This window comes from Agelaius tricolor, unplaced genomic scaffold (assembly GCF_023055355.1).
Source record: "Agelaius tricolor isolate 1412-34295 unplaced genomic scaffold, bAgeTri1.0.p SCAF_2, whole genome shotgun sequence".
Lineage (NCBI taxonomy): Eukaryota > Metazoa > Chordata > Aves > Passeriformes > Icteridae > Agelaius > Agelaius tricolor.
In genome coordinates, this window is record NW_027269262.1 from 88,331,366 (window position 1) to 88,403,454 (window position 72,089).

At 43.3% G+C, this 72,089-nt stretch overlaps 1 protein-coding gene across 1 annotated transcript; it reads right to left on the reverse strand.

Moving 5' to 3' along the window:
* Positions 1–247: 247 nt before the first annotated feature.
* Positions 248–40,413, reverse strand: NDRG1 (N-myc downstream regulated 1). The gene is made up of 16 exons (XM_071421841.1): positions 40,336–40,413; positions 26,923–27,001; positions 24,363–24,398; positions 16,950–17,055; positions 15,402–15,522; positions 12,699–12,761; positions 11,089–11,149; positions 10,543–10,629; positions 9,323–9,379; positions 8,272–8,375; positions 7,817–7,873; positions 6,971–7,022; positions 6,151–6,198; positions 4,585–4,620; positions 3,228–3,279; positions 248–2,079 (listed from the first exon to the last, which is right to left on the reverse strand). Exons 2-16 carry the CDS (start codon positions 26,983–26,985, stop codon positions 1,814–1,816), a joined length of 1,209 nt encoding a protein of 402 aa, XP_071277942.1. The 5' UTR covers positions 26,986–27,001; positions 40,336–40,413; the 3' UTR covers positions 248–1,813.
* Positions 40,414–72,089: the final 31,676 nt, after the last annotated feature.

Sequence of the window (72,089 nt, forward strand, 5' to 3'; positions counted from 1 at the left end):
TCATGGCTTAATAATTTTCTGCATTTCTATATCCTTTAGTACTAAAGTAGTCAGCAAAAAAGCTGAATAAGTGTGTGCTGTTTTATTAGAATAGTAGGCTGGAGGAAGGAAAGCTCTGAGCATAAAAGCAGGGAATGACAGATCTGAGTAAAATCAGAAAGACTTCATTTATATAAAGGGATGACAAGAATATATTTGGACTGAAAAAGATTATTGTACTCCTGGCAAAATATGAAGACACCAGACATTGCAAAGTTACAAATTTATTTGTTTTGAAATAAATACAAATACTTCATTAAGAAACTTTTCTTGATAGACTTTACACAATAGCTTTATTCTTTCTGGAAATTGTCTGTTCTTCCCACAAAATGTTATGGATATTCTACACAAGAGCTGAAGTTAGTCAATATAAAGTAACCTAGATGGTGTTCTTCTGAACAAGCAATCCCAAAGTATTAACATTTGCTATTTAACTGCTCAGCATTTGAGCTTTTCATCTGTGTGAGGACTGCGATTCAGCAGGTATGCACTGGAGCTGTGGAAATCCTGTCCCACTAGCTATGGAAGGACAAACTTAAGAACACCCAACTGTGACATTCTGAGTGGCAGAAAGGTATCAAGCCACTAGCTTCAAAGAAAGCAACTCAAGGAGGCTATGCAAAGATGCAGAACCAGCAGATCACGACATTTACAAAGTCATTAGACACTGCATTCCAGACATACAGTGTTGCTGCTCCACCACTTCATGGAATACACTTTTCAGCACCAGTGAAATCTCATCAGTTTCAAATCTAGTAATTAGTGGCAGTTGAATGTACAGTATCTAATTACATGCCCACCCCACAGTTATTCATCTCTCCTGACAAAGAACAGCTGGATCTGTCTGCTTACAGAACTCCAAATTTATGACAATTGTGCTGGACTGCAAAGATAAGAAGCTTTCTGAAGGAAATATCAAGCTGATTCTGCTTAGCTCGCATGTACAGCTACCCTACTTGTTACAACTACACCAACTCCTGCAGTTTGGTACACCCTTTGGCCCAAGTTCCCAAACAGGAAATCCTACCTTGCTTACCAAATTTAAATCCTGTCCTCATTTGGCTAAGCAGGTTTTAGGGTCTAGGAGGGGGGAAGGAAAGGAAGACTGGAACTAAATCTCAAAAAAGTGAAATGAAAAACCTTAAAGATTTAGTTCATCTCAAAGTCACATTAAAATTGCCTATTTTAGTAGAGTATTATTGTACATAGGAAAACAGGCTTGAATACTAATGAATTAGAAGGCCTATAAATGCACGATACGTTAACTTCTCTATCATTTGAAGTCAAGCTATATACAATGAATTCAACTCCAGCTTCAACATGAGGCCATAACACATTTGTTTCATTTCCTTTTCTTAAAGTCATCCTTAACAGTTATTTTTTTCTCCCCCGCTTTGAAACTCATCTCAAATTGTGCCAGTTTACTTCAAGAGAAGAAGAGATAAAGGGCCCTGTAACAGCTTTGATTTTAAAGGAGGGTACTGAGCAATTCTGGTTTGACTCTGAAGTGTTTACAACCACATCAGCTTTTGGCAAGTATCCTTTAGAATTTGGCATCCACTGAAGGAGGGCACAATAGCAGCAGCTGTCTGAGACACAAGAATAACGATAGAGCAAATGAGATGCTTCTTTTCTTTGGTCCCTCTCAGACCCTGGTGAACAGAGTTCATCCTACAGAATAGCTAGAGATTAATACCAGTTATGTTTTTGTGATACACAGGGGGCATCCATTACTTTTTCACACTGTGACCCGTTTTGAACCTCCCAGAGCCATCTAACAGGACACTTCCATGGACTTGGGGCTCGATTGTTCCGCGTTGCTCGCCGAGTTGGGCGTCAGCTCGATCCGCGTGTCCGTGTGGGAGCGGTTCCTGGAGCCGTCCCCGGTGTGGGAGCGGCTCCTCGTTCCCTCCCCGGTGTGGGAGCGGCTCCTGGTGCCTTCCCCGGTGTGGGAGCGGCTCCTCTGTCCTTCCAAGGAGGTGACGCTGGAGCCAGAAGCCGTGCGGGACCGCATCAGCCTGGTCATGCTGGCAGAGGGCACTGCAAGAAGAGCCCTTCATTAGTGCCTGCTGCATGGATGTGGAAGGAAGCCCTTGCCTGTCACAGACATATTTGCTGAAAAATCCTTTCCTTAGGATCTTTTCTCCTGAGAAGCTGAGAGGCCTCAGAAACGAAATGTAAACAATGATTATCTGCTGCTGTGGAATGCAACAGGTGCATCTGTGATTGGTCTCATGTGCTTGTTTTTAATTAATGGCCAATCACAGTCCAGCTGTCTCAGACTCTCTGGTCAGTCACAAGATTTTATTATCATTCCTTTGCCTTCCTTGCCAGCCTTCTGATGGAATCCTTTCTTCTATTCTTTTAGTATAGTTTTAATAGATCGTTTCCTTTTAATATAATATATATCATAAAATAATAAATCAGCCTTCTGAAACATGGAGTCAAGATTCTTATCTCTTCCCTCATCCTGGGATACCTGCAAACACCACCACATTTGCTTTCCCCTTGGCCTTAACCATCCTTGGAGGAGCCTTCATGGTGGAATGGATACTTTTCAGGGTACCTTCACATGCTCCCCTGCTCCAAGCATGTGGTTAAGGAGACCAAATTACTACAGTGGAATTAATGGCCAGGGCGGAGGAATTCAAGAAACTTTAGAGCACACTGCTGTGGCTGGAAGAATCCAGGGGGAAACTGAAGAGACTCATCAGCCCTCCCATTACTTTCCAATATTGAACCCCTGCTGGCAGCCCAGGCTCATAGTGCATCCTCACAGCAGCAGTCAGAAGCAAATACATGAAAAACAAACAGCTACAACTCAAAGAAGTTTAAATGAGGTTTTAAACCTCATTTGAAACCAATGAGGTTTTAAATGCTGTGTGCAGTAGATGAACCTCATCCTTTGATGCCACGAGGGGACACTATTACAAATAGCCAACCTTAAAAACATTGAGACGAAGTAAAAGAGGTATTTGTGGGTATAAGCTGTTTGCAAAGCTCTCTACTATTTAATAACATCACTTGGTTTGAAAACCCTTTGCCCAGATACAGCATGTGTTTTTTCCCCTTGCAAATGCATTTCCAAAAGGGAAAAAGTGACACGTGGGATCAGAGACTCTCTGGGTGCTTAAATGCCCAATTAACTTCAGTAGCAAGATCAGCCATTCAATAAAGCCAATACTTACTGTATCCCATTCCCTGAACAAAGTATTTGAAAGCTTCAGCAAGCTTGGCAGGCTGCAAAAAAGAGGCAGAGTTATCGTAGGCATTGCTCAGCAGGTTATATTACAATGTTACAGATTCCACAGATGCCCTATCTTAAGAGGGACATATTAAATATTCTCTGGGTTCTAATGACTGCATGAAAACTTCATTTGTAAGAAAATTCCATCATTTCCCTCCCTAGTCATCCCCCCATTATTTTACAAAATGGATACATACATTTGAGATCCAGGGAACACAAATGGTCCAAACCTGGCTCAAAACTTGAGCAGTTACTGAGGCAGGTGAACCAAAGTAAAACAACTGGCCTCACAAAATGTACAGGGCAGTTCATACTAGACTGGTAATTGAGTAATTCCTAATCAGCAGAGAAAAAATTCAGCTATTCAGAGCTGATAATTATGTGTATAGGGCAAGAAAGCTCACCAGGCATACAGCAGCACAAATGCCTACAACCAACATTCTTGCAATGAGGCACTCCCTGCTCTTCTCCTCTGCTAACAGTGGCCACATAAGCTTTACAGGCTCAGTTATTTCACATGAAAATATTTTTTGTGTAATTCTCTGAACCACTGCAAAGAATGAACTCCCTATAACAGAAGCAATGCACATACTACCATGTGGCTTTAAAAAAACCTTTTCCCAGTTCCCACTGGTGGAGCACACACTGCCTGTATAGGGATTCAGCTGCAGGCAATTACAAATTTATCTTTTCCTGAAGTTCACAAACATCACTTTATATTTCTTGGAAATCTGTTTAAATGTTAGATCACATTCCAAAGCTGATTTACAAAACAGCTCTTTAAGAGAAGCAATACAAGTGCATAGGTAAATTTTAACTTTGCCAGCCTGGCTTTATTAGCAGCTTGGAACTTATGCCTAAATGTGTTCTAGAAACTCCACTTCATCCACAGTCAAGCTGAGCCAGTGTATGCAATAACCTAGCATTGTTATTTCCTGTCTCCCACTTTCCTGATGTATACTATAAATAGTCCAAGTAAGAATGCTGTTAAAATGTCAGTGGTTAAAGCCTTAATCCACATTATCTTAGTAAATAGACATAAAATAATACTTCTGCATTCCCACCTCAGTTCTTTCCTTGGTTAAGACGATCAGTGAAAATAATATCCCCCCCCAATCTTAATTTTGTGCTTCATTGCTCTTTAAAGAAAAAAGAAATCTCAGATGACCAACTGACATCATTATTCATGAAATCATAACCATCCTTTTGGCTGACATTTGGGAACAGCAAGTACCCTATAGGAAAACACCCATTTGCTGCAGAACATGATTGGTAGGATTTCCGACAGCAAATCCTACCTGGGAAACTTGAGGGAGCCCACCACAGTCAGCCATCTGAAATGGGATGAGAACAGCCAGTTAGAGCAATGCCAGAGGAAATCATTTGTGCTCAGGATATATTGAAATGACCTTTTTAGCTATCTGGCAGAAAAACACTTCCTTTTGTTGTGTGAGTAACATACACGTGGATGAACGCATCAAAGCAAGCTGTTAAATGTTTATAAAGCTACCACTGCACCCCAGAAAACCACAAAGGCTCTTGATGCTCAGGGAAAGCATCAGCTGGAGCTACAAATGCTTTTTGCTGGGCAGCAATTACCAGTTTCTTAGAAACCAGCCTATTAATCCTGCTTGCAAGTTCAGCTCTGAATTCCAATAACATGACTCTGTATTGACCTGGATGACAAACAGGGTAGGGAAAACAAACACCTAAAGCTCAGAGGTGAGAGAAAAAAGGGGAAAAATTATTTGCTGAGATTGCTGATGGCAAGCATCAGCCTGACTTGCCAAGGGAAGCAGGGAAAGCCAAATGAGAAAAGCTATCTTGAGTGCATGAAATATTTTTGGAGCATTTCATTTTTCCTGCCACTCCACCCCTCAAGTCAACCCAACAAAAACAGTCCTGTTCCAAGGAACACTACAAGCTGAAAACAGTAGAGTTGTAAATTACAGGAAACCCCAAATCCTGTCTAGGATTAGTTAGCAGAGAAACAGGCCTGCAGCAGGATCAGCCATATCCCTGGACTGTTCAAAGGCTGGCCAGTGATACAAGGTCTGAGACAGTGTCAAACTTTCTTAGGGTGTCAGCCACACCCACATTATAGGGCAGCAGTACAACTCTTCAATGTTAGGAGGAAAAAAAAATTAAATATTTTTATTTATTATAATTTTCACTGACTAGTTCACTAGAGATGAAGTAGAAGCTCTTGGCAAAGCATGACCAAACTTGTTTCACTGTTTACATGCTATTATTTCATCATTACTTCATTACAAGCTGAAGATTGCACTCATACTCTGAATGCCAAATATCAGCCAAAGCCTCTGCATGATGTTCTGCTGTTTTTAAGTGCATTTTATCAATTTTTCTGGAAATTAGCAGTAACATGTCCTAGACTGTACCCTCATAGAAGGCAGGTTGACCAAACTGTGGCTGATAGATTAGCTGTTGATTCACCTGATACTACTGCTGAGAGGCAAGCACAGGAACAGAATGAACTGGTTTGCACTCCTACTCTGCTCTCAGCTTTCCAAACCTTTCAAGATATCTCAAGATCAGCTTTGCCAGCTCTAGTCAAATTCATTATGGGTATGTGAAATACTGAACATTTCAACTCTCATCTCTACGATTCTAAAATTGAGGAGCTGAGAAATTCCCTGCTGTAATTCTGACACAAAGCCCCTAGTCTTGTTTATCCCACTAAAATACTCTCACACCCTGAAGGAACTGTGTTTTTAAATCAGAACTGGATTCTCACTGTATTATCAGTATTGCAACACATCACTCTAGTTCTGCTTATTTAGCTAATCCAACTGGTTTTATGTGAGAGGAGTGTTTATTTTGAAAAGCACAGTTTTTGTTATTACCTTCAGAAGTGTGGTCCTTGTTGGGTCCAGCTTTGAGTTGCATTCAACCTACAGAAAAGAATAAGCAGCATAAGGCATTGCACACAAGATTTTAAGTGTGAACTCTTGTATGAAAACAGATCCAACACCTTGTTTTCTGGCTTAACTCAGACTAAACTGAGTGTCTTATGATTCTGTGTGAAGACTCTGTGTATACATATACACATCTTTAAACCCAAGTAAGTCAGCTCACATTTTTAACTGCATTTTCTCCACATTACAAACCCATACTTGGGAACTGGAGATTTTTTTTTCCCATCTGTTTCTGGGACTTCAATGGCAACAAGTGTTGTTTATCTTGTGATTTGGGGTCATCTGGTAGCCTCCCAAGTGGTGAGTAGCCATGTGGCCACGGGCCAGCAGACTGGGCATGCCCATTAAGGCACAACATTTGAAGTCATCCAGTCATCTGGGGAGAGTTATAATGGTCAAAAAAGAAGCTCTTCACTTCCAGAGTGACCCAGGGCACAGCTCCAGCACCACACAGCAAGTTAAAATACCAGCAGCAGATTCCTCTCTAAAGGAAAATATTTGCGGTTCACTGGAACTGCTGTGGTGATTGTTCCTAACATGGTAGCTATTAAATAATAGTGCACAGGCAGAAGGGACAAACAGCATGGAATTAATGGCAGCTCTCCTGTGGTCTGGAAGAGGAGAGCCACTGGGCTGGACTGACAGCCAGCAGGGCTGCAGTGTGGCAGGGGCTCTGCTGGCCTCTTGCAGCCCCTTGGCTTGCCCACCCATCCTCAGCAGGGTGGCAAAGATGGCTCAAGGTACCCACCACAGCATCCACTGCTGGGGAGCTGTCACCGACCACCAGGAGGACAGGACACCTGCAAAGAAGCACACATGAGAGGGGTCATCTCTGCCACCCAGCTCAGACTTGCCCTGAGCTCCGTTTGTGTCTCTGGAAGAGTGAGACAGTTAAGCATGTGAAATGATTTGGTTTGTATTCCAGGCACCTTAAAGATATGGCAAATCCTGCATCAGCTGCAGATCTAGTGACATGCTCTGATTCCCTGCCTGAGAACCTGTTCTCTTCCCCAGCTGGCAGCAAATCAGCCCTTGCCAGTGCTCTTATTCCTTCCTTGCTTTACAAAAAATTGAATGTGGGTATCAGCATCAAAGTCTCATGCCTACCACCCCCCAGACCCCTGAGCTCCAGCTTTTGACTCTGTCCATCCAACTCCAGATTGTCAGAGGAACAGAGTGTCCTGTGTATAACCATCAGCAGCTGAGCTAGGAAGGACTTGACAACTTATGTTGCACAAGTTGGAGCATAAGCAAAAGCCAGATGATCTATCTGTCAGTCATTCTCACTCCTGCTCTATCTTCCTGGAATTTTTTGTTGTTTCGTTGGTTTTCTTAATGGTTTTAGGCTGGGCTTTCTTGGTTGTATTAGCACAGCTCAAGTGCCATCAGAGCTATAATTTCCATTAACTATAACACATTTCTGCATGAATCTAAATGTACTAACTTTTCAAGTACTTTGTATGTTGATTTTTTATATGCACAGTGACAGGAGCTACTTAACTTTCAATTTTAATATGTTTGCCAGGTCTGAAGAGAGGAGTTCTTCCTAATGGTAGTCCCTAACCTGCAGTAAGCTCTGAAATAAAGTACTTACTGAAGGGTGACAACATTCACTCCAGGAACAGGGCGCTCAATCTCTAGGTCTCGTCGACTAAAAAAAAAAATAGAGAGGACAACAGCTTTTGAAACACTGGAATTTTATAGTTACTTCTATATTCTTCTAGTTTAGAGAAAGCACAGAGACTCATATGTTAATTTAATCTGAGTTAATATTAATTTAATCACAACTTAATATGTCGTGGCCTCCATAACTGATGTAGAACCACACTTAGACTGAAGGATCAATGTTGTAGTTCAGTAGTTCAGTTCCCCACAAATGCACAAGGTCCTTCTCCAATAAGCAAACCACCTGAGATCCCTAAAGGCACTATTAAGCAGAACTTCATACTGGGGGAACACATGTAATCCCATCACACAAGAAATACTGTCTCTAAAGAGCCGGCCAGCCTCTTAAAGATTTCCAGTTAGAAATCAGGTAAATGTATTTACCTGTTGTAAGAGTTGACAAAGAGATGAAGGTTGGTTTGATTCATATCATTAATGATATGCTGACGGTAAGTATGGATCAGGTCATGGTTGCTGTGAATCTCTTCCTAAAGTGGAGACAGAATTGTTCAGAACAGGGGCTATTTTCTGAAAGGATCTGAAGACATGGCACAGTAGTTGTTGTGTATCAGACTCATAGATATGAGAGGAACAACAGGAGTGCACCTTGAGGGAAGGGACAGCTTCCAGCACCCAGTGAAGTCACCCAGAATTAATACTGGCTTCTGATTGCAGTACCACAATTTTCACTTGAAAACTCAAATATGTCATAACGTTTAAATCTCACAATTGCAAAACATGTTGTAGTGCAGATGGTTACAGCCAGACAAGTGTGAGGTTTTAAAACAAACAGAAGAAGATTCAGGGTAAGAAGCCTAATAAATGTTTCCAGGGTAAAGCAGATGTTGAAAGCTTACAAACGTCCAATGTGGAACTCAATTTCACAATAGTAAATAACTAAGCTTTGAGGACTTCAATCAGTAACATTTTCAAACAGTTGGGTTCTAAAGTCTTTATAGATTAGTTCCTTGTTCTGCTGGAATGGAGTTTTCCATTGCATTCACTAACAATTTCAAGCACAGCATAGTAGCCTCAAAAACACTCCAGCATTTTACATGAGGCTTGCACTGGAGAGCACTGTTAATACCAATAACCAGCTGTCACAGAGCTACAGGCATATTATATACAAAAATCTGTGGGGTTTTTCAGCTCAGAACATGAGCATATACAACTCTTATACTTGTGTTTAAGTGTTGGCTGCCTAGACAAGGAGCTGGCCCCTATTAGAGTTGTTACAACTGAGATGCATTTGAGTACCCAGGACACAGAAAACCCCATGGCAGAATACTGCTCAAAATGCTGGGGACACAAATATGAATCCTATCTCAGTTTAACTTCATCTTTTGCTGTTTGACTGAAAGCTTCTGCACTCCTCTCAGCCCCAGGAGGTAAATACAGATGACTGAATACATCAGAGGAATCTTTTGAACATTACCTTTCCAAATAGATGTGAAATGACCATGTCTGGCAAAGCATTCGTCCAACCTGAAATCTGAACAGCAAGAACACCTAAGTACCTGCTATTACCACAGCCCCTGAACAAATGACACCTTCCAATTACCCATACACAGACCAATGGATGTTTCTCTGCTCTCTCTACATACAGAATACCCTGAAGTGATATTTTCCCCCATCAATCCAACTAGAACACCATCAGGAGCTGGAGTCATTCTCATCAGATGCCTTCACTAATGCAGCTGTACAGAGAACACACTGCTGGGGCAGAGGTGAACAGGGAATCACTCTCTGCAGGAGCACCAAGCAAACCAGCCTGGTGGGTGTCACTGAACCCCACTGCCCACTCCCCTCCCTGACAATGCAATGGAACTGGGACCAGAAGCTCACAACCCACAGTAAATACTCCTGCTTTGGAAGGACATAAGAACATAAAGCACCTGTTGTGCTCTTGAGGTGAGCAATATTCCCCTTGAGAGGTGGAATGCAGAGGCACAGATATGGAAGAATTTAATGCACTGAGGTGCTGGGTGAGAATCAAAATGGGTCAGGAGGTTCATTTCATAGAAAATGAAAAGTTACTACATTTCATTTAAATAAGTTTGTCTACCACTTTATTTTGATAAGTTTGATCTGGGAATATATTTAGTAACTAAGCCTTGAAAGAATGTTACATCCTGCCTCTGTAAGTTTCTCCTAGGAGTTTCTTTTATGTCAGCATCTTCTGGTTGTACAAACCACCTGTAGCCAATGCTTTTTTCTGAGTCCTTTTGGCATCTAAAACTCACAAATGACTGAAAAATGGAGGATGCTGTTCTGGGCATTTTTCTATGCTCTGCTTCATATTTTGGGCTGTGTTGGTAAACAAAGCCATGGACAAGAAAACACTGAATGCTACACTACACTTGATGTTTTCTTGAAAGATGTTTCCAAAACTACCATGTCCAGGTAAACTGTTCTCCCCAGCAGTTATGAGCTGCTAGGAATTGTCCCACTGTGCCACATGTATCTGTTTTCTCAAAGTACCTATTTTTATCACTAGCCCTGTATGAAGCTTTTTTGCAATGGAAGAATAAACCCAAAAGGAATTAGCCCAGGATGTTTAGTATCTGCAGCCATGTCTGACATACAAGATGGCCAAACTCCTCATGTCCCACAGGCTTTCAGTAAAATTTATTTTTCTAACTTAAAGATGTTTACCTTAGTTGCTGCCCAGTCCATCCAACCTTCAGCACAAGGGTTTACATTAATGAGAACTAATCCCTCCACCATCTCTGCATGGTTTAACTGCAAAAGAGAAGATCTAAGATTTGTCAGATATCCTTTGAAGCTCAACAGTCAGCAAAAAACTTAAATTAGCAAATTATGTCATGGAGAAGAAAGTGGTAGGTCTAGTTTTATCTTGCAGAAAAGAAGCATATGTATGGGGAAAAAAAAATCATTAAAGCGATTCAACTGAGCAGCTGGAGAACATTAGGATTTAACTTTTTCTCCACCCTCAGTTTAAATAGAGAACTCCCATTATAAAAACCTTCTGCAAATTAACTGGGTAGAGCCCAGGCCTTAAAATGGAAAATCTAGGTCTTCTGGATTAGCTATCCTGCAGATTGTGGTATTTCACTTAAAAGCTTGGCCTGCATGCCTAACTGGGCACAGCAGAACAGGAATTCTCCATGCACGCTATGGGGACAACAACGTGTAAGGGAAATCATGCTTGAGGCTTTAGGGAAGCTCCACAAAACTTACAGCAAATCTGGTTAAAATGTAGGCACCAGCTCCAGTTCCCATTCCTATGATGGTCTTCAGCCTGCACAGCAATAAAACAGAAGAGACAAATGAGGAAGGGTGCTGAAAATAAAGTTACAGCAGTAGCCTTCCTCTTTCACATGCCAGTGTGTATCTGCAGAGGGGAGGGCCCAGCTTGGGCAGGCTGTGCACACCCAGCAATGTCAGTGGCCCCAGTGATATTTGCAGGACCCTGGTCCTCCTGCATTGCAGGGCAGCAGCTATCCTCACTTATCTTTAAGTAAATACACTGAGCAACCACAGCATTGTTCTGATCCTGGGAGGAAATGATTCTTCTCTGCCAGAAAAACTTACAAGATACAGACCTGAAATCTGCAGCCTAAATGGAAAGCTCCCCCTCCCCAGGCTTGCCCTGCCTTCCCCATCACAGCTATCCAACTGGGGCACTGATTCCTCTCTAACAGGAGGCTGGCAGGGAAACATCTCCTGCTATCCAGTCACTGGGGTGATGAAGTTTAAACTTCATAACCAAACAGGGCAGAGACAAACCAAATATTTGCATTAACTGAAATCAGATTTAAAGCATCACCTTCAAGGTCGTAGAAAATACATGGGAGGGAAGGCTAGACAAAACCACTGAGAAAAACAGGTTATTCAATGCTTTTAGGAAAATACCTGAGGATAGTTTTAATTCTCATTAGCAATATTAAATCAAGACTTTGTAAATACACTCCAGTTTCATTGGTTTCCAAGGTACTGATGTTATTGGTCACATTTTTTTGAGCAGTGCAACAGAACTGGCATTAGGCAGTTCAGAAGATACACATCCCCTAAAGAGGTAGTGAGGTAACCTGGTCCACAGTACTGTAAGAGCTGCTTATAACTGCAATGTCTAAATTGGGGAGATGGTCCAGCCTGTGTTTGCCAAAGCTGCCTAACCCTGAATGACAAGTTTTCTCTGCTTGCTCTAAAAACCCCTTGGAGGTGTCTCCTGCCCTCTCCACTGTGAGCCAGGAGCATGAGCTCCACAGAAAATGAACTTTTCTCAGATAAAGCTCCTGCTAAAGCTGACCTTTAAGGCAGGACTACCCAGGGACACTGCCACTAGGTCTTTCAACACTGGTGACCTGGCATCTGCACTTGGTAGTAGAAGATGCTCAGAGAGGTCAGACTGATCCCCTAGAACACTCAAGCCACAGAAGCAAAACAGTAAATGTCTTCAGATGGGACAGTGCTGCCTTTTTTTTCCCCCTGCTTAACCACACAGGAAAACGTGGGTTGTTACAGTGGGAAGAACAGATTGTCTGTGCCCTGCCCCTGTGAGGGCTATGCACACAGAATACTGGAGGAAGCCCCTGAATTAGGCTCATGGGATTTCTCCTAAGCTGCTTCCTGTTTAAAAATAACCAGACACTTCAAAAAGGGCCAAAAAAGAAGCTCTTTCAGAAACCAAGGCAAAAGCAATCCATCTATAAGAGAGGAATCCAAAAGAACCACAAATGTATTTCTAGCAAACAAAATGCCAGACTGCCAAGCTAAAACAAATGCCTGCTCTTTCAGTGAGCCACATAGAGAGAATGAGAAAAACAAGTAAACAATTCTGCACTCACCCAAACTGTTTCAGGATTCCAGGAATCATTTCAGCCAGCTGATCCATGGAGGGATACACATACCTAAAACGAGCATGTTTTTGAGGAGTTACTACACCACATCCAGCAGAGTACACTGGCAAATTTAGAGGCACAGTGATCACTGTAGAGCTAGTACCAAATGTGGTCATCATGAGATCACTGAGTGTATGAGTGAATTTAAATCAGGAGCAAGCACAAGTAATTTTGCAGAAATATCAGCATAATCTATATATGTATTCTATATGTTACAAGACAATAGATGCCTAAGAACAAAACAGACTACAATGAATCTTTCCCAAGGAAAGTTTACACTTAGAAATTATGAGAAAGTTTGAAGAAGAGAGATGAGTTTCCAACCACATTCACTATGTTTGTATTTCTAGTCCACCACAAAATTTTCCCAGTATTGCATAATCAGAGACCACAGAAATGACTTCTAGATAGTTGGCAAAAAACTTACATGCATGTTTTTAGGGACACAAACACTACCATAGGATAAATGAGAATAGCTTTCCATTAATATTGATGAAGAAAATGAAGGCATAAGAAAGGCTATGAGGCTGATGAAGAAGGCTCAATAAAAACAGCTGTTTGTTAATGCTCCTGGTCTTCTCAAATCAGAAATAAAACTTTGAGAGAAGGAGATTCTGAGCAAAATCTCAACTGAGTAGCATGCGGAAAAAAATCTATCCAGAGTAGAGCTGGAAAACATCTGCCTAGGATGTATTTAAATCTCTGTTATACCTAATTATTCTCTAGTTTAGTCTCCAGCATATACCCAAACAAAAACCACCCAGGACTGCAAAACATTTTGTTTTCTTAGATTTTCTTTTTTGGGAAATTAAACCTTAACGTGACAAAAGCTGGTGTGTCACTGCAACAGCTTTGGTCTGGGAGACTTTATTGCAGCTTTTCAGAACTTAAAGGAGACCTATAAGAAAGAGGAGGACAAACCTTTCAGCAGGGCCAGTTGTGATAGGAAAAGGGGTAATGGTTTTAAACTAAAAGAGGGTAGATTTAAAGTAGATCTAATGTAGCCCCACATTTATCTTCACACAGAAAAGCAAGGCACAATTCTTCCCAAGAATATTTCTGGGTTTCACATTCTCTGAACATCAGAGAAAGAAAACACAATTCTTATCATTTTCTGTGCCTGTGTTTGTGCAAAAGTAGAATACAATATGGAGATTGTTTACCCAAAGTGTTGGTGTTTTGTTTCCTTGGCCTAGCAGGGCCAAGAGTGTGTGTCAGGTGACAGTCACGAGATTCAGTGCAGTGTGTACAGGGTTGAGTGCTTGGCAGGTTCAGTTTTAGATGTATAGAATAATATAATAAAGTATAATAAAGTAATTATTTAGCCTTCTGATATCCATGGAGTCTTCCTCATGATTCCTCACAGCACAGGTCTAATCTAAGGAAGAAGTTTTTTACAATGAGGGTGGTAAACCCTGAAGCAGGTTGCCCAGAGAGGTAGTGGGTGCCCCATCCCTGCAAACATTCCTGATCAGGTTGGACAAGGCTCTGAGCAATCTGATCAATTGTCCCTGCTCACTGCAGAGGGGTTGGACCAGGTAACCTGCAAGTTTCCCTTCTAAACCAAACCACGATTCTATGACTTAATTTGGGAATGCTGGTTTCCCAGTTGAAGGGCAGGTAGAGATAATAGAGCTTCTTACATGCCCATCATGATTATATCAAGTCTTTGCCAGCCCCAGACCAGGATGGCTGCCCTCTGCAGCTGCCAACTCAGAAGTGTTAACACTCACTCAGGACACGAGGGCTAAGGCACTTAAAAGCTCATGATTTAAACAAATGCAAAGACAGGGTGACTGAAATAGCTTTATAGGCTGCTCTGACAGACAACTGGGCCATTGCAGCTAACAGCAGCATCAGACCAGCTTAAATATTAAGCAGGGAACTAGACTGGCTCATGCAGTAAGGGTACTTATAAGCTCCTTAATACGTGGTTCTTACAGAACAACTGCTCCTGGCCTTGTACCCTCCCCTTGGCATGTTGGCTGCTCCCTTCCTCAGCCAAGCTGCTTCTTGTCCAAGGGGCACCTCAAGGTAAACCTGTCCCACTTGCCCTAAACAGGTAAAACATTTTGGCAATGGCAGTGCTCATGGCCCATAAGGTTTCCAAGAGCTACAGCATTGTACATGGCACAGTCAGGAGTAAAAAAGTCCTCTCTAAAACCTTCTGTGTGGGTCATCATCACCCTCTTACTGCCCAACAACCTGTATTTTCAGGTGGGCTATCAACTTAACATCTACCATGCTGCCACTTCATAAAGACCACAGATTTGCGAGGGAGGTGATGTAGAAGTTAATGCCTGTCTTGTTTAGTTTTCATTCAGTATTTATATTCAGGGTGTCATTACAAAACAAGCTAACTCAATATTTAAATTGACAAAATGTAGATATCTGTCAAGGAACTGCTTTACAAGCAGCCTAGTTAGCACAGCTAAAACACAAAATTGCAGCCACCAAGTCTGCTGTGAACTGGCACAACAAAACAGAGCTCCCAAAACTCCATTTCTTTAGAAACAGTGTCAGGATTTAAGTTCAAAAGCCAACTACTGTGCTTGGTGCAAGGACTTTTTAATGAAACTGCAGCTCAGGACTCTTTTTTCCAAAAAGAGGGTAACTATGAAAGCATGGGCTGTTTCCCTGACAACTCACCCAGCCTGGAAAGATGGTGCTCCATCCTGCTGACCAGGTGCATCCACATGACAGACTGCAAAGTGCTGGGTGATTTCCTGCATATCCTCGAAGTTGAAGAGAGGATTGAAACAAGTTTTATCTTGGGAAGGAAAAGAATATAAAATAATTATGCTGAAGGAAATACTAAGTTTGCAGCTACAAAAATAATGTATTAATCTATCCTGCAGGTTAATGAGAAGTTGAATCAATCATGTCAGCTAAGGTTTTCCATCTTATTTTTGTACCTACTAGAAGTATTTACTTGGTACACCTAATTCCTCAAAACATACTCCTTATGCAAAGTTAAAATACTAACAAAATTTAGCCAAGGGTATTTATCCCAGGTTTTGTTTTAAATTAAATTATCCATTTCCTTGTCCATTTTCTTTTTTTTTTCTTTAATTGTGTCAAGACAAATGGAGGGAAAAAACATCCAAGGCTAAGATTGTGACTTGTTCTTTTGACCAAATATTACAAGTTAAACATTATGTGATCAACTACTGCAGCTCAAGACAAAAGCATCTTTTTGGGATACTCGGTGCTGTAGGCTCCAAGGCTTGAGGTGATCTGATTTCTGATTTTTAAGCAATATTAATACAGGGAGAGGATTAGCACATTTTCCTTCTGGTGTGGAAAGTACCATCTCTGAGATGCCTAGAAAATGGTTCAATAATCTCTGTGTGTTTCTGAATGTCCTCAGAAAACACACATGCAAAACCTGGCCAGAATATAAAATACTTTTAGCTCAAATCAAATTTAGAAGAATATGCAAATCCACAACAACTTTGGGGAGGAAAAGGTGTAAATTTAAAGTTAAGTTACAGATTCTCTGTGCTGATTCACTGTAAATCAAAATTAAAGACACTTCCAGGAAACACCATGGCAATGTGTTTCCTGGAAGTGAATGAAGCTTTTTTTTTTGTCTGAATAGTAATATTCACCCCCTTGTAATAGCCAGCCTATAAGGATCAGCAGGTGTTTTTAAATATTGATAACTGATTAAGAAACCATGAACTGTGTGTAACAAATAGGACTGACAAAAGAACACACGAGGGCAGGTCTGGCTATTAACTCATCATATGACAGATAAGATAAAAGGCACTTGAAGTTTTTTTTTTTCCTAATGCTGGCTAAGGACACAAAGCCAGCAGTCATTTCATACTGACTTGACATGTAATTCATAAAAACCCAAGCAGCACAAGGCTGCTTATCAGACAGGACCCAAAGCCCCAGCAGAGTTCTTTTTCCAGTCCTGTTGGCAATACACCATCAGCCTCCCCTTGAGATTTTTTACAGCATTCACACACAGTCACTGTGAACTACCAGAGACCTTTTAAAGCATTCCAATTATTTACTGAGCAAGGATAAAAAAAATCTGAGAATTACACTTGCTGTAAGAGTTAGGTGCCATCTAACAGCTTCCAAGGCACAGAAAGAAGCAAGGGCCTGGGGAGGGTTCCCTGAGCACTGCTGCTTTCTGGCAGAGCTGTCCCAGGAGCCGAGCAGGTGAAAGCAGAGCTCACTTACGGTTGAGGCCGATGTCGTGGTAGGTGAGGATGGCCGGGCGGTTCCCGCGGGGAGTGCCGCACATGGTGACCCGCACGGAGCCGTGCACGGTCTCCACATCCTGCTCCTGCCAGGGAGCAACAACAAGGGATTGTCAGGGATTGTCCAAGTGCTCCTGCAGCAGAGCCTGATGGACCACGAGCACAGCTCCTGCCCCATGCCAGGGTCTGCCCAGCAATCCCACCCTGACACCCCCCATTCTGCCCCATGGTACATTTTACATTTCACTTTCACCTTCTCCAGTCCACAGACAATTACAGAAGCACTCAAGCTGCTAGCTCTAACCAGATGCTGAGGGAACAGTTTAACAGTTTTTAACCACATTAAAAGGCAGAATAAGAAAACAAAGAAAGCAGTTTTGTTGTAGTGACACCTTGAATAACAAGAGCTTCCAACTATGACCCTCAACATTTGCTGAAGTACAAATCACCATGATAAAATATTTCTGATTTCTAGGAAAAAGAACTCTAGCTGAGAAAATAGCCACTATTCCCCAAAGAAAGCAGCATTAAGCAGCTTGTACATGCTTATCTGCCATAAGGATTTATTACACTGTGAAGCCAACATTTAGTTTACAGGATTCCTACATTCCTACTACTTGCAGGAGTCTCCCCAATAAAATCAGCAGCCACGTGTTTGTTTTATGGCTTGTGATGTACAGACCTGAGCATAAACCCAACTGTGTAAAGTTTGCTAATAGAACAAAACAACCACAACATTATTCTGATGCTTAGCAGAAAAAAAACATTAAAAAGTAAACTGCTATTATTTGGCATAACAGGAGTTTCTACCTCTTACTGATCTTAAAGCCAAGGACACCTTCATTAACAACCCGAAGTCCCCATGTGCACCATCTTTTGGATCTCTAAGTCAGATGTGACTTACACAAAAGATGGAACAGCTTTTTGTTTCTTTTCCACTTGCACTTCAAATGGGTATAAACAATTTGGTATTTTGCCAACATGTATCAAGGGAATCACAAACCAACAGTTATTTCTGACACTTATCTACAGTATGGTTACACTCACATAACAATCAAGGAATTACATAGGCAGTAGCCAGTCTTTGCATCTCCCCAGAATCTTTATTTACAGCATAGGACATAGATATGATCCATGGCATTCAGTGCAGTGCACTGCCTGCTGCTGCAGGGCTTGTTTGACTTGTTCCATGCAGTAACACTCAGAGGCAAAGTCCAAGTTAAATTCAAATCTATCAAAAACTATGCTGCAGAAATCAGAGGTGTACAGCCTCTGCAAAAACCTTTCTAAAAGGTTTGGTTACGTTCCAATATCTGAAGTAATAATTCAATCTAAATCTCAGCTCCTTAATTCGATATAAGGAATGCACTGCAGATTTTGTTGCAAATAAGGATTCTAGGCAACACCATTCTACATTTCATCTATTTTCCTTTTAATTACACAATTACATCAGTTTAAAGTTACAACTGAGGCAGTAAATCAAGCTCTATCCCCCCTTGCACACAGGATAAGTTAAGCATCGCTGCTCTCTGAACTACACTCCAAAACTCTAATTTTCAGATTCTCTGTCTCCTTAGAGACTCATTCCTCTGCATACTCACTGCATTACTTATCAGGTAAGCTGTATCTTCCACATCTAGGACCATCCTTAGGCAAAACAGGGTGACAAATCCAGCGAGTCACACAGAGGACGGGTGGCAGGTTTTTATTTTGCCCCAGCAGGGAACTGGGTTATATAGACAAGCTGCTCTCCTACATAGGCTTATGACTCCCATCATGCCCAGCTGGGGAAACCAAAACAGACTAAATCACGAGGATGTCACTCTTAAATAGGATTTGAGCCAGGTTTGACCAGGGGAAGAATGTACTCAGAGGTCAGACATCAAAGATGAACTAAGTCCTTGCCACACAATGTACAAAGTGCCAAATTTGTAACCTGGGATTTAGCACAGACCTTCCTCTGCTGCTGTTTCCATCACATTTTGAGAAGTTTAGCTTCATTTAATGTTTTGTTACCTGAAACATCCCAAACTTATGCTAAACTAAAGCAGAATTGAGTTCTTTCCTAAATGCCAGGATTAAAGTTTCCAGTAAATGCAAAAGAATGAAAAATTAGTATAAGTCACAATGATTCTGAACAAAAAAAACCAAGGCCTTTTAAATGTTTGATATCTAGTATTTCCAAAGTAGATAAGCAACATTTAGTTTACAGGATTCCTACATCACCACACTAATGTCACCAAGTTCAGCTTTTGGTGGAAAATATGGTGTTTACATTATACATTGGGTGGTTCATTAATATATACTATTAAAATATAATTATAGAAAGGCTTGGGCTGGAGGGGATGTTAAACATCATCTAATTCCAACTCCCTGCTGTAGGCAGGGATGCCACCCACTAAATCAGATTGCTCAGGGCCCCAATAACAGTCTGTATCATTAATATATATTTGGGTACCTTCATTATACAATAGTCCTAAAGAGATTTGCAGTGCCAGTACATAGCAATTAATAATACATCAAATTTATAATGATGGCAATTAATATTTTCCACATTCTACTTTCTTATGCTTAGCTAATTAAAAAAAAAAAAATAATTTGACAACCTCAGCACTGTAATGAGAGTAAGCATTATTGTGTAACACACCTCCTGCTGAGTGTGGAATATTGAAATTATTTTCTCCTCAGTTAGAGACTAATAGGCATTTCATATAATCAGATTTTATTGCTAGAGCTTTCCAGTAACAACAGTGAAAATCCAGGGCTTGTTTTCTTTGCAGGGAGGACTTTCAAGATTCAGGATCAACCTCCTTCATGCATGAAAGAAAAAGTCTGTTCACGGTAGATAAAACCAAACCCTTGAACCTGTACATCCCACTGACCGCCACAGAGAACTGCTCCGGAACTGGAGACCTGGATCTAGTTCAAACTCAGTGTCAACTAAAAATAGCTCAGAGACAACAGGTGACCATGCTCCCAATAAGTGGCACAACACAGTCAGTTTAACAACAATTGGCTCAATTCCTCATTATTGTCACAGTGAGACTCCCCTAATTCAATAGGGTTGTGCTGTTTTCCTGTAGCACAAATTCTTAATGGGAAATGCACACAAGGTTCTAAAAAACAATCAATTCAAACCAGTTTGTTCGGGGACATCAACAACTTCACATCCCTATTGATCCTATTAAAGATCAAGAGATTTGTCTACGTGATGTAGGGATGGATGTTTTCAAAATGCAGAGCACTGAAAACAGATGGCAGCACATCCCAATCAACATCAACATTATAGTAAGAGGCTCTTCACCAACTGATTTGTATTAAAACACTATCTTGGAAAAAAATCCAAGGTACACTAATCCGATAGAAGGATAAAGACAAACACACCATCTGTTCACATCTCTCACTTTAACAGAGGTGCAGTCTTGTCTCAGTGCACTAAACACACACATAAAAATACTTTCAATATGTGCAATTTAAGGGAGGATGTCTCAGTTTGGAGGAGCTGGTAGATCCTAAAATAGATTTTATTTTTGCTTCAAGTGACCTTTTAATTTTTTCATGAGGTTTGAAGGAGAAGACAATTTGTTATCACACAGGAGGGTTCACTTATTCCTTCCCCTCTACCCTGGGTAAGTAAGACATGGATTGAGAAACATGTTTATGAACAAGTTGTTTTCTCAAGTACGGAATACACGACCAAAATATCTCAGATATCTAAAAAGGAAAAGTGCACACTGCACGTTTTGCTAAATACATCATGTTTTATATTTTAAGTAAAATACTGCATTCCATCAAGATTATTTTAAAGCTTTCAAATATACTTAATCCTCAATTAAAATCTCATGCTTTTATTTTAATTCATGATGTTATGACTGTTAAATACACCTCCCTTCTCTTGCCTTAGAATTTAGGGAAAAGCTTTGGGGCTTTTAAAGAAGATTTAAATAGCTTTTAAATTTCTAGGAGATAGTATATTTAAATGCTTATTACTTAAGAACTATTATAGTAATACCTGCATAAGCTATTTTTTCACTTTTTCAATTTCTTGGAGATTAAAATTATTTGAGATTTTAATGTGCTATTTCAATGTTGAATTTCAAACCCCCTTTACCTTGAAGCTCTTTAGCATTTTCTCAATAGATTTTTTACTCTAAAATAGAATTTCAATTCATCTCACGCTTGTTTTTTCCTAAAACCCCACATTTCCATTTTTATTTTTTAATTAGTTAACATTTCTATTCTGAATTAGCAATATTAAGAAAAAGGTTTCCCAAAATCAGGCTGGGAGTCTGGTACATTAATAAGGATGATGACTTCAGATGTAAATGTAAGTGACCCTGCTAAGGTGGAAGCCAAGAACAAAAACTTTGCAGCAGGAACTGACGCAGGTCATTGCGACAGCGCTGCCCAGGGATCCTTCCTAGTCCGATTAGCAGGGGTCACCCTGCTCTGCTCTCACTGGTGATGCAAACCACAGCCACCCCCATCCCTTTCCTTCAGGGTCCCAAAGGATGAGGAAATGCACACACCACACTGCAACACCCCAAAGCCGGGAATCCCACCCCTCCTGCCAGCTGCTCCAGCTGATCCATCTCCCCTGCAGCTCTTCCCTTCGCCATCAACAGGCAGGAGGAGGAGGAAGCAAAGCAGAAACAGATCCTTCCTGCCTATGGATACAGATGGCCACGAGTGCAGGGGACAAACTCATCTCTGCAGCTGCCACACTGCTCCAAGCTCTGCTGAGTGACTGAGAAAGCAGAGTCCTGATGGACTGAAACAGAGCTGGGAGGATGAATATGCACAGTGAGGCAGAGCCAGGGCTCCATTGCCTCCAAAGCTACTGAGCTAGGGACTACACACATACATCCAACTGGAAATGCAATTAAAATGTGCTTGGCTTGAAGACAACAAAGGCACCCAGGGCACAGTGCCCTGCACCATTTATCATCAATTATCCTAAAACAGGTTTGGCCAGGAACATTCCCCTGCTTGAGATCCAGGAGACTTTTACTGCAATTTTCAGGTGGGTGCCACAGACATCATAACAGACAAATTGCTGACTGGAGGCAGCTCAGAGCTGTCAGTTCTTTCATCTCTTGTCTTGGCCATGCCCTAGTAACTTCACAAAGATTTTCCTCCAGAGAATAACCACGCACATGTCTTGCAACATGTGCTTTCAGAAGGGCAATATACCACTATACAGTGGCTTACTCTAAAAATGGAAAGCTGTGTTTAACTCCAGTCTGTCTAGAACTGCATGTGAAGTAAGAATCTATTTTTTTCCAGATCTGACTAACTATGTAAAATTTTACTCTTGGAAGGAGAACACGTCACACATACTTCTTTTCACTAGTGGCAGAAACAAAGTCATTAACTGAACACAGCCTAACTTGTGCCCACAAGGATGGAGGAACTTACAGTGGATATGGTGGACACCCACATCCATACACAGGCATTAATTAAGAAGCTTCATCCTGCCAAGCACCAATAACTTCCTTCCCTGGCCAGCTTCATCCTCTTCCCAAGTAGTTCATAGGAGAGGTTGCTCCCTAAGAGTTTCAGCTTCCTGAATGATCTGGGTCCTCTAGGGCCACACAGGAATTTCTCTAATGAACTAAGCAATCAAATCTCTCATAGCAGTTCCAAACCACTTTTTCCACAAATCAACCACAAAAGAACTTAAAGAAGCACAGAGTGGGTACTTGTGGCTTTAAGGACCAAAACTAAGTCTCCTTTGCAGTCACAATTCTTAACAAAATGCATTGAGACTTATTCCACATTTTTCCTGAACTAGAACAACTAAAGATTAAACTCTTAACAAAGATAGATCATTAAAAAAAGTAAGAGCTGGCAGAACATAGCTAAATGACAAGAACCACTGCTCTGGATTAGTGATAGTTAATCCAAAACATGGAGGGAAAAAAAAGCAAAAAGGCTTAGAGAATTTGATCTTGCAAGTTAAAACAATCTATATATACACATGGTTTACAAACCAAGCAATTTATTCCAAGAATAGAAATGAAATATGGGTCACTTCTGGATTCTTAATCAAAAGACTGTAGTACTCTTGTTAGCAGACTTAATCTGGGATTCAATTTATTTAGACCAAGTGATCAATCTGGAACCAAATAGAAAGCTTCTCCCATGCTGTGCACAGCCCTGCCAGAAGCTGTGTGGTGACAATCTTAACTTACATTTATCAAGACCTCAGGCAGTAGATTTCATTAGGAAAAAATAGGGGTAAGATGCAGGATTAGTGTAAACTACAGCTTGCTGTAGAAGTAAGAACCATTGAAAGATGAAAAAAAGTTCAAGATTGCTTTCTCACTTGGTTTCCAAGGAAAAGTCTCAAATTTGGGTTGTATTTTTTAGTCAACTGGCACAACATGGAATAAAAATATATTGACAGGTGCTAATGAAGCACAACATGAAATAAAGTAGAAAAGGGTTATTTCCTTCAAGGACCTGAACAGAGACTAGAACAATTTAACAGCTTTCCCTGGTTCTGCACAATCTTGATAAAAATGAGACACCCAGTGAGCCTCTGTTCCCAGTACACAATCCTCATCCCCAGCAGTGGGAAAACAGCACTCACACCATTCCTCAGGGCAGGTTCACCCTCCCTGATCTCCATCCCAGCTCATCCCAGCCTGGCTCCATGCAATTCCTGCAGCCATGCAATTCCTTGGTCTCAGCTAAGAATCAGCAAGGACAAACTTCTCAGTCAAAAGCCCAAATGGCAATAAAATAAGGTGAGCCAGGAGAGTGACCAGGTCACCTGTCAAAAGTGTGACACTCAGGGAAAGTGAAGGGCTTCCATGTGACCCAGTGCTGTGCTATGAACCTGTATGCTCGGTCTCTAAATAAAAATATAGACAAACCATCACTCCTTTTACTGACAATACTGATTGCTTAGCACCTTCCACCACCCCACAGGCTTCAGGAATATTTTGGAAAATTTCAACAGCATAATGGGATGCATCCAGAGGAACATTTCCTCTGAGGAAATGCACGCACACTGCTAATGAAAGCAAATTAACTGGGGGAAGTGTGTGTCCATGTGGGAGGGGAATATGTTGTTTTCACCACCACTGCTGAAGATTCTCATTCTCCCAGCAAGAACAGAACTGCTTGCAAACCAGCCACCCCCTTTGACTGAAACTTTCTCAGCTCTAGCCTGAAAAGGCCCCCTGTGGTCCCCTTCACATGGCTACAGCACAGCCCCATTCAGACCCCTCTCCCACAGTAACAGCGTTCCTGGCAAGCAGGCAGCCCCTTCTGGTCACATCTTGCTGCTTTCTCAAATGTCAATTCAATCTCCCCTCGTGCCAAAAGAAAAGAAATGGAAGGAAAAAAAAAAAAAAAAGAAAGAAAGAATAATAGTTTTACTTGCCTGAACATCGAAGTCTGGAAGGAGGCGAGTGATAGCCTGTGAAGAGATTTGAGAACATAAATGGAAGTAAGTTGGAGCTGTGGAAATCTATGCTTGGATATGAGCTCTCTCTGTCCATTCAATGAAAGCTCTTCTGATGAGCATCAAAATTCACCCAAGAGCTTTTAAACCCACTAATCTTCATGGAGAAATGAGAGCAGTAAAATACTAGATTACTGACCAGCAAAATGAAGGCCAAAAGCTGCTGCATCCTCAGTTATTGTTAAATCTCTGAGCAATACACTCACAAGGAGCAGTAAAACTGAACTTCTCTGCATCACTTATGGTGGCCATGGGACAGCCAACAGCCTCAGTCCTGCCTAGGGTGGGAAGTCTCAGTTCAAGAATGCACTGAACACTTGGAACTCAGTTAAGCAGTCATTACTGGGACTTGGTTATGTGATGTGGAAGGTGGGAAGGGTCTTATTCTGGCCAAAATTAATCTTTGCAGCGTTTGGGAAGCTGGCTGGACACAGAGAGGTCGATTCCAACCTGTCACCTGCCACAGCTGCCACTGACAATCTCCTGCACCTGCCAAGGGTCTCCACCAGGAAAGGAGTTAGGAGACAACCTCCCCCCCTCCAGTAGCCCACAAGGCTTACAGCTTCAAAGGAGGAAATGTCTTCTAGTTACCTCCTTTTTTTGAAGGGAGAAGAAAGAGGTCAAACTCTTATTTCCACTGGAGGGCAAGAAAACAGAGGGAAGAGCAGCCAAGCAAACACTTTGTGCTGCAAAGTGCAAAAGGCCAAAGCTTGAAAAATAATATTGAGATAAAAAGGAATGCATAGAATCCTGTCAAGGAGGTCACTCAGCCTCAGAAGCACAGGTAAAGTAAAGAGAGATGTAAGAAGCACCACAGCTGCTTTCTTAGGGACCCTCAAGCACTGCAGTATAATCTGTAATTCTCACAGTTTGACTTCTAGGCAAAGTCTTGAACATGTGAACAACTACTTAAGGTCTGACTGAGCAGAAATAATTTTGCACAGCCTTAGCTTTAGACAATATGCTCTGTTTCACTCTCACTGTATTGTTGGTCTCATGATCTTTTAAACAAAACATTTCAGCCACTGCTGCTCCTGTGGGACCCAGGGCTGAAAGGAATAAGTGTATTTGGCACCTGTACCAGCAGCATATGAAATAAGGGTGATCACTGCTCAGGAACAAAGACTTGGCTGCAGCAGAAGCCCAAGCACAGCAAGCCAGGACACAACTCCAGAGAGCCTCACCCAATAACCCACTCAAAACCAGATCCCCTGTTCATCTCAATACGTGCTGAGCATCCTTCAGGGCAACCTTTTCCACTTTCTCAAAACACTTCAACATCCTTCATCGATGTTAAAATGGCCAAAGAGGAAATCAAACTCTGTCCTAGTTTCCCCCATGCAGACAAAATTTAAGGTAACATCATGAACAAAAGCATATAGGGCTCCTTGTTAAGATTCCAACATGTGGCCTATGGCATACCAAAACCCAAGGAGTTAATCAGCATTTTAAAGTATTTCTGAACTTTGAAGCAAAGATATTCCAGTATCAACAGGATTTCTGAATCTTAGAATCTTCTTTGCTTTGGTAGTTCTGAACAATATGGGCATTAAAAAGGGGTCTTAGTTTCTGAAAAGTTTGAGCACTGCATTCAGTGGTATCCAAACAAGCTCTGCTTTCATGCAATGTCCTTGGCAAAGAGCTGTGTTTAAAGTTTCTCTAGCCATTTCACTGCAGTCACAAGTGGAAATTATTTTCTGAAGTGTTTACATAAAAGAGGGAGGGAATAAAAAAGAAAGCAGTAGATAGAGAAATGAATTCTAGTGTATAAGACCAGAAAAAACCCAGCACATTTATATACATGATTGTCAAGAAAAAATGTCATTGGGATCAAGAGAAAATCTTAGTTTTGTTTCAAGAAAACATTGAGATGTTTCTTCACATATTACAGTGAATTTTTTGCCATGAACCTACCAACGCACAGAGTATGGCTACCACTGAAGAGTCAGCCACTGAATCCAGATGTTGTTGATAGGGTTTAAAAAAAAATTCCAATACAGAGTGGAAAGTAGTACAACAAGGTTAAAGAAAAGAAAAAAAGCTACTCAGGACAAGAAGGGGCTCAGCCCTACCTCTGGACTCAGCTGTGCCCAAAGGAAAGGTAAAGGCTCTCCCTGAGAGGCAGTTGACAGAGCAAAGTCTGTCTTTACACTGAGAAATGTGTAGCTGTAGAGGCATGTATGTGAGACTGCCTAATTGGCATCATTTGACACAGCAAAAAACACCCAGAGCTGTCATTATTAAGAGAATAAAAAAATGTCACCATCATATTAAAATAATAAAACCAAACAAGAACAAATAATTATGGTCAGTTCTGCATTATTTGAAAGAATCAACCCAATGAACTATTCTTATTCCATCTCCAGTTTTTCTTTTCTTCTTCCATACAATATGTTCAAAGCAATCTAAGAACATGTTCAGTTCCAAAAGCAGTTCTGACAGAAAACACAGAAGCTCTAAAAAGCTTTAGATTCATTACCTCCTCCTTCTCCACCAGAGGTTTCACCTCTGCAAGGTGAGCATCCTGGAACTCTGTTGACATGGTCAGTAGCTGATATCTGCAAAGAGGAAAAGAGATTTGTTCTCAGCTTGCATCAAAGATTAAATACAGGAACAAGTAAAGATCCTGCTCCACCCAGCCCCCACAATGCCCCACTCTTTCAGGTTATAGTTTAAAAGACCTCTGCTAGAAGATTATAAATCTCTTGTAAAATGCCTCCCTGGTTTATTTATATACACACTCCTGCACAATATGAGATTAAAGAAATACTAAGGCTGCAAGATCAAACAGAAGTTTGGCAGCTTCAAAGCAGGGAATGTTGAAGAAAACAGGGTAGGGACAGCAGAGAGAACCATGGAAACTATCATTGCAAGGGTGAAAGAAGACATAGCCAAATCTGCATGACTACCTCTCGAAATGTGCTTGAACAGTTGTTTCTGAAAACCTTTTTTTTTTTTCAGTGTATGCAAGGCTCCCTCACTATTCCCCAGATTTTTACAGTGAGAAAAGTCAAACTGGACACACATTTAGCATCATTTTATTGTCAGATTGATGTGCTCCATTCTTTAGGACAGATAAAAATCAGAGACCCCATTGAGTGGATGCCAAGGTTCATGAAATACTGCTTTTTTTCAAAACTGTCAAAGGAAGGGACAAGTCTGCTGTACCCTGCTCTTGGACAGGACTGGCATTGTGATGGGCAGCCCTCAGCTGCAGGAAGGTTAACTGGGAACCCAGAGACAGCAAAGCCCAGCAGAGGTGATTGCCAAGGCAAACAGAGTCCCAGGTGATGGCTCAGGTGCAGAGCACCTTCTGCATCTCTCCAGACTGGGATTCATCTTCTCATTCCTTTGGCAAAGAGAAGGGACCAGAGTCAGAGGGCTGCTCCCTGTGAAGCTCTAAGGAATGACTGGGAACAGTTCTCAAGAGAGATCCTAGAACTGCTGCAGCAGCAAATACAGAAGTCAAAGTTGTTTTATTACATATCTTTTAGTCTGCTGGAGAAACACATATCATATGGGGTTTGGGCATCTTTAATAAGTTTCCAATTTTCTCCATCTACACAATTGTAAAACAAATTCAATATTTCCTTTTTAAGAAAATTTTAGAATGGTCTCAAGTAAAGCTTTGAGAAAGTGAACTCAAAGCAAGCCAAAAGCCTGAAACATATTTAGGAATTATTGATTAAGTGTAACTGAACACATTTTAATTATTTTCTGAAAGTAAGCATAGAAGTACAGAATACAATTTACATTGATTCTTTAAAGCATGATTCTCCATCTCCTGACTTAAATCTGATTTAAGCCCATCATGCTGTCTACATAAACGACCTGATGGCTCAGGAAGGGCTGTGAAGCCTGCAGGAGCATCCAGGCAGTGGCAGCAGCATTATTTTTCACTCTGCCCCATGGGTTACCTCGATGCACTTGTCCCTGGGCAAAGATGCTCTGGTGACAGTTTGCAGGACAGCTGGGTGCTGCAGAAAGCAATAAAGGAGCACACTCAGACTAAAAGAGTTAATGCTGGAAAAACAGGGGTGTCCATTCACATTCGAATACCTTTGCACTTTAGGAACTCTTCATGCTAGCTATGCAATGGGGGAGATTTTAGGAAAAAATTAGACTGTGGATTTTAAGTTTAGAGAAATTTTTCATTAATATTTTACACCACCAGTTGAGGCATGAAGACAGAACCAAAACTAATCCCACTGCCAGTGCTTTGTAGTTCAAATTTACAAGATGACATCAGAGGTACTTTAACAATCAGGGGAATCAAGTGACTCTGATTCACCCCTTTCTCCAGGTTTTCCATTGTGTTTTGTCCATTACAAATTTTAATCATAAAGAATAAGCAGGGGAAAAAAAATTGCAAAATTTTGAAAAAATGCAAGGGACATTTTAGCAAACATTACATGTTTTTGTGATGACAGCCTTCTATGTAGTCTGCCATTCTACATAGTGGGCCATTGGACACAGCAGAGAGGAAAAATAAATGCTGTTGCAATATCTGGAGGTTGAAAATTTATAAGCAATTGCACCTAGAGATTTTTTTCTTGAAATTCAGCAAGTTCTATTAAGACAATTACCTTAATATTGCACCTAACTCTGCAATAGGGATTGGAAGTGCAAGAGATTTTTCTATGGCTTTCCCAAAGGTGAGGAGAGTAAGAAGGCAGGTCCCTGAGTTTTCCAGTAAGAAGTGGTCAGGGAACAAAGCCATGGCCACTGTTTGTGGAATAGAGCTGTTTACATGGGGTAGTTTTGGATTTTCAGGGACTCAGAGCATTGACTACAAATGAGCAAAAAAACTGTGCCAAAAAAGAACAAGATGGATGCTTTTTATAGCCTTAAAAACAATCCTGTTTTCACAATAGTTCAAAGTTGCTGCTCTGTGTTTCCGAGAGCGCAGGCATTAGGAAGTGCTGACCAGCAGATTGCACGACTGCCACCAAGCTTGCTGAACAAAAGCCCTACCTTCACCAAGCTCTCACTTGTGGAAATATATTATATCTTGGAGGCACAGTGTTTTCAGATCAGGCATTTCCAAGCTCTGGGTTTTCCTTCTGTGCATCAGGAATACCTGAAATGCTCCTAGCGAGCGGCAACCTTGCGTCAAGGCGGGATAACAACGCGCTGTTTGTTCACAAGAGCTGCCAAACAAAGCCCTGCTATCTGACAGCACTGTAAAAAACATCTTCTTTTCTAAGGAGAAAGATGGGGAAGTGGCTTTGTACCACCCTTGTTCAGCACAAATTTTATACTTTCTAAATAGGTGCTTTGTGCTGCCCTCTGTTATGTGACAGGGCAGCTCAAAGCTAATGTAGCTGCATAACTCTCCTAAATAGATAACCATACAAGCATCCCTTTATGCACATTTCAAAGCACTTCCCTCACAGATGCCTTCCAAAGACAAAGTTCATTTATATCTGGAAGCAATAGTGTAAAGTTGCCAACTTGGAGAAAAATAACTTTTCTTCACTCTGCTTGGCCAATTCAGCCTGCGGAGAGGTCCCAAGTTCTCCTCTCCAAGACAAGGCACTTCCACCAAGTGCCACCATGTACCCAGGTACCTGTCTTAAAATAATTATACTTCTGAGAGAAAGCAAGAAGGTGGCAAAATGCTTTAAAAGTGATGGCATATCTATCTTTGCCAAGTAGTAGGAAAGGCACCAGATTCTAGGAATCAAGGAAGGTGTGGGGTAGGGTGAAGTCATCTGTGCAATACTGTGTTGGCTAATTTCATTCAGAGGCTTTTCTACACCCTGTCCAGCCCAATCCCACTGCTCCAAAACCCCTGCAGCAACTGGCCAGTAGCTCAGGAATTTCGGATTATTTCAATATTAAAAGATCAGAAAATATCCCCTCTCCCTCATTGCCGGAGGGACAATCACTGCTGCAGCCTTGTTTTGGTAGCAGAAGGTACAGGATAAATGTGCAGCCTGGCTCTGCAGAACACAGATCCCAGCAAAGAGGCTAAGAAGGCACCCATCCTCAGACCCCAGCAATGCTGCAGTCATAAATACCAAACATCAGGTAATATGCATGTGTGTGACTGAATTCCTTTCAAGCACAGAAGCAAAACAAGTTCCAAGATCTCCCATTTCAAACTTCCTGCTTCTGAAGGCACATGCAGGGCTGTCCAAGCTTGTGCTATGGGGTGCATGATCAAACACAATGGCCTCACATCCACGAAGGCTTGGGGACACTGCTACCAGCTCTTCAGCATTCCTCTGCCCTCACACCCAACCATTTTTTATTTATGTGCTATCATAGAAAACAAAGAGCAACAAAAGGCTCCTGCCTGAGTTTCATAAGGAAGGCAATTTCCTCAAAATTGCTTGTTTAAACACTGGCAGCAGAGATTATTCTCCCTTTGAGTACTGGTGTGTAGAAGGGTAACCAGAGCATCTTGATGGCATTTTTATCTCTGCAGGCTGGGCAAGCAGGAGGGACAGCAATCACTTTGCATGTGGGATTAAATTCTCATGAGCATCTAATGGCAAAGAGGGAAACAGCTATGGGCACTGAGGGTCCCAGCTCCCAAGAACTGGTGTTGTTCTCTTTGCAGAGAGAGGGACCATGTGAAACTTGTGCTGCACAACCACAGGTGAAAGGTATTTCCAAGGCTGTCACATCACTCTGCACTTTATCCCTTGAAAACTGTGGGTGTCCTCTGCACTGTCACCAAAGATGGTAGGAAGGACAGGGGTGGTGGAGGTTTTGTGAACCTGTAGCAGCTCCCAGAACAATTATGCAAGAATGAGACAAGAATGGAGAGAGCTGAAATGTCTCCAAAGCTCTGAAAAAGTTGATTGGCAAATATCCACATTAAAAAAAAAAACCCTAATCTCAGGCATCTGACAACGAGGGAAAGTTACTGCGATGCTCAAACAGCCTTTGAGCCTTCCCCAGTCAATTAGACCTCTTCCAGTCATTAACAGTAAATGCTGTAAACTTGTCTGACCGGCCTAACATAAACATGGCTACTGCAAACTGGAGGCAATCTTGAAAAAAACCCAAAAATCCTCGCCTCCACTAAGTAGAGACTAAACAGAGAGAAGTGGACAGCAAGACAAGACAGTTCACAGCACCCATATGTGGTTTGGAGCCATAACGCATCTCTAAGTACAGTTTACATCTCAGGTATTTTATATCAAAGTTGACAAATTTAATCTTCCTGTTTGTGAACCAAATGATTCATTTGCAAGCATCCAAAGAGTTCATGCATAAGCATCTGCCCCCACTCTGCCCTGTTTAAACTCCTCTTTGTTACAGGCCTGGTATCACGAGGTCCTTTGTGCTCAGTTACTGCTTTTCTCTGCCATCGTTCCACACAATAAATTATGAAAGAGGTTTTACAGCATTTCCTCCCCTTTAAAAAAGGCAAATTACTTTTGACATTTAAGTAGGATCTGAACAAACATTTTGAGCAGGAAGTGTCAAAAGTTGAAGACACTCAACTACCTGGGACTCTCCAGGCTTCCTTAGCCTCCGGTTACACATTATCTCAATTTGCAACTAAAAGTTAATAACCTGAGACAAAGTTTCAAAGCAGAACCCTTAAATAGCCTGAAGTTTCAAATGAGAAAAAGGTCAGGAATCAAAGTATTAAACCAAATATTGTCTGGGAACTGAAATAGTTGTGCTGCCTGGTGGTCTCCAGTTCACAGGTGTCCTGGGAGCTGCTATCACCCAGCCCTCTTCAAGCACAGTACACTGCTGATGCTCAATTTCATTCCTTTTTTCTAACCATTTTACTTTTATTTTCTCTTAACCCTGTTTGTGAGATACTCCACCAGCATATTTCCATGAAGGATCTAGTTGAAAATGAGAGCTGGCATCCAAGGGAAAAAAACCCCGAATGTGGGATGTTAGGAGGATAATGTAGCATAACAGTGATTTTTTACAAGCCAAAAAACCAAGAAGAGCCTTAAGTTTTAACCATTTTTAACTTTACACTTATGCTATGTGCTAATCAATCTGATTAGGAAATCAAAGCCTTTCAGCCAAGAACTTGAGCCCTGTGCCAGGGAACAGCTGGGTGAAGCTGCAGGGACAGAGCCAGTGTCTGACCCAGCACAAAGGCACAGCTGGGAGGCCACAGCATCCCCCCAGCCCCACCTGCCAGCAGCTGGGCCACCCTCCTGCAGCGAGGGAGGAGATCTCCAGGCTCAGCTCCAGCACATTTCCCCTGGCTCACCTCCTCTCATGCCACTGTCCCCAGGGCCCGAGGGGCAGAGCTCAGCTGTGGCCACTCTGGGATCAGGCACAGCCCTGAAACTGCCAGCTCCTCACACCAGGGGCTGGTCACCATCCATGAACCCTGCTGGCAGCTGCACATGGACAGCAGCCCCAAAACACAGGGAGCTGGAACAGCCCTTCTGCCTACCCCACAGATGTTGAGCAAGAAGCTGTTGCAATGTAGCTTGCACAACCTCTCTCTGTGGGATGAGATGAAGAATGTTCCTTAGAAAGCTCGAGGTCCTCCTGTGTTCCACAGGAGCAGAAGTTGGCTGTGGGAAGGGTTGGTGAGCTGGCCAAAGGACACCCTTGCTGTTCCCATCACCACTTTGTACCCCTGCTGTGTACCCCTCCCAATATAATGAGCAGCTCTCTCTTCCTAGCTGGCAGGGAAATGGAAAGATTTCAATGCCTTAGGACTTTTTCCTATTGTAGCAATCCCTAATGTTACCTACACTATAATAACATCACAGCTTCATGAGGGACAAATGACAAACCCTAATGCAGTTCTCAAAAAATTCATGTTCACCTGAAACTGCCCTGGGTCACAGCTCTGTGACAAGTGGTTCTGTCTGATAATGCAGAGTAAGTTCAAGGCCAGGCTGGATGGGGCTTTGAGCAACCTGGTCTAGTGGAAGGAAGGGTTGGAATTAGATCTCTAAAAAAGACAGATTTGCCCATTCACACCGGTGCCAGTGTTGTGCTTTGGCTTTAAAGGGCTCCAGACCACGGGTGGCAGCACTGGAGGGTGGGAAGGATGAACAGCAGTCAGCTGCTTTCCCAGGCTTTGTTTCCTCACACCCACCCTGCCAGCCAACCTGTCCCTTCCACCCCCAGCACCCTCCTCTGCATCCATCCCACTGCTCCTTCCACTGACCCACAGCAGGGTCTGAAACAAAGACTGATGCACTGACACAGGACCTGACACCTGCTCTGCACTGGGGTGTTGGGCTCTGGGGGCAGAGGAAATAACAGAGATGTTATGAGGGGGCAGAGATGGATTAGGTATTTCATAACATGGAAGACACAGCTCCCGCCACAAAGATTACAGTCTAAACAGACAAGAAAAAAGCCATTGTTCCTGCAGCTCACCAGTGTCAGGACATGCTCCCTGCCCCCTCCTATTCTCAATCTGCCATGCTTTAACAGCCCAGAGCTGCTGCCCAGCTGCAGCCGCTTCAACAAGTGGGTGGTGCTGTCAAAGTTAGAGGCAAAAACATACTGAGATTATTCCAGAAGGGAGAGGCTCACAGTATACTCAGAGATGAGGAATGCTGTCTGGCTTTCTAGGTTGCACCCTCACAAGATTATAGTGGATTCTTTTTATATATTTTGCATTTTCACATTGATGTTGCAATGATGAGGACTTAAGTTACAAAGCATCGCAGCTAAGGTTGATGACATTTCTTAATTTACATTTATTCATGAGGTTGTACTATACAGGTTGCAGCTTTTGAGTACATAGATGACTTGTTCTACCACCTATTAAAATTGCTTGGTCACTGCTATTACAAGTTCTTTCTAACCCCTGCCAAAATGTCTGGGCCAAAGTTTTCCATGATGAGTGCATGAGGGTTTTTGCTTGTTTGTTGAGCAGAAAAGTATAATTTATGGATATTATTCTGTTCCTATCCACAGCCAGTTCCCTTTTGTAGGATGAACTTTAGCCTTCTAGAGCTCAAGCTGAACTAGAACTTGGCACAAATGGCCATTGTGTTAAGACATATCTTTCATTCTTCCCAAGCAAGTCCCTTTATAAAATTACCCAAATGTAAGCATTTTCACATGCTGAATTACGTGGGACTACATCTGGGAAAAAGTCTTCCACTGCCTGCAAACATCAGCACCCAAATATACAATATGATCTTCCCAAGGGCTGAGCACACAGCCTGTACCACAACAGGTGGCACAGGTGAGGAAGGGTCTAAATCAGCAACATTAAGTACCAGAATACTCCTTGCTTCTCAAAACAAGCCCTCCCAAAATCCTTCAAAGTGGCAAAAAGCAATTCACCATCCTCTGCTGACTTTTAAAATAAAAGCCTTACCCATCTACACTCCAGGTTAGTGCCCATCACAGGCAGAGAACTTTCTTATCACTTTCCAGGCTGTGTTTACAAGAAGGGTTGGAGTTATACATGTCCAAGCTTTTATATAGCATTGAGATTTTATGTAAAATTTCATAAAATTCATAGTGTTTCAGATGGGAAAAAATGTGATGCTCTTAAACTGAATCATCTAGGAAAGAAAATATAAAAGGTCATTGTAAAATTCTGCAGTGCTTCTACTGCATTATTAATCCCATAGCCCAAAAAGCCACAACTTTGTCAAAGGATAAAAATACATTTAAAAATTTAGCAGGGATATGTTACAGTACATGCAAAGCATGTTTAGAGCACTCCAGAACTATGGCAGCAGGAAAATGACATCATTTGACAAGGTGCACACGATCTTCCTGAAGGAAACAACCCAAAAACCCACAGCAAGAGCAATCCTTCCTTCCTTGAACACTGCATTTCCCATCTGGATGTCTCCTTACCGTGTTCACAAATAAAAGTTCCTTTGAAAGTTGCAACCTACTTTGCTGATTACTTTTCCATTACAGATTATGCCTACCAGTAAACACACTACCAGATTTTTTGTCACATTGCCTCCACCTACAGAGTCTTCATGAGGGCATTAGAGTTTATTTAAGATCCTTATTAATTAGTTTGTGCTTCCTAAATTCAGAATTTCTTAAAGTCAGGTTATAAGAAAAGTCATTGGGTTGTAAGAGTGGCGAAATGGCAAGGACAGAAAAAACACACAAAACACCCAAGGAATGGAAAGATTTGTTTTGTAGTGAGTTGGGTTTTCATGCTGCACTAAGTCCTAATGTTTGGTGTTTCCACTAATTTCTGCATCATCTGTACAGGTCTAGCAGACTGGCCCTACACATCCATGGTAGAAAATAAGCTGAAAAAGCTACACTTTCAAAGCTATACTTAGGTCAAGCAGGAAGCAGCCAGTTGATGGCTTTGAAAAGTGGTGAATAACCAGTTCTAAAAACAGGTCTTGAAAAGGAAGATCCATATTGACTAACTTCCAGCTACCAAGAGAAAAACCTTGACAGATGAAAAAGATATATTAAAATTTTGACAACTAACTGAAAGGAAGCAGCCCCAAACCCAGGAGAAACATAGGAAATGTGATCAGCCACACAAAATAAGAGCAGCAAAACTGACACACATCCTGCCTAGTACAAAGAGATACAGCTGTGGAAAATTTCCTCAGCACAGGCAGTCCAGCTGTGCACCAGCAAGCACACCATGGAACACCTCTGCATGGAGAACACCTCCTCTGACAACAAACTCCTGGGCATTATCCAAAGGCAACACTCTCTTGCCAGCTGGGAAACAAAATAGGCCTGAACCTGCAGCAGCCCTGAGACAAAAGTAAAACTAAACTCATCTCCCTCATCATCCAATGTAGGAGCTTGCATGTTCAAGTCTGACACTTGGACAATTTCAGGCTTTACTTTTTTCTATACCCCACACTTGCTGTTCTGGATTAAATTCCAGATAATGGTGCTGATTCCCATGGACTCTCAGTACTGGGATTAATTATGTCATAGAAACACTTCAATGATACATGAACACATATCCAGGAAAAGCTCTAAATGGCTCCTTACTGCTGCTTAAAAACCACAGCCAGAGGAAATTACCAGCAGGAATTACCTCCCACTAGCTGTCCCTCACTGAAGTCACCCAGGGCTCTGGAAGTGACACAGATGGGGAAAAAAAGCTGCCACCATTTGATAGAAACACCAAGTTCAATAGCCATTATATTCACAGCCATTGATTTCCAAGATGTCTAACCCAGATTTTAGTCATCCACAGGAACACACACCACTGAACCTGAAAATGGGTTTGCCTCACTCTTAGTCTTTGAAACAGTTGCAGAATATTTCCCCTAACTCTCCAGTAGTAGCAAGTAATTTACTTGGAACTTTTGGGACAAAGCTTTTGACAGAAGGCAGAGGGGTAACTGCTGCTCCTGGACCTGAGCAACCTGATCTAGTGGGTGGCATCCCTGCCCATGGCAGAGGGGGTGGAACTAGAGGGTTTTTAAGGTCCCCTCAAACACAAGCCCTTTATGATGAGCTACTGGAACTGGAGATCAGCTCCTACCTAACTGTCCAGGGAAATTCTCCAGAGGCAGCTCCAGGGACAGCACGATCCTGCTTTAGGTAACATTCAAATTCGTATCTACAGCTGGAGCCAAGGGCAGTCTGTAAGTGCAGTGCCATCTTTTTAGCAACACAGTGACAGGGAAATTGGGATATTCTGTACTTCTGTATTTCTAAGTGCTGTGACTGAACTTGAAAGTTAGATCTAAAAAGTCATCTGGAGGTCTTACTTCATCTCCAGAAGCAGTATTTCATCCTTGTTAATGCTAAGCAGTTGCATTTCCTGTATATGGGAAGGTTTTCCTTCCAAGTCATCAAACCAGGGCAGTTGAAGACAGTCACTCTTTTTGTGCATTGCTGTGACTGAGCTGATCCAGGCCATTGCTACCCCAGGCTCTGCTCCCCCTGGCAGCAAACAGGCTTTGCTGCCTTAAGCTTCCAGCTGTGCACATGATGTAAACATTGCTGATCCACCACAATTAGAATTTGTATTATTTTTGAGAGTCTCGCAGTTCCTGCTCATGTTCTGAAGAGCTTCAAGGCAGATTCACCCCTTCTGTACCTTTTCTTTTACTCTTTGTCTATTTTGAGACAATAAAAGCAGGAAATGTCTCATTGCATATATGCTCTATGTTTTGTGCTCTAATGAGGTAAGTGAAAAAACAGTATTTTCTGTGGGAAGCTAGAAATTTGTCAAAATCTCTTAAGCTGATCATGAGAAGTTTTATGTTGCACTTCAGTCAAAGAAATTAATCACTTAGGCTTAAAAATCTGAATCAAAGAATTTTTCTCCCAACACTTCACTGCTAATCTCACCTGAACTACAAGAGCAAATGACTGAATTGCCTTATAACTACCTCTAAAGATCAGGTTCCCTTGCCAAAGTGTTCCAAAAGATGCCCTGTAATCTCCCCACATAATTGTCATAGTCCAAAGAGTCATATCCAAAGAGCAGAGTTCCTCCCACTGGAGGGAAGACAATGGGGGAATCCTGCTGGTTTTACTGAGCATTCACACAATCTGCCCAGATGGTCTGCCACGGTTTTAGTGTTCCTTTTATTTTGGCAAGAATTAAAAAAAGCCATTGTAGAAGGCACAAACTGAAAACCTTAAGAGCTTGTTTGCTGGTAGCCCAGGTGCTGGTTCCCAAACACAGGCAGTGCCTGTGGCAGCCCTTCCTCAGCAGAGGGTGACACTTCTTTGGCTGTTGCCTAATTCTCTGGACACCTGACACTTTGACATCTCTATCCTGCTGTCATCTGGGTAAAGAGGCCAATGAATGCAGGAAATAAGCACACAAACCCTTCTTTCCAAGGGAAACATGCAAACCCTAGCTTGTCTAGACCCTTCTTCCCCAGCCTGGTTCAAGGTCAGGCACTTTGCAGTGCCCATTCTCAGGGGAAGAGCTCATCTTTTTACAAGAGTGTGTAATGATAGGACAAGGGGGAATGGCTTTCAGCAGAAAGAAGGTCCATTTTAGCCAGATATTGGGGAGAAGTTCTCCCCTGTGAGGGTGCTGAGGCACTGGGCCAGGCTGCCCAGACAAGCTGAAAGTGTTCATGGCCAGGCTGGATGGGGCTTTGAGCAACCTGGTCTAGTTGAAGGTGTTCTTGTCCATGGTAGGGGAGTTGGAATAGATAATCTTTCAACAAAAACCATCCTGTGATCTCACAGTTCAGTACCTGTAGAAATCCCTGTTCAAAGCTTTTAAAGTTGAAATCAAACCCATTCAGTTTTCTGCTGCACAAGGAACTCAGACTCAGAAGCTGAGGCCTCCAGGTCCCCAAAACATTATATTGTGGCATCTGTTCAGTTTTTACTGAAAAATATTAGGTGTAAAAGCCAAACCCTAAGGAGTCCATGATTACTACATTAAAACCTGCTTTCACTGCATCTGTGTTTTCCTCATCAAAACACACACCAGGTCCTCCTGAACACATTCATGAGTTACTCTTCTTTGAGGGCCTGGGACTCATTAGTACTCTGGGAACTGTACAGGCCTTTAAGAATCACTGTTTGTGCTGCATCTACTCTGAGCTTTAGCATTTCATCCAAAGTCATTAAATTCTTGCTGTGCACAGAACATCATACAGCATTAGCTGCCTGCTGTTTACTCAAGTACCTGTGATAAAAACACAGTCATTCTATGCCAAACTACATTAGACTCTGGTTAAAAGACCACAAAATTAAAATAAACAACAGGAAATAAATATCCACACACACACAAAAAAAAAAAAAAACCCTAATGAAAATACCAAAACCAAATGAAAAAAAGCCCCCTCGCCCCCTCCAAAAAAAAACAAACAAAAAAACCAAAACACAAAAACCAACCACCAAATATGTTCCCAGAGCCAAGTTCAAAGTGCACTGCTTAATGCCAGTGGCAGAAGTTTTGATGTAAATTATACCTGTAACAGCCAAGGCTGTAAGAACAAGGCAGGCTTCTCAGATGTTTGCCTGAAGCACTTGATAGCTCCTCTTTATAGGTTATTTCCATTGCTTGCCCTCAACAGTGAGTTTTGCAGCAGTTGTGTATCTTTGACACGCACAAAAAAAGTTGATTAAAAGCCAGAAGAAAGCAAAACAATCAAAACACCATGCAAAGAACCTGGACAGAAAGCTTCAGGTTGTCTTTGACCTCTTCTATGTCATTACAAGTGCATTTTCTAGGTTCAAAACACAGTTCCTACTTAAAGCAGAGAAAGAAAATCATCAAAAAAATAGATGAGAAATATTTCTATCTGAAGTCCTGTTTGGGGATGGGGTGCTAAGCAGGGCACTGTGATCTTTGTGAAACAGTGGGTTATGCAGTGAGCAGTGCCAACTTGCAAGTGCTTCATAGGAAAACTGAACCACGATGAAAAGCATCAACCAAAACCTCCTCCTTAGCAGAAGTGAAATCCCTCGTGTCACCAAGCCCAGTGCGTGGCTGTGCCTCCACCGCACACACACACTCTCCCTGCAGGGCTCTGAGCCCGGCAGTGCCCGGAGCAGGGGTGGCGAACTGTGCCCATCGCCCGACACGGTGACAACAACAGCCCCGCTGAGACACACGGTGACAACAACAGCCCCGCTGGGACACAGAGCGGACCCCGGGCCGCGCTGTCCGGCGCTCCAAACCCAGCACTGAGCTGCGAGAGCAGAGAAACACAAGCAGTCACCAGTGGTCAACTTCCTTAGAGAAAGTATGTGCCTTGGCTTCACAGCTGTTTTCCAGCCCAGCCCATCCCATCCCATCCCGCTGCTCCCTGCCCGGGAGCCCGGACCTCGGCAGCAGCAGCAGCATCCCGCAGCCGCTCCGGGAAGGGCCGGGGGCCGGCTGGGGGGACCGAGCCGCTGAGAGCCACCGCTGCCCCGGCACAGCCCTGCCCGGAGCCGCGGGGAGAGGGGACTCCGTTCGAAGGAAAAGCGGGAGGGTGATGCAAGGATGCGCGCCCGAGGGGACCGTGAACAGACGGATGGAAAGACGGACGGGCTCCCTTACCTGCCGCTGTCCCTGCGCCGCCGCTGCCGCCCCGCGCTCCGGTGGCCGCCCGCGGCCCGGGATGCATTTATAGCCCCTGCCCCGCCCGCCGGGCGGTGCCGCCGCCACCGCCACCGGCTCCGCCCGCCCCGCCCGCCCCGCCGGCCGCGGCCTCTGCGGCCGCTGCGCCCCCGTGCCCGGCCCGACAGCAGCCCCGGTATCGGCAGGGAGCCCCGGGTATCGGCACGGAGCCCCGGTATCGGCACGGAGCCCCGGTATCGGCAGGCAGCCCCGGTATCGGCAGGGAGCCCCGGGTATCGGCAGGGAGCCCCGGGTATCGGCAGGGAGCCCCGGTATCGGCAGGGAGCCCCGACACCCACCGCAAGCCCGGCCGCCCCTCCCTGGCCCCGGCGGAGGAGGCTCAGCGCTGACATCGCGCTCCCGGCGGGCTGGAGAGCCGCGTCCCGCTTCCCCCGTTAGCCGGGGCTTCCAGCAGTTCGGCGAGGAGAAGGGAACGTGTGCGAGGGCTTGCCCAAGGACCCAGTAGCAGCCTTGGGAAAGGCTGAGCCGAGGGTGGCGACAGCAGGGTCCTGGGACAGACGGTCTTGGCAAAGTCCTGCGGATATACTTCTATGTGATATAAAGTCTATTCACCAGAGTTGCAAAATCTTATGCTCACACATTAAAATGACCACTAGGAAGGAACTGTAGTTGCAGGAGGGAAATAATGCCTTTGCACATTTCTGGTGAAGTTCAGAGGGTGCAGCCGGTGCTGAAAAGTGCTGGGTGAGTTTCCCGGTGAACAGCCCTTTGGCAAGAAGTACAGCTAATCGTTTATTCCAAAAAAGAGGCCCTCGCCTGCTGAGCAAAGAGTATCTGTGTACACACAGCTCTGTGTGCAGCCATCCGCCAAGAGGCGGGTTAAACTGTCACGGCCCCAGCTGCTTTTTCTGACTTTACTGTAAAACACTCTTCCCCCAAGTACATGATTTCACTTAACAAACTTCACTTTTATGGCATGTTACTGTGACCCAAACACATGAAATCCACAACATGTTGTCACTGCCCCTTGTGAAGTGGTCTGAAGACAAAATCAGAAATTCCTCAAACTCTGAAACTTGGTAAACTCTCAGCCTCTGTTTTCTCAGCTATATAATAAGGTTATTAACTGGAGTCTACAAAAGCTTGCTTCTGTTTAAATGCATATTAGCTTCTCTCCTCCTAACTCAGCTTCTGCACCTGAGTCAGAAACTGCTGCCTTTGGAAATGGAACCCTGGAAGTCTGGTTCCTTTTTCACCATAAAATTATGGGAGATCATGTTGTGCAGCTATAATTGAAGTATTACCAAGTGTAGAATAAAAGGAATGCTTTGCTTTCTTCCCTCTGATTAATTAATGTCTGCAAGGATGAAAAGTATTTCTGAACAATGCAAGAGAGCATTTGTCATCCTAAGACAGCACTGTTCTCTATGTGCTTTCTTTGGTTTTTTTTGAATGATAAAAGGCCTAATCTTTTTTCATAATTGTTTTAAACTGTGATGCCAGGAAACCAATGAAACCATCACAAATAATTTAATTTGCAACTGAGCCTATTTTGAAGTCATATGTTCAAAAGTTATGTCATCAGCTCACTGGCATGCTGTGTTTGTTATGGAAGGTCTGTCTAGCTCAGTGTACCCATGTTATGGAACAACTGCAAATGCTAGAATGAGAACATGGGCTTGACTAATTTTCCAACAGAATAATCCTTCCTTCATCTGATCATGAAACAATATCCTTACTCAAAAACATTCAGTCCTTCAGAAAACAGATCTGGGGCAGTGTCTGAATTGTATGATTTGGCCCATCCTCAAGCAGTTTTAGTGTATGCTGTGCTTGGCTGCTTTTTGGGGAAGGGGCTGAAAGCTTCAGAGATTCAGATGAAGTGAGCTATTCTCTGTTCACTAAATGCAGAGTTTTGCAGTTAAAAAACAAGTGCTGACTCTGGAGTGGACTGGAAAACTGAAATGAAATGTTTTCTTTCACTTTGGCCTTGCAGTTTATTTAGATCACATGCAGTGTTGGACTTTCAAAAATGCTGAAGACAGGCAGGTAGAAATCCCAAGGTTGCTTGGAAAGCCTGGTAATCTGTGCATCCAAACAGAGCCTTCAGTAGTTCATGCACTCCTCCCAGCTATTTTGCTTGCTGTGGCTGAGGATAACATGGTGATTTACAGTCACTTCTGACAGACTGGTGGATTGCAAAAGAAAATGAAGTAATTCTAAAAATCCAAGTTAGGAAGTATTTTACTGTGTAAAGATGTAATTGATAAAGTTTGTACTCAGAGATCCAAATTGTGACCTGTGCCAGAAAGGAGCACAGCTGAAAGCTTGGGGAACATCACTCCCCTCTGCTTGAAAAAGTCTGCTCAGAAGAGAGGTTGGAAAAACAGGAATTTCCAGGCTTAATTTGCCAGTGTCACTGCTGACAGTGCAACAACACAGCCTCAGTGAGTTTTCAGGCTGTGCTGGGCTGCAGGACTGCTCTCACTGCATTCCCCCAGCAGCTGGATGGCTCCTGGAGCAGCAGCTGTACGTGTACAGACGTGTGTACTTTAGGAACCACCGTGCTGGGGAGACAATACAAGCTGCCACCCATGTGGGCCCTCTGAAATCCTAATGGGTACTTCTACTGTAAATATTATTTCACTTAATAAACCAGCTCTGTGCAGCTGGCATGCACTTGTCCTTTTGAGAAGAGCATCTCTGGAGGGGTGGCTGCCCTGACACAGATCTCCATTCCCATGCCAGCTAACAGGCTGTGCAAATGAACCTGAAACCTCTTCTGTGCTGCTGGTGCTTTCACTTGAGATCACAGCATAGGTCTTCAAGTTATTTAAGAGTAAAGTAAACAAGTCCTTGGTTTCCTGTTTTGTTTTATTTTATTTTACTAAGATGGATTGGTGTAGGTATCCACACAACCAAAGAATGAAAGGCCATAATTCCATGCTAGTGCAAGACTAATCACATGTGCTGAGCAGAAACCTGCCTATGTGTTCCAGTATCTGGCAGTAACAATATTTCAGCATTTAAATAGCACTTTAAAGCCATTAACTAATCAATGCTAACAAGGCTCCAGGGAAAAGAGTATGGTGCAAATGAAGAACCACCAAGTAGAGACCTGATCCAAAGTCCACCAAAGGGTGTCAATTCCATCAATTTTGATGCTATGGAAACAGGTGTTAATTACAAGATTATTCCTCTTTCCCTTGACATTATACTTCTTGCCATGCTAGCATTAATTCTGGAAATTTCAGTGGTTGTGCTGCAGCAGTAAAGAAGGAAAAAAGAGTTAAATAAAGTTGGAGTACAGTGTTATATTTTGCAAAAGATATTATGCATTTGTTTAGAAAGATCTCTGCACACTGTTTACATTTAAGCAGTGGTAATATTATTAGTCACTGCAAAAGAAACTGGGTGTTCCCTTGTTCTAGCTAACAATAAAGGAGGGATAATTTTGGATTAAGCTACATGTTTTATGAAAAATATTCTTGATGTTTGCTGGTTCATGTTAAAAGAATTCCCTATGTGACCCATCAGATATCACACCCTGTCCACTGGGAATTTTATTCTACTATAGTCTTTTGTTGTTGTCTTTGGATCCCTGGATGATGCTGACATGTAGCCATTCAGATAATTTGTCCTTCCAAAAATTATTCAATGCAGCTTTGAACCAAGGGCTTTGACCTCAATTAAAAATGTAAATAAATAACACCACAGACTGAAGATTCACATGCCTTTGTCAGAGATTTGCCTGGTATTATTCATATCCCCACTTAAGTACTTATTTCCAGTTTGGAAACTACTTTTGGCAGGTTTAGCTGCTTCAGCAAAAGTGTAGAAGGGGGTGAGTCATTATTTGGTCTTGCATTAGGAACTTCCTGCCATTTGCAAAGGAAGTGGATTTTTAAAAAAATATTTCAGAAGATTGTGTTTATCTGTAAAGAATGGAGTGGCTGGGGGGTTGATCTGTTTCTCTTTGAACAGGTTTGTGCTTCAGGAGGTTTTGGTGGTGTTTTAGCAAGGGGAGCATTTCTGTAGGAAGGAAGCTCTGTTGGCTGCTGTGGAATCTGTGAGTGTCGCTGGCAGCAGGACTTGGCTGCTCAGTGACGCAGCCCCACGTTCCCCACTCAGGCTTTTGGTCCCATGACATGGACAAATAAGTGCCTAAGAACTGGGTTTATGAGAAGTCAGCATGATGACTGGTAAATATTAAAGCTAGCCAAGAGAAAAAGCCAAGAGAGACAAGGTCTAAAATAGATTTTATGTTTATTTCCACATAAGGTTTTTGACTGTGAGTTCCCTCTGAGATGAATACCTATGGTCACTGAGAGTTTTCTCTGTGCTGCCTCACAGTCTGTAACCCATAGAGGATGCAGGCAACCAGGGGCTTGGTGTCAGATACCAAACTCAGCTGTGTGAGCACAGCTCTTCTGCTAACCAGGAAAAAGTCTCAGCCCCAGCCTCCAGGGTGGGGGAACATCCATTGCACAATGCTTGCCTGCAATCCTTCCTGAAGGAGTTAATGCATTTTGTAAAAATAATGAAAGTTCTTCAAGCCAAACAGGAAAAAGGAAGAATTTGGCTCTGCAGCTCACAGATGTCATTGTGAAGGCAGAGAGATAGCTCTATATCCCTGCTACAGTTGGAAGGGGAATTGGGATTTGCTGCATACTTTCACTCCTCCTCCAAACAGAAAAGGCTCCAATTGCAATATCTAGATGAAAACCTGTCTCTCAAACCAAGAACTCACAGAGAGAGAGCCTTCATTTTTGGATCTATCTTTTGTGCAAAGCTTAAGCCAGCAGGGATTCACTGAAACTTGTGCAGGATAAGACAAAAGGAAAGAAATCCCAGCTGGGGTTTCAGTTAGGAGCTAGAGCAACTCTTTTCCCAGGGGTTTCACACATGTCCTGATTTGGTGGCAGCACAACTGGGGTTTTACAGGTCTCAGTGGAACCTGTGTTTCAGACTAAAGGAGCAAATGCAGGGTCCTGAACCTGTGGAGGGATAACCCTGGACATCAGTACAGGTTAGGGGCTGACCTGCTGGAAATCTGCTCTGTGGAGAAGGACCTGGGGGTCCTGGTGGACAACAAGCTGTCCATGAGCCAACAGTGTCCTTGGGACCAAGAGAGCCAAAGGTACCTGGGGTGCATCAGGGGGAGCATTGCCAGCAGGTCAGAGAGGGGATCCTGCCCCTCTGCTCAGCCCTGTGCAGCCAAACCTGGAGCTCTGTGTGCATTTCAGGAGGGCTCTGTGCAAGAGAGATTGGAGCTCCTGCAAGGGGCCCTGCTGAGGGAGCTGGGCCTGTTCAGCCTTGGGAAGAGACAGCTGAGAGGGGACCTCATCAAAGTCTGTCAGTGTCTGTAGGGAGGGGTCAGAGGATGAACCAGGCTCTGCTCAGTGGTGCCCAGCAACAGGACAAGAGGCAATGGGCAGAAACTGATGTCCAGAAGTTCCACCTGAATATGAGGAAGAACTTTACTGTGTGGGTGACTCAGCACTGGCACAGATTGCCCAGAGAGGGTGTGGAGCCTCCTCACTGGAGATATCCAAGAACTGTCTGGACAAGATCCTGTGCCATGTGCTCTGGGATGACTCTGCCTGAGCAGGGAGGTTGGAGCAGATGACCCACTGTGGTCCCTTCCAGCCTTACCCAGTCTGTGATCCTGTGACTCTGGGATTCCCTGAGCTTCAGGTGAATTCACCACAAACAAAGTGTAACATACAGATTTAGTCTCAGTTTGGCTGCTCACATGGGTTCTTTGTGTAACCTTCTTTGTCACCTGCTTGCCACTGTGCAGAAGATTGAAGAGTGCCATGCACTGTGGCCCATGAAGATCCCTGGTGGCCCCAGCAGGATGTGTGTGGTGACCAGCTGCTCACCTACCCTCTTGTTTGTCCAATGGTCTAAAAGAAAGCTGTTTGGAGCTGCTTGGAGAATTGGGTTTGCACGAGTTTGTTTGCTCCTGCCATACTCTTCAGACCTGTCCACCTGTTAAACACACATGTACACACCTTGTGGACAGTTGAACAGAGCTTGTTGCTTTAGATCTACACTAAACACACACAATAAGTTCCTTACAAATGCAGCTTTACCAAGCTGGCATGAGATTTTTTTTTTTTTTTTTCATTCACAATGATTTTTTTTGGTCAACTATGGGCAGGCAAGGAAGTACAGAAACCAATTTAACTGTGAGCTAAAGGCAGTGCCTTAGTCCTACACAGCAGTCAGAGGTGGGAGAAATGGAAATTTGAAAGGCTTTAAATATGAATGGATTTTTCTCAGATCTCTCAGAGATAGGTGCCCTTCTCTATCCCATCCCCAATGAGAAAGTTTGTGTTTGTCAGACAGAGTTTCCTCTGCCTAAAGAAATACAATTAGTAAGTACTGCATTCAGCATTAACATCTAGCCTTTGACATTTCCCCTCCTTGAACTTTTTCCAAATGGCCTACAAGAAGACAAGATGAAGACTAATTAATTAATTTGTGATTTAATTAGACCCCTAATTAAATTGCCGAGGGCTCGAGTGAGCAGAGATTTTAACAGAGCCCAGCTAATGCTCACAATTGGTCATCCACAACTTCTTGCACCTGCAATCCTCCCTCAGTCTGCCTGGCCAAAACCTTGGTGTGCCAGAACTCCCTCCCCATTCACTCAATGATTCTTGTGGGTCCTTTCAAGTCATTATATCCTGTGGTTCTGTGATTTGCTCAGTGAGAATCTGACTGACCATCCACTGCGAACACTGTCCTGTGCTACAAATTCAACAGCAAATTTTAAAAAGTACCTGTAGGTTGTAATTGTCTTTCCTTAAAAGCAGCTTTCACGTACTAGAAAGGAGGTATTCTGTGAACCTGACCATAGTGAACCCTGCTCACATCCTCCCTGCAGGCAGTGTCAGGGATGTCCTAACGGAGCTCACCTGCACAAGCAACTTGAAGGGGACTTTTAAAGCCATTTATGTAAAACGGACTTTTAAAGCCATTTATGTAAAACAGACTTTGCAGCAACTTGTTCTTTAGCAGGAAAGTGTGGCCAAGGAGGTGTTGTGTATGGGTCTGTGCTCTGATGAATTATGCTGTTGGAAACAAGAGATCACAGAACGTGGAAGCCCCTAGGAAATCTGATTTCTAACAGTTTGCTGCAGGTCCCTGTAGCTGAGCTGCCTGCTGTTCCTATACTGACCAGGGCAGAAGGTACCAAATGCAATTTGGCATCTTTTTGATTATCTGTGGTCATTATTTATTTGAGAAAAATTGCTCCAAAACTGACGTGCAATTGCCCTCCTCTCTCCCTTTGCCCCCACTTTAGCTGTTATATTTTTAAGGAAGTTCCTCTCCTGGCTAGAAATCTGGAAAGCACTTCCCTCCCCCCTCATCTCTTCCTCCCACTCAGTCTGGCTGAGGCATTGCTACACACAAACACGTAGCCAGGGTTCATCTGTGTGTACCAGAATCCTTCCCATTCCATTTTTCACAGCCTCACTGAAGGAACATCCAACTCACATCTCAGCTGAACTTTTGAACCCACCAAGGCTGACATAGCTCAAAATCAAGCAGAACAGGCTGAAGGGAGCCTATCACTTTGAGGAGCAGCTAAGCAAGTGCAAGTCAGAATTCTGTCCTCACTGATGTCTGATAAGGAAGAGCTGGTAAAAGGCCTGATCATTGTCTAATCTTCCTCACACAGAAATATCATGTGCCCTCTGCTTTAAAGTGCTCTGAAAAGTGTGTGTCCCTTTGCCCAGGGGCAAAGCAGAGCAGTGCAGAGCTGAGCAATTCACTCAAAGAAAGTCTTGTCCTTCAAGACCCTAAATGACATGTGTCACTTGTGAGTAGTTAGATGGCTGCTGCTTTTTTCTGAGGTTGTTGGTCATAAAAATGCTGGTCTTAGAGCTTTGAACACAGAATCAAGGAGACAGAAAGTGATATTGTTGGTTGGCATTTTATACTCAGAGCTGACCACACCAACAGGACTGGGACCACGTTCCTGCTCTTGGACTCCTGGGCATAAAACACAAACACCTATGAAACAGATGCTTCAGGTTTCTCCCCTGATTTCTGTCCAGGTAGAGGAGACAAGGGTTGAATGGCTTCATACAAAAGTTTCGAGGAAGAAGATGCCAGAGAGGACATGGGTAGCATACAACAGCAGTTTCTGATTGTAATCTGTTTAAAAGGCTTTTTTTGACAAATACTGGGTGTAGCCTTAGGACTAAGTAATGAAGGGAGTAGGGACAGCAGAAGAGAGCAATAGGTAAGCTGATTGCAGCCCTTGCAGCAACACTGGACATGCTCTTTTTGCCAGCCATTTCAAAACAGTTGCTCAGAATCAAAGAGCCAGCTCTAAATCAGCAATTCCTTCATTTAATAGCTTTAGAGGCTGTTCCCTATTAAACAAGGCATGGTAAATCTGTTTCAGATTAGCAGAGCAAAAGAGTTACAAAAAAATCCCACTTTGGTGTTAAGTTTTGGCCTGTACAAGCTGCCTCTCAAACAGATGCTGTGTCCATTCTGCTAAATATAAAATGGGCAGCCCCAGTGTCTGGCCCTGACCCCAAGTGACGTGGCCTGGCTTCAGTCTTTGGGTGATCCCTCTGTGTCAGACTGACCCCACAAGTTGTGTGGCACTTGGCCCTGGCTCCCTTCTGTGCTGCAAGTGGTGTCCCTTCGGGTCCTAAGATTTATCTTCTTTTCTGTGCTGTGTTTTTGAGTACAAAGGCTCTGAAAAAAACCTAAGGGTGGTGTTGCAACCCACAAGAGTGATGTATTTATGGCCTGAAGCTGAAAGGGTGTGTTGCATCCCCCGGGGTATGCATGAGGCTCTGCAGGAGGATGGGACAGCCTTGGGAGGCTGTGTGGGCTGGAGTGTGGTCATCTACAAAGTGCTGGCAGCTCCTGGGCAGCCCAGAGTCAGGGAGCAAAACAGAAATTCAGCATGTGGGAAAGCAAGGGTTTCGAGCTCACACCCTGTCCCTTTTAGCCTACACATCCAGAAGAACTGAGCAGGCTCCTCTGTGGGTTTTGTTATCACATGCATCCACCTGGAGTTAAACACTGAGAAGAGAACAACCCCTGAAAATCTCTCAAGCCCTCAAAAATTTCTCGCTAATGAAGAAGTGCAGCAGGTGAAACTCCACCTCTGCTGGAAGCTTCTGGATAGGTGGAAAACACTGGGAAATTTCAGCAGCATTTCAGCTTCCATCTGCCTGAAATTGGGTGCCAAAAGGAAGGCAGTAGTCTCATTTCTCACAGCAACTGAAATGTTTGATATGTTTAACAGCTTTCAGTTAACTCAAGAACAACTCTGATAAGTTTTTTTTTTAACAGAATACAGACACTGCCATAAATAAAACATAACTGCTGTATTTTTATCAGAAAACAAATTGTAAAAGAAAAATGAAGAATTTCTCAAGATACCACAGAATAGAGACGTTTGCAATCCAAATCAGGATACTTCCAGGAAAGCTTTCCTCAGCCTAAGGCCAAAAGAAGGAGAGAGGTTCCTTGCTGTAGGAACCATCCAGCTGGTGAAACCATCAAAGATGAGTGATGATTGCCAGGTTGATGTCTGCCATCAGCAAAGCCTCCTGTTATTTATGGGAAGTTCCTGACATTTGTCCTTGGAAAAAGGACAGCCATTGGAGAGACTGGCTATGTGAATAAAGAGACAGTGGAGAATATATCCTGTCTCAGGTAACATTTTTGACACTCTCACCCACAGCATTCTTATTTTCAAGTTGAGAAAGTATTGAAGGATGCATGAGTGTGCTTGAAAAATGGCTGTGATGCCAGGCCTAAAGTGTGTCATAATCAGTGGCTTAACATCCAGCTGAAGGCCAGTAACAAATGGAGTATCAATGGCATCCAGGATTTTTCAATGTCTTCATCAGTGATTTGGATGATGAGACAAGGGGTGTGCACCCTGCAGCAAATTCCAGATGATGCTTAGTGAGGGAAAATGATTGATCCCAAGTGACAAAGCTTTAACCCAGAAGGATTTTAAGAAACATGAAAACTGTACCAAGAACTTCCTGAAATTCAGCAGAGAGAAGTTGCAGGTTCTGTGCTGGGGTGGAATAACCCCACACATCAGCACAGGCTGGGAACTGAATGGCTGAGACTTTATAAAAGGGAATCTGGATGCCAAAATGTGTAAGGAGGAGGAAATAATCTGCTCTCATTACAGGTGGTGCAAACAGCACATGGAGCTGTACCAGGAGAAGCAGATTTAGGGAAATTATTGCCTCATTTATTCATCCCTGGTGAGACCAGTTTTGGACCTACCAGGATGTCAAGAACTTTAAAAGCTCATCAAAGGGCTGCAAAGATAGTTATGGAAGGGCAGAAGATCTTCAAGGAGAAGGTCAGGGAGCTGAGCTTGTTTGTCCTGGAAGAGGAGACACAGGATGGTGGAGCAGCAGCCTGCATCTGGGTGAGAGGAAACTGGAGGGATGATGAAGACAAACCCTTTTTGGTAGTGGCAGAGAATATAAAGGGGAAACAGACACAAACCATGGCTTGGGAGGCTGAGATAAATCTGATGTTTAAGACAGTAACAAAAAGCTAAAGGAAACCAAAATAAGTTCTGCTCAGTGGAAGGAGCAGGCCCAAAGGAAAGGAGTGCATGGAGTAGATCACAGCAGTGCTGGGATCTCCACTGCAAAACAGAGTCAACAGTGAAGGGTGCCAAGAGTGCTTAAAAAGGTGAACTCTGGAGGCTCCACCTACTTGGAAAAATAAGCAGTTTCTGGACAGAAATTCTACTGTACAGCATGTCCTCTGGATATGGGAGGAAGGCTTAGAGTTTAAAAAACCAAGGCAAAAATCAGAGGCATAAGGTCTCTGTTAATTTTGGAAGAAATATGGTTCTTTCTGACCCACTTCTTAATGTTCAAAACAAATATCTAATAGAGCAAACATCTGAGGGTCGATGTGAGCAGGTCAATGTCATTTAAAACCTGTAAACATCATATTTCTTTTTTGAACAAATAGGGGGCCAACACTGCAGAACTACTGCTAAGGATGGGCTTTAGATGAGAAAACATTGGTTAAAGTTATTGTTGGGAGGCAGCTGCACTGCCTTTTTCCAGCTCCAGTGGTCACTGTAAAGGTAAGAGCTCACTGTAAATAAAACCTGATTCAGAGGCATCAAACTGTGGAGCACCAGCTGGAGCAGGAAGGAATTCTGATGAAAATGCTGAGGACAAGGATGTCACAAAAAACTGGGAACTTTCAGGGCTGTGTTGGAGGGTATCCAATGAACAGAGACAGAAAAATCCTAAGGCCTTCCTTACTTACAAAAAGTACAGGCCAAGCAGAGTAAGAAGGAACAACCAAAGCAGTGTTAACAGCAGCTGGAAAAAATGCATCTTAAAGGGCTACTTGTATTTATTTTCTACGAGGCACAGTCCTTATAGCTTGTATCCTAAAGGGCCCTGGTGGAAGATCCAGTATTTAGACACATCATTTCTCTTTATTTCACATCTCATTTCACAGCAGGTGATGCCCAGCAGTGATCACAGCCTGGGGGCAGGAGCTCCCACAGTCTGTAGTGAGTTACTCCTGCTGCTTCTTGCTGGTCCTCACTGCAGTGGGCTGATCACCTGTGGTGCCAAATGAAAAAAACATCTTTTCAGGAAGTGTGTGTTGATCCCTGTTACCTCACTGAACTCTCCAAGTGTCTCCCAGCATGGCTGAGCATTGAATTTAGCTTTTCATCACCCAGAGCTGAGCCATAACATAAATGTGGATGCAAGGCCACAGGTGTTTAATAGCGCGTAGCAAAGCTTTACAAACGTGGCTAATTATTATTCATTAATTTTGGTGTTACATTGCTTGGTAGAGCTAAGGTTAGGATAAGGTTGGTTTACTAAGTTGAGGCTAATTTCTTCAATTAAGGTTAATTCACTAAGTTAAGGTTATTTTACTAAAAATTAATCTTGAGATACATTTTGTGGCATTACTATTGAAGTGGTGAGGAAATTCCCTATCCTTTTCTGCTTGAGAGCCAAGGCCAGAATATAAGACTAGAATACTTTGAGGTTGTTGGTAATTCCAAGTACTGGAGCTAGCACAAATATTAGTGTTGTGGGATGAGCAGATTCTGAGTGCACGTAGGCACGCTTTGGGTAAAGGCCTGAGTGTTGTAATCCACCCACACATGGTCTGTGGCACTGGGCAGCCTTGCAGAAAGGGAGAATCCATCCCAGCAAACAGCACCGTGTGTGGCATTCACATTTTCTGAAAAATCCCTTTGCCCAGGATTTTTCTCTTGGGAAGCTGAGAAGCCTCGGAGAAAAAGAAAAACAATTCTTATCTCATTTGCTTCTCCTCTGTTTTGCTCATGTGGAATGTGTCTGGAGATTGTTTACCCACAGGTGATTGTTTCATTGGTTTCTGGTGAGTTGTTTTCACTCAATGGCCAATCAGGGCCAAGCTGTGTTGGGACTCTGGAGAGAGTCACAAGTTTTCTTTATTAGCTTTTTAGCATTGAGCAAGTATCCTTTCTGTATTCTTTAGTTAGTATAGTATAGTATTCCTTAATATAATATAGTATCATAAAATAATAAATTAGCCTTCTGAGAACATGGAGTCAGATGCATCATTCCTCCCTTCCTTGGGGCACCCAGCAAATACAATAACCATGGATCATGGAGCTTGGACACATCTGAGCAGGATGATTAATACAACATCACCCTGGGAGAGTAATGTGAACATTCTGAAACAAAACGGTTCATGCTTAAAGGCCCTGTATCTGAAAAGTCTGCCTGTACCACACTGTGTGTCCTTTCAGCTCTGAAAGATCCCGAGCAAACTGATAAGGGAATAATTAAGAATATTTGTTAGTGACTGTAAGATTTCCTGTTAGTGTGCTTTCCCTGATGGAATTCATTTATGGCTTTGTTTGTCCCACACATCGTAGGTTATTTATATCTCAGAAGAAGCTCTTTAAAAATTATCAGAGTTTAAAAGAGGGCAAAAATCTGTTGCAGTTTTTACTGTCAATTTTCAGACATGATATCTCAAGCTATATTTGGACAGAATTTCAAAGCCATCTTGTTAGAAACAATTCTTAACTGAGAAAGGAAGCCTTGACCATAACTAGTTAATACAGTTTGAAAATCATAATGATCCATCTGCAGCAGTATTTTAAACTGGGAATTACAGTAAAATTGGGAACATGCTTTAAAAATTATTGTAAGGTAGCATGGAAATAATAAAAAAAACTTTACCTAGATTGTTTTGACTGCAAAACCAGATATGCCATATCTGATGCTTCCTGCTGGGTTATCACTGTCATTAGTTCCAGAACAGAAAAGCCCACAGAAGCCAAACTTAATGTTGTATTCTTTCTGTAGCATTTGATGCAGGCAGGTAGAAGGAACAGCTCTTGCCCCACATCCCTGGGCAGCTGTGAAGATGCTTTACAGCAGTTTATTCTCAATGGTGAAAGGAGATTTTCTAGACCTTTCTGTCTGCCACTATTAGAAACTCAAGTTAAAGGCTGAAAGCAGACTTGAGCTGCCTGAGACCCATTATTGATTGGCTTTCATCAGGTTTTAGCTTAATCCTGGTCTTGGCCATGCTGAGAGCTCCAGATGCAGACATGAAAGCCAGACCACATCTGTTCCTTCTCTGTGTGTACAATGGTTTTCCAGGAAGGGTCCCAATGAATTCCTGAGATACCTGCAGGAGGCCCATCCAGGTCTGATCTACCACCTCTCCATAACCTCAGGCAAGAGCTCAGGTTTATCACTCACAAGCTTGAGTGATAAACACTCAGGTGATGGAGGAATCTGGTGGGTTCTATCCTCAAAGGACAAGATTTGTAATCCTATCTGCCTCATGATAAAGTCCTTCAGGGCTTTTTCTAGATGGGACAATCCACATCCTTGGTTTGGACCCTCCTTCAGGCAAATTTGCAAGAGTAGGTTATGAGAATTTCTGGTCTAGGGAAGGTGCTGTGGAAAATGGATCCTCACCTATATCCAAGTGGCTTTACAGTAGTGTCCAGCTCTTGGGGACCAGCCACTGTCAGTGCTGCAGGGAAACTTGTGTTCTCTGCCTGGGTCACCACACAGAACCAGCAACACACTAAAACCCCAAGCAGGAAAAAAGCCCAAACAATGTCTCGTGATAACTGCTGGTACCAAATGTGCCCTGGGTGCTGCCAGTGCCTCTTGTTAAAAGTTTGTCAAAGCAGAACTTTTCTCACCAAAAGGGGAAGTGTCCCTTTTCCCCCAGCAGCTGCAGTGTACTGAACTAGACATTTTTAGAGCCACATTGTCTGTGTGCCCACTGCCAACATCCAGCAGTTCTGTTATGTACTCAGGACTTTTCCTGGCCAAGTGTCAAACCTCCCTGGAATAATCTGAAGGGGCCTCAGTTCCTATGTTCCCTGATACTGCAGAAAGGCTGAGCCAGGGCACGGAGTGAGATACTGAACCTGCAGGTCTGGTAAATATTTAAGGTTAGGATTAACCACTATTTTAAAACACCTCTTCCTCATAAACACTCACTTGTGTTATGACACTCAAAGTCCTTCCTGCAGTTAAATAACAATAATTATTCATTGTAGCCATTGATGTGTGTTTCTGTTTAAATGCTTTAATCAGTTCCTTAATATAGGAGGTTTGTTTATAAAAGTGGAAAAGGAACAGCATATCTATCCCAGTCTGACTGATTGAGCAAAGATTTGAGGTGCTTTCAGTTAAGAGGAAAACCTGGGCATTGTAATGTTCTTTGTTCAATCCTTATTTGAATGGGAACAGATTCCTGTTTTTCTGGTCATAAGAGGGAGGGATGTAGTAGCAGAAAGCATGAATAAAAAAGGGGTGGGAGGAATCTGGTAGCTGAGGTAAAAGTCAACTTCATCATCTTTAGACTGTTTCTCACTTAAAGGATAAACACATGGCAGAGCTGCTGGGTTTCAGAAACTTGACCTGCAGTTAGGATGATTTTAAGTCCAGGAAGCTCCACTGGGGAAGTGGGTAGCCCAGCTGGCAAGGGCTCTGGGCAACATGGGCATACATCACTATGCTAAATAGACAAAACACTAGTAACTCTGGAAGCTGAATATGATTTTTCCTGCTTATTCTATTGTGCTCAACCTCCTCATAGTGCAAATATTTAATTATTGCATTGTGACCAGTTTATTAATGGTGTAAATGTTTCAAGAAGGAAAACAGCATAAACATCACCAGAACATGTGGAGAAGGGAGGCTCAGACATCCTGGAAAATGGGATGTGACCCTTTAAGGGACTGAAAGAAGGTTTTCATCCAACTTCCTATAGAAAGAGGATTAGGGAAGCTCAAGCGGTTTCTTCTTTTTGTGACTATTTCAACATTAAAAGACTTCAGAAAAAAGAAAAAGTACCAAAAGCAATGTAGTGCTGCATAAAAAGGGATTTTAAAAAGATACTAGATGGAAACACTACTGGAAGTACTGACTTACTGTAAACATTTGAAAAAAACAGGCTACTAGCCCTGGCGCTTTGAGTAAAAATCAAGGCTTTAGTCTATTGACAGGAAACCAGAGTTGGAAAGAAATTCACAGCAGTTCCAAATACTACTTTTTTTTTCCCTCTAAAGTGAGAATGCTGCCAGCAGCTCTTAGTGGAAAGAACATGTATTTTCATATCATATTATAGAAAACTAGAGTTGAAGAGAACTCAGAATGGGAATCTGTGCCTCTTTGGAACAAGGGTCAATTAAATGTAACCATTGCTTATCAACACTTTTTCATCTCTTTCAAAATCCTCCAGAAATAGAATTTGGGGCTTCTCTAGGTTCTTCTGAGATACATTAATTTAAGAAATTATTTTTCATTTTTTCTTCTTGCTAGTTCTTTCTTATCATAGGCTAAGGGCACTTAGAGAACAAGCTTTCCTTCTAATATGTAACATTCTTGATAACATTTCCAAGTACAGGAAGGCCAGCAGTTTTCAGGCTTTCCTTCTCTGTGTGTTTCTGTGATGTTTCTACTGGTTCTTTTCCCCTTTTAGTACAGAAAAGCACAACAACTTTATTTTTAAAACATTTCCTCATAAGTCCTGTTGCTTAAAGGGCTTGCCAGCATCACAGTTTTTTACTCTGTTTTCTTTACATATTTTTTATCTTCTGGTATCCAAAGCTGGCACTGAAATCTGGAAGTCAGAGGTGCTGAAGGGTCCTCTGGGTTTGTTACTCAAAGGCATAAATGAAGGGCAAAGTTTACCTCCTATGTCTGACTTAGAGCAGCCCTGCTAACATGGCCCAGGAGGATGTTTGCTTTGTTTCCCAAATATCATCCTCTTTCATATTCAGTTCATAGAGCCTATTCTCTGTTACTGCTGCCTTGAGAGTTCTCTTTTCTCCTAATTAGTCCATGATTTCTGATTTCTATGTTTTTAATAAATTCACTAATTTAGGCCCTTTCTTCTGCTTAATGAGATTGGTTTGAGTGTTGAACCTGCCTGTACATGTTGATGCCAGTTGCTCGTGTAAATTGGATTTCTATTTTAGTGATATAAATCACAATCTGAAAGGAGCTATTTTGTGTTCCATCTCTGTTGGGTAGCAACTATTACACCCTGCTATGAGGCATATCACTGAATTTTGTGGTTACATTATAGTATTTTTTTGTTGACCATCTATCCCAAAGCTTTATTACTAATGCCATGAATTACATCAGATGCTCCCCTGTCATCAGCTGAGCACATGTGGTAGATTGAGCTTGGCTGGCCAGCAAGGGCCCATCAAGCTGCTCTTTCACTCCTTCTTAGCAGGATGAGGGGAGAAAATGAGGTGGAAATTATGTGGTTGGGATAAGAGCAGGGAGATCCCTCACCAGTAACTGCCAAGGGTAAAACAGACCTGACTTGGTGAAAATTAATTTAGTTTATTGTTAATTAGCAACAGCGAGAAATGAAAGGAAAACTAAAAGCCCTTTTCCTCCATCCTCCTTCCCAGGCTCAGCATCACTGCTGACTCCTCTACCTCATGCTCCTCCAGAAGCCCAGGGGCATGGGGAATGGATGTTGTAGTCAATTCATCACACCTTCCTCCTTATGCTCTTCTCCAGCTCCAGCATGGAGTCCAATTACACAATTATCCGTCATTAACTGTTCCTCCATGGCTCCTTTCTACACCCTGCAGTCCTCCAGGGTAAACTGCTCCAGTGGGGGCTCCTCTTCCTGGGCCACAGCTCCTGCTGGAAGCCTGCTGCAGCCTGGGCTCCTCATGGGCTTCAGCTTCCATCAGGACACATTCCCTTGCTCTGGGGAGAGGTCCTCCCTGGCTGCAGGTGGATCTGTGCTCCATCACTGACCTCCCTGGCTGCAGGTGGATCTGTGCTCCATCACTGACCTCCCTGGCTGCAGGTGGATCTGTGCTCCATCACTGACCTCCCTGGCTGCAGGTGGATCTGTGCTCCATCACTGACCTCCCTGGCTGCAGGTGGATCTGTGCTCCCCCATGGATCTCCACAGCTGCAGGTGGATCTGTGCTCCCCCATGGACCTCCCTGGCTGCAGGTGGATCTGTGCTCCATCACTGACCTCCACAGCTGCAGGTGGATCTGTGCTCCTTCACTGACCTCCCTGGCTGCAGGTGGATCTGTGCTCCTTCACTGACCTCCCTGGCTGCAGGTGGATCTGTGCTCCTTCACTGACCTCCACAGCTGCAGGTGGATCTGTGCTCCATCACTGACCTCCACAGCTGCAGGTGGATCTGTGCCCCATCACTGACCTCCCTGGCTGCAGGTGGATCTGTGCCCCATCACTGACCTCCCTGGCTGCAGGTGGATCTGTGCTCCCCCATGGACCTCCCTGGCTGCAGGTGGATCTGTGCTCCATCACTGACCTCCCTGGCTGCAGGTGGATCTGTGCTCCTTCACTGACCTCCCTGGCTGCAGGTGGATCTGTGCTCCATCACTGACCTCCCTGGCTGCAGGTGGATCTGTGCTCCTTCACTGACCTCCACAGCTGCAGGTGGATCTGTGCTCCTTCACTGACCTCCACAGCTGCAGGTGGATCTGTGCTCCTTCACTGACCTCCCTGGCTGCAGGTGGATCTGTGCTCCATCACTGACCTCCCTGGCTGCAGGTGGATCTGTGCTCCCCCATGGACCTCCCTGGCTGCAGGGGCAGAGCTGCCTCACCAAGTCTGAGCTTCTGGTGACTCTGCTCCAGTGGCTGGAGCACCTCCTCCCCATCCTTCTCCATAAGCCTGGATTTCTGCAGGACTGTTTTTTCACATATTCTTGCTCCTCTTTCCCCTGGCTGCTGTTGCACAGAAGTTTTTTCCCCCTTTTTTAGTTCATTATCCCAGAGTTGTCACTGCTGCTGGTGGGCTCAGCCTGGCCAGTGGTGGGTCTGTCTTGGGGCTGGAATTGGCTCTGTCAGACATGAGGGAAGATTCTGGCACCTTCTCCCAGAAGCCTCCCCTGTAACTTGGAACCCTGGGCTTCCAAAACCTGACCACATGAGCCCTGCACAGTGAGCCACCACGTCAGAGAGGGAGCTAAATTCCATTAACATGCTTTACTCTTGACAAAACCCTGCTGGCCATTTCTGAGCACTGTATTTTCTTCCAAGTGCTCACAGGCCATTGCATAATTTATTCCAAGAGCTTTCCACATTCAACTGAATTCCTTGGATTTGTTCCTCTTCCTTACTTCCACCTCCTTAAATGCAGATAGGACCCTCACCCTCACCAGTCCTTACTGCAGTCAGCCTTTAAAGGCTCCCTCTTTTAGGGATTTTTCATGCAAAAGCAAGTAAAAAAGGACACAGTTGGTGACACACTTGCTGGCTTCAGCTGGACATCTCTGTGTTCCTCATTCTTCCTAAGGTTTTTATTTGGCTGGAGTTCATGAGTTGTCTCTTTCTCCAATCTAGACAATGCCTGTTGCACTCTGGAATTCTGCAAAAGGACTCAGGGGTTTTGGCACACTCTTGATTGGTTTTTGATAACACAGCTCCTGCTCTAACAGTCTGCCATTTGTCATAACCATTCAGTGAGCAACAAAAGGTCTCTGTTAAATGTTTAATGCCAGGCATGATCTCAGCAATCAGGGCTGGTAGACTTAGAAGAATATGAAATATATGAGGTAGGAAGAAGACAGAGGAAAAAAACTCGACAAAATGTAGAGTTGTTGTCTGGGTTCTGTATAAATATAGCTGGAGGCATTATTATCTTTAAAAGTGGAAGATTTTCCCTTTTTGATAGAAATAAGAAATCAAATGAGTATGAATATTCCACTTAGCAAAATAAAAACTGCAAATCTCAAATATATTTTATTTTACTCCCCATAAATATGCTTGATTCAAAATAACCAGCCATACCCTAGAATAGTTCCAAGTAAAAAGAATCAATTATAACAAACCTATTGGTTAAAATTTAACTTTTGTTATTGGAAGGCAACATTGGCAGCAACAGTGACATTTTTTCCTACAGCACTTCTGCTTTGCAAAACAGAATAAAATTCCACTGCAGGCCAGAGTCATCTGCCATCCTTCTTCATCTGTGTTGGCCTTAAAAAGTTTCATAAAAAACATATAATGAAGCTTGATTTATAGACATGTTTTTTGTTTGGTTGGGATATTTATTTGGGAGGGATGGGGACACTTGGAATATATTGCTATCTCAATATGGAAAATAATCATCATTGACTCTCCAAAGATATAATAAAAATGTGGAAAAGTGTTCAGAATGCTTTGAGTTGATCTGAAGGAGCCCTTTAAAGCTGCAGCATGCCTAGTAAGTGTGGTACAGATAACTTCCAAGTAACAAAAAATAAAATCCTTGAATCAAAGTTGAGGTGAAAAGTCTTCAAATATAAATTCTTACAACCCAAATGCCAGAGAAGTGTGGAAGCCATTAGCATAAAACCTCATTTCAGAGGAATTAGACTGTAAATAGTGCCCAGTAAATAGCAGCAGTTTATGTTTGTATCACTAAATTGTGCAACTGAGGAAGGATTCAGCAGTTGATGGCAACCTATATTATCCAAGAAAAAGCAAAATTCCCTTTAGAATGCTATTATTGCTCAACCAAGTCTTATTTAAACTAATTATCTTCCCAAAGGAATAGGATTTTGTGATCTTTTCAGGACATTATATTTAAGTGTGCTTTGTTTATTGAGTGTTTTTGAAACAGCTTGGACCAAAATGCAGTTTTGCTCTAATAAAATGTAGCTGGAGCAGCTCCATTACCCTCCCACTCTCTGAAGCCCACAGGACTAAATGGGTGTAACAAAATGAAGTATTTGGCCATTGACCTGCAGGTCCAGTGATTCATCCTGGGTCACACAAAGCTGTTTCCCAGTTAGAGGCTGTAACAGAGGCTGCTGCTAATGCTGACCTTCCCTGCTGCCACACAGAATGTGAGGGGATCCAGGGGAAGGGACCTTTCCTGGGGATTCACAGAACCACACATAATGATGGAGGCAGGAAGGAATTTCCAGAGGTCACCTGGTGCCCCCACCCCTGCTCAGGCAGGGGCACCCAGAGCTGGTTGCCCAGGATTGTATCTGGGTTTTGTTACCCTTAAACAGAGACATTTCACCACTACCCTGGGCAATCTGAGCCAGAGCTCAGTCACCTGCATGGTAAGGAATGTTTCCTGATGTCCATGGAATTGTCCTGAATTTCAGTTTGTGCCAATCACCTCTGCTCCTGTCAGAACTGAGGAGAGGAGGAGGAGTGAGAAGAAGGCTTGGAGGCTGGAAAGGCCATGTTGAGCTGCCAGCTGACTCCTCCAAAGCCAGTATCCAGGCTTCATGCTTCTGGATTTTTCCCTGTGACAGAGTCCTTGCTTATGGGGCTAAAAAGCCTGTGGGAGTCTTGGTTAGAGGGTCTCAGGACCCATCAAGCTGGCTCAGTGTGGAGCTCACTGGTTTTTCAGATTCCCAAATTGCTGGTGCTCTCCACAATGCAGAGACAAATAGAAAAATCTCCACCTGGGCAGTTCTGCCAGGGTCTCATCCCTGAGTTTGCTCATTCCATAAGAGCCTGACTGTGTGCTCCAGCAGATGAGCCATTCTGCTATGGGAAGGAAGGAAGGGCAGGGATGTCTGGGGTGAAATCCATCCCTATGTTTGTCTGCCTGCATTTTTGTGCTATTCTCATCTCCATTTCCTTTCTGAGACCCTCTCACCTGGGGTGTGTGGAAGCACAGTCCCCCTCCATTCACAAGAGCAGAGAATACTGTATGATCCCATAGATTTTATTTTAGGATTTGAGGATTCCATTACATATGAGGCTTGCCTAATCCAACACATCAGCCAGCCAAATTGGCCAAGCATGTTACTGGGGGGCTTTCCTATTTTGCTCAACCAGGGAGCTAAATGTTTTCTCTGCCTGGAAAATTTATCAAGAAATATTGTTTCAGAGAAAAGGTTTTGGAAGCATCATCCCAAGTGGGGATTAGACTTGTTTTAACTAGGGTAATCTGCAGTTGGAAAGCTGCACAGACATCTGAGAGTGCCTGGTGATATGTGGAAGCAAAAAGGTGAGACTGACTCATAAAAGTGCACTTGGGGTTGTTTTACAACAGCAATTCACAGAGTATCTGATCCAAAACAAAGCAGGATTTGCTTGCCCGCAGGGATCTCTGTGTATATACAGAGGAAACAAAGGGCTTACATCTTTCAACACAAAATATTTCTGTATAAATAACTCACAGGAACGCAGCTAATCTCTAAGGCCTTCTGTCAACCAGCTGCAGAAGAGAGAGGAAAGGAAAATCATTTAGGGAAGGGCATCTTCAACATGAAGGGTGGGCTTTTTTGTAGCCAAAAAGGCCCATTCTTGGTGCTTTGTTTCTGAATCTAAAAATTCAGAAGAGGGGTGATTACTTTAAGTAGAAGAGCCTCCTGCAAAAACCAGGGACTGTGTCTTCCCTGTCCCTGAGACAGAGCACTGTGGTATGGGTTCTGAACAGTTTGATCTCCCACCTCTGCTCTGGGGTTAGGTTTGCCAAATAGAAATTATCCAGAGAAGAAACTGAGGCAACTCAAACTCTGACTGCCCACACTGCAGGACTATTTCTTCTTTCCCAGGATCTGTTAGAGACCAGCCCAACCAGCTCTGCCCAAGACAGAAGTTTGGTGCCTTACATTGCCTTTATCATCATCCCTGCTGTCTCTGCATCACCAGGCTCTTGTTCTTTCCCCTAGGAATGCACCCCCAGGTTCATATTCTAAAATCACCTCCCTGGTGCACCTTGTGACAGGACACAAGGATCAGTTCCTAGGGGAAATAAGTTTTTGGTGCCCCACAGGGCAGCACAGCTGATTGCCTGATGCATGGGCCACTTTTCAGTGAAACTGTGGCATTTGGGGGGGCACAAAGACAAATTCTATCTGTGCATCTGCTGTCAGACACAGAAGGCTGTCTAGGAGGGATGCAAGGAAGAAAACTGTCTGCAAGTCAAACAAAGGCCCCCAGGTAGTGTGGCCTTTGTGTGTATGCACCTTTAAGGGGAACAGCCTTGTAAGAACAGCCAACATTTCCTTTCAAACAAAAATACAGAACTCTGGAAAGCATGTAAGCACAAATTTGAGAGGTAACCTCATAACCTCATTCTGATGTGCTAGGTTTTAACAAGGTGTACAGATCTGGGGCCAGCTCCTCAGGTTACTCAAACCAGGAGACTGAAAAACCTCAGAGGATTGAACTTCTGATTTTCAAATGTTTGTGAAAAAATTAATGGAAATCAGAAACAGATTTCCACAGGCATGGGGAAGAAGAAGGAACAGACTGCTTTTGGAGAGGAGGGGGTGGGTTGCCTGTTTGCTAGATACATGTGCAAACCACATGTTTTTCTCAGCATTTCTTCAAGACCATTTAATTGACAACATGTTAGTCTAGGAAAGAAGAACAGCTTGCAGAGAGTTTAGAAACACCCTTTCCCATGGATACCTTGGCTCATGGTGTTGCTGTTGAGCAGGTAAGCAGTGCCATGGCACCATGGCCCAGAGATCTCAGCATTTTTTGGTGTAGGGTCAAGGTGGGGACACCCCTGGCAATCAGGTGGATTGGTCTCAGTCCTTCCTTCTGCCAGGACTGTCACTGTTCCATGCAATGCAAGGGAGCCAAGCTCATTCCCCAGGTGGGCAGCAAATGGAAGGAGGTGTTGTTCATGCCACAGTGACAGTGTGACTGATGTAGTGATGGCTGCAAGCAAGATGAATTGCTCAGGAGAGGTATGAATTTGTGAAAGATGGTTTCTGCCAGCTTGGCTTGACTCTTTCTGATGTGCACACACCCTGAGGCAGTGGGCAGGGATGCCTACATTTGAGGAAAGGCCAGGAAAAGCTTGTTGGTCTGTGTAATATTTCAGCTGCACAGGTACAGGAACTGTTCTATGCACAGCAGAAATATTGTGGAAAGTAACTGACCAACCATACACTGAAATAATTTACTTGTACTTGAATCCCAGCGTTTTCCCCATCACAGACATGATGCTCCATGGTGGGATTCTGTGTTAACTTGTGTTAAACTGCTGTAAACTGTGTGTAAACGTGTGTAAACTGGTGTTTAACACAAGGCAGCAAAAGCACATTTATTTCATCATGCAGTGAGAGGTACAACAAAACAAAACCAACTTCTCTTAGGGGACCTGTGGCCAGGCATTGGCCTCAGGAGTGCCAAGGCTCAGGCCTTACATGCCCAACCTCACAATGAATCCAGAGATCAGATTCCATAAACAGTGCATAAACATGATCTGAACATCCAACACAAGCACTGCCACGTGACAGGAACATGAAGTACTTGGCTTTGCTGCATTGCTGTCCTACCCTGGATTTATCTGCCTGAAGCAGAAAAGAAATGGAGCTATCACTGTGTGCTGAGGATGCAGAGCCTTGTCCTGAGAGCAGATGACTGCTGATGACTCCTGTGTGTGGGCTTTCCTTTGGGACCCAGGCCCCTTCTGGTCTTGGCTGTACCCTAACCCACACTGCAGAGGAGCACTGGAGCAATGTCCCACTCAAAAATGCCTGTTTAGGGTATTTTTAGGGTACTTTACAGACAGGCAGAGGATGTGCTACACAAAAGGTGTTCCATATAAAGGATGTCTGTCATTATCCATGGTGTAGCAGTGTTTCTGGGGCAAACAAGAGTCCTGCAGAAGAGCTGTGAAACAATCTGAGAGAGATTCTGCCTGTCTTTCCACTGTGGCCCAAATGGAACTTGGAGTGTTCTTCTCCCCACCTGATCTCTAGATCACAGGACTCAGTCTCCCCTGGCTGTGTCAATTATCAAGGCTCACCATTCACAGCTTGGGGCACAAGGCTCTGGGGAGCTGCACTGGTTGAGCAAAGTGAGGCAATAAAAGGTTTCTAGGCTGTGGCTGGTGATTTTAAATGTAAAATCACAATATGAGATCTTGTTGGACTCTGGGGTCTCCACCTTCCTTCCCCTGATATCCTGGCTGCCCATGACTGCCAACCAGCCTACAGGCAGAGCAGTATGTGGCAGCACTCTTCAGTCAGCTGCTCATGGAAATCAGCTCAGACCAACAAGCTGAAGGATGAAAGTAATTCAGCTGGTTTTCCATCAGAAAAAGAAAAGCAGTACCTCCTATAAGTGCATCATCCAGTAGACTGGCAGTGGATGATTAGATTCCATCTAGGAGGAGTAACCACTGATACAAGTGCATCCCAGAAACATGTCTAACTAGATGGACATTTCTGCCTGGGTCTCTCTCAGCCTCCCCTCTGCCTAAATGGGAGTGTTTCCAGGAGGAGCAAAACCTAAAAGAGATCAGAGACCCTTTCCTGCCTATGCATTTGTTACTCAAACACACTTCAGAAAGAGATCTCTTTCAGTTGATAGCTTCTCTCCAGGGCAAGACTCTTTCAGAGAGCTTTGCTCTGCTTGTTGGTTTGAATCATCTCCTAACTGCTCTTATGCCATTGCACTCACTTGGAAAACTGATCCCTAAACATTCCAGCTCCTGGTCAGTTGACAGGACATTTGTTTCAGTTCCCATTGCAATGTGCACACATGTTCTTCTCCTTGGAGTCTGCACAAAGCCCTGCATTGTGGGCTGCACTGGATACTAAAACTAGCACAGTTGGCTTAAACTTGCCTTTTTCAATGATTTGCCCTGCCTCCTTTGAGCAAAACAAAGCCTTTTGTATTTTTGAGGCCAAAATGGTTTAAGAAAGGGAACCACAAGGCATTAAGAGCACCCAGCTCCTCTCCCATTGCAATTTGGAATCCCTTTCCCAGCCCCATGTGAACACAAGGGACACTCATATAGAACTGTCCTGCATAATTTGCTTTAGGAGCATTGCAGAAGGGAGTAGCTGAGAGCAGAGGTGAATGTTCATGCCAGCTCTTCTGGCAGTCTCCAGAGCTGGTAGAAGAGTAGGTTTCTTTCCCCTTCCCATGATAAAGGATTCCTGTAAATCAGCATTGTGTGTTGGTTTACCCTCTGAGCCTCCAACATCTTCACAATTTTCATAAGGACTTTTGGTAATGAGCGAGGTGAATACATTGGAATTAGAAAAATACCTTTTGAATTCAAGATGGGATTGATGACATTCTCTGGAAATGAAACAACAGAGGTTTGCTAAGGGAGGGGGCAGGACAGGAAGTGAAAAATGCATTAAAAATAAGGTGCAGGGAAGAGAAGATCAGGGAGGTGGTGTTGCCTCAAGATTGTGCCAAACACAGGCACAAACAGATGCCTGTAGTAGCAATGTTTTGCTTTCTGAATCAGCCTGACCACAGAACTAGTTCAGTGACTGGTGTGTGTGAAAGGCAAGCACAGAGGCTGTAAAGAACCAGTTCCCTACACTTGCAGCAACACTTGCCCCATCCAAGGGCAGCACTGGCAGTGCATGGAGGTGGGACATGAACAAGCAAGGAAAGCTCTTATCACAGGATTAAGTAAGAAAGCACATGAAGTTCCAGTTGTGCCTGTTTAGTTGCCTGGCACCTTGTCTTGAAACCAGTCCTTCCAATCTGCCCTGGGTCCCAGCCAAACCAAGAGGTGGTTCCCTTTGCATCAGGGACTTTCAGTGCAGAAAGCCTCTGTACTGGAGCCTCCTGCTCCTCTAAGGCACAGGAGGACATGCTCCACTGCCCATGATCCATACAGCAGGTCCATAAAAGATAACAGTACAGTCACTCAGCACCAAGGGTGCAAGCAAAGATCCAGCATGTGACCTGAACTTGCCAAGGGATGAAAAATGTTTCCCTTATTTGTGTCCTGAAAAGATGTCAATTTGCAAAATATGGTGTGAATTCTGTCCCTATTCTGTGTGTATGGATATAACTGGGGTGGTGCACTATGAAATGTGCAGCCTGGGGGGCTAAGCCATCACTTCCCTAGGGGGCTAACCCATCACTTCTCTAGGGACAAGTTACAGGGAGGTTAAAGTAAGGCAGAGCTTAAGGGTTTAACTTTTCCGGGACATACGAGGCTGGGCTCTGTGCCAGTTCATCTAAAAAAAATAAATATTCACGGCTTTGCTGCAGAAAGGCAGCAGTGAGGGCCCCAGACATGGAGGAGGTGCTGGGGCAGCAGCAGGATCTCCTTGGAGCTGGCTCAGTGCCCACTGCTGTGCTGAGCTGCCCACGGCTCCTCTGAGTGCCCTGGGCAGCTCCTGCAGGGCACAGCCCCTCCCTGCTGGGGCTCTGCTGTGTGGGGGGCAACACCAGGAAAAGGGAATTGGAAAGGCATTTGGGAAAGGGGGGCAAGGGGGAGCTGGGGCAGACCCTGAGAGGAGGCCAAGCCAAGCAATGATCTGACCTAAAGCTTTACCCTTCCCAGGGGCAGCACCAGGCTTGGTGCTGAACTCCCAGAAGAGTCCTGGAGGCAAGAGTTCTCCAGCCTTCAGTGGCTGCTAATGACTAGCTGACAAATTTGGGACAAGTACCTTTGTCTGAATAAGGTGGGATTAGAAGGTTTAGGTCATTAATGAGGCTGGAAATTGTCTAGCTTGCTGACAAAGCTGAATCACCAACTGTCCTCACTGCAGAGTGTTGTACCAGGTCTTATACTTGAATACAAATTATTGTTGTTTGTTTGCTTGATTGCTTTTTAATCTGTTCTATATTTAGATTATAAATAGGTATGTTGTGATTGAAAGCTTAATCTCCCCCATTTACCTATTAAAGTCATATTCCATAACTTGGAGAAAAATAACTCACTGCAATGCAATGACCAAAACACTCCTTTCAAAGCACTTTAACATGTCTGCACATTTCTCAGCTGGGAAAATACATTATTCACCCATGGTATGGTTAGATAACCTAGAGCACATGATTGCAAAGGAACCAGTCCATTCTGAATGAATACATCTCCTCACTGGAAACACCTTAACCTAATAAAACAGACTTATGAAACTATAGACTTATAATTTACCCTAATTAGCCAGGGACAAACCCTCTGGCCTTTGGTTTGTTTGCTCTTTGCATGAGCTTCCATTTGGTTCATGCTGGGTGCTGTGTAGACATTCATTTTCAGTGAATCAGTGAGAGAACCATAAGTCATCCAGGATGACTGACTCACTATCCCATGATTTTTAGCAACAGACATAGTGGATGGTTTTAGATATGTCTAATAGCACCATTTCACGGCATCAACATTTTAGGGAAAAGCAGATCAATTGCTCAGAGATACTCCACACACATTAATCAACAACAGAGTAGAGTCTCATTCACCACACAGTAAGAGCAGCAAGTCACCTGGATCCCTTTGATTGGCAGCTCAGCTATAAAAATCTTTAATCAAACTGAACTATTTTTCTCTAGGCTTTTTTGCTTGAAACAGCTTTAAAGCACAAGATACAATTCATCCTAAACAATCCTGGGAGAAAGTAAACATGCTGTGAATTATTAGCTAACTTGACCTCCACTTTCTAGTGGAACAATGTCTTTTATGTGAAAAGTTGGAAAACACCAATGAGAACTGATGTGTGACTGCAATTAGCATTGCTGATTACTGTCGCTGTTTTGCCACCCACATTCCTTTAAGAGGCTGCTAGAAAAATTATCTCTTTTCAGAGCTCAGTTAGCCCTGCTATCACATGAGGTGCACAGGTCATGGCTTTCACAGTGGCACAGCACACTGAACTTACATGCTCTGCAGTATTTTGTGCACAGGCCTGTTTTTTTCCACTTGGACAGCAGCATGCCAGATTTAGTTATTTGATTTACTCCAGCAAGAGGACCTTCACCCTCTTTGCCACTGCTGATTGAAATGAAATGCTGTCTGCAGTTGCCAAGGATGAAACCCAAGTGAGGAAGCTCAGTTAGGAAAAGAAGGCCTGGTAAAGAAGCAGAACAGTGGAGATTTGGTGACAACCTGAAAGCAGTGCTGACATGGCATGGTACTGATCAGTGTCTCACAAGAAGGAGCTTCCCAGAAGGGCCCTAAAGCAGTGCCTTGTATCAGAAACAGGACTAGGACCAGGTATCAGAACCAGGGCAGTGATCAACCCCCTGCGCTTGACACTGATGAGGTCACACCTCAAACCCCGTGCTCAGTTTTGGGCCCCTCACTACAAAAAAGATATTGAGGCATTAGAGTGTGTCCAGGGAAGGGTAACAGGGCTGGGGAAGGGTCTGGAGAGTAAATCTTATGAGGACCACTGCAGGGAGCTGGGGCTGTTCATTCTGGAGAAAAGGAGGCTCGGGGGGACCTTATCACTTGCTACAACTCCCTGAAAGGAGATTGTGCTGAGGTGGGAGTTGGCTTCTTCTCCCAAGCAGCAAGCAATAGGACAAGAGGAAATGGCCTCAATTTACACCAGAGGAAGTTTACATTGAATATTAGGAACAATTTCTTTGCTTAAGGGGTTGTCAAGCCTTGAAACAGGCTGCCCAGGGAAGGCAGTCTGTTAATGGAAGGAAAGGAAGGGGAAGGAAAGACATTTATTTATCATCATAAATCACTCCAGGACTCATCATCTGTCCGAGAGTTATTTATGATGATAGTCTAATCCCATCCCTGAAGATATTTAGATGTGGCACTTGAGGACATGGTATAAAGGTGATCATAGTGTTGCTGGTTAATGGTTGGAGTCAATGATTGTTCAGGTTTTTCCCAACCTTAATGATTCTGTGATTCAATGATTGTGTGACTCAGGTGTCAGGAGGTAAAGGGTGGGACAGGGAGAAAAAGAAGGTAAGCATGAGCTAAACAAGAGTGGAAATGCAAGGTCAATGAACTTAACTGGAGCAGGAGCTTTGAGCACATGGACAGGAGGATGGTGAAAAGAAGGAATCCTTTGGACCTTGTCCACTGGCATTATAGGAGGATGTGTACTTGGGAGTGTGCCACTGGAGGTACTTCACATGTTTGGGAATCTGGTGGGCAGCACAGGGACATGTTTTCTCTCCTGGCAGAAAGAGGGTTAACATTTGGACTTTAGAAGGGCTGAGAGAAAGTGGGCTCGTGGACAGTGATGTCAGTATGGATGTGGATGTAGCACACAAATAACACTCAGACCGAACAAATGCTCAAAATATTAGCAATGACACTGCTATGACAGCAAAGGGACAAAGTCATATGGTCTGGTGGGCACGTGCAGTTTGTTCAATGTTTGTGTAAGGCATGAATAAATTAGACATGAATGCAGGAGTTTCTAAGATATGAACTATTTGTTCCCATAGAGAGCTGCTTTGGGGTGAGCATGGGCACAAGGAGCCTCAGTCTACATGGAGGCCTCACAAACACCTGACCATCACACTGTCCATGGGACTGCAAGCAGACCCTGTGCCTCAGCAAAGTAAACAGCATTGAGGCTGCCTGAAGCCATATTAAGCTTTCTAAAATCATAGAATTGTTTAGACTGGAAAAGACCTGCAAGTTTATTGAGTCCAACCATTAATCCAGCATTGCCAAGTCCATTGCTAAACCACGTCCATAGGTGTCACATCTACATGTCTTTTGAACATCTCCAGGGATGGTGATTCTGCTACTTCCCTGGCCAGCATGTTCCAATGCTTGGAAACCCTTCCAGTGAAGAATTTTTTCCTAATACCCTGTCTAAAGCTTGCCTGGTACAACTTGAAGCCGTTTCCTCTTCTCCTATAACTTGTTATCTGGGAGAAGAAACTGACTCTCACCTGGCTGCAATCTCCTTTCAGGGAGTTGTAGAGAGTGAAAAGGTTCCCCTGAGCCTCCTTTTCTCCAGGGTAAATAATCCCAAGAGTTGTATGGGTTTAAGGACACCAGTTAAGATGTCTCTAACCCTAATCCTCCCCAACTCCTGCTGGGGAGGTGCTTCTGCATTTGCACACTGGATGTCTGCAAAGCATCCCTGTTACACCTGGTACACCCTGAGAAGCAGCCAGACTCAGATGGACACAAACAGCTGATAACTCATCCTGGGAAGGTCCAAACACAACACTAAAGTCAAATACCAAGAGGCAGAAAAGACTTGCTTAATGACATACTCCAGCTGCTGGGTTTTTTCAATGATGTGAAGATCTCTGTATATCAAAAACAATCAAGGGATTTCCCCTCTCCCCGCCCCCCCCCTTTCTTTCTTATTAGTGAAAAGAGGGTCTGAAATTTTCCCTGTGGAAGATAAGGTTGAAAAGAGATATGATGATTTAGCACAACAGAGCCAAGGCAAAAGAACAGGTCATCAGAGAGATAAATATTTGAGTAAAAATATTTATCATGCTAAAAACACTACATTTACTAAGAGAAAAACAATTAGGCAATTCACATTTTGCATGATTGCCAACAAGATCTGCAGCAAAAATAGTAAATCAATTGTTCACCTTTAATCACTCATGAAGGCCAGACACAGCTGCTCTTTGCCCCATATAGGATTTCTCAATGCCAAAAAGAAGGAATATTAAATCACAACCTTCATGGCCAAAAAGATGCCAACAAGACATGTTTTATTGTGTTGTGATTGTTGCTCAGCTGTTTCCAAACCCTTAAAAGAGAATTATTAATTAAAGGGAGTAACTATTGCTTGGTAGAGCTGATGATTTGGAGACAGCAGATCCAAAGTCTTTCTCCAGACCTGCTGTTGTCTTTTTCTGTATTTTCTTGGCAAGAAATTCAGTCCTTATGAGTTTCAGTTTGTCTATCTGTAAACAGAGATAACATCTACACACTAGTATATTAAACAAACTTAGTTTTTCCATCCATTCACATCTCCTTCTCTGCCCATGAACAGCCTGGTTCTGTATGTGGATCACCTCTGGTTAATAAATTTCTTTTCATGTGCTGTTTACAAGCACTGTCTTTTTTATCTAAAACTAAAACACTGATAATGACAACTAATTTGGCTCATTAGCCCCATTTTTCTGTAGTTCAAGAATATAATACTAATCCCTCTTAGGCACACTGGGGATGGGATGGGGAAGGAAAGACATTTATAATTTAAAAGGAGGATGTGTTGAACATGAAGCGAACCAAATCCTTTCATTGGCATCTTATTTAAAAATATATCACTTGCATGTCTGCAATGGGTTAGTGCTGCTGAATGAGAAACAAGTTAGTTTCTGACTCCAGGGCCACAGGCAGAGCAGTTCACCACCACTTTGCTTGTTCACAGTTCAGTCCTATCAATCAGAAACAAAATAATAAATGCTCTCTACTCATTTTGAAGAGTAATGATTAAAATCCCAACAGAGATGAAAATCCTACCTTCTTCTGCACAGTAGTGGAGGAATGAATAGGGGCAAATAGATGCCATTCTTTCATCCACACCAGCTGGAGACTTTCCAAATCTGGTGCTTAACAGAGTGGTAAGCAGAACAT

Bases quoted from the DNA above. Each gene is read 5' to 3' on its own strand.
- NDRG1 (XM_071421841.1), bottom strand. From the start codon at position 26,985: ATGTCAACAGAGTTCCAGGATGCTCACCTTGCAGAGGTGAAACCTCTG. The intron at 9,380-10,542 runs GTAAACATCTTT...CTTGCTGTTCAG, and splicing joins TGGACTGGGCAGCAACTAAG to ATTTCAGGTTGGACGAATGC. The intron at 7,023-7,816 runs GTAAGTACTTTA...GCTTCTTTGCAG, and splicing joins GTGAATGTTGTCACCCTTCA to GTGTCCTGTCCTCCTGGTGG.